Source organism: Corella eumyota, chromosome 6 (assembly GCF_963082875.1).
Source record: "Corella eumyota chromosome 6, kaCorEumy4.1, whole genome shotgun sequence".
Lineage (NCBI taxonomy): Eukaryota > Metazoa > Chordata > Ascidiacea > Phlebobranchia > Corellidae > Corella > Corella eumyota.
Genome location: NC_137495.1, coordinates 10,336,305 through 10,408,393, shown reverse-complemented (window position 1 = coordinate 10,408,393; position 72,089 = coordinate 10,336,305). Strand labels below are relative to the sequence as shown.

General features: G+C 31.0%; 2 protein-coding genes and 18 non-coding genes across 20 annotated transcripts; 7 read left to right on the top strand and 13 right to left on the bottom strand.

Annotated features, from left to right (window-relative positions):
• Positions 1–6,923: 6,923 nt before the first annotated feature.
• On the top strand, positions 6,924–12,222 carry LOC145755817 (uncharacterized). The gene is made up of 15 exons (XM_082572060.1): positions 6,924–6,932; positions 7,203–7,323; positions 7,431–7,481; positions 7,968–8,263; positions 8,320–8,519; positions 8,677–8,987; positions 9,119–9,220; positions 9,290–9,322; positions 9,467–9,501; positions 9,600–9,747; positions 9,819–9,970; positions 10,545–10,629; positions 10,690–10,788; positions 11,598–11,702; positions 12,053–12,222. Exons 1-15 carry the CDS (start codon positions 6,924–6,926, stop codon positions 12,220–12,222), a joined length of 1,917 nt encoding a protein of 638 aa, XP_082428186.1.
• A 3,855-nt stretch (positions 12,223–16,077) lies between these two features.
• On the top strand, positions 16,078–17,828 carry LOC145755816 (zinc finger MYM-type protein 1-like). Its single transcript, XM_082572059.1, has 3 exons — positions 16,078–17,053; positions 17,131–17,298; positions 17,380–17,828. Exons 1-3 carry the CDS (start codon positions 16,078–16,080, stop codon positions 17,826–17,828), a joined length of 1,593 nt encoding a protein of 530 aa, XP_082428185.1.
• A 3,503-nt stretch (positions 17,829–21,331) lies between these two features.
• Positions 21,332–21,403, top strand: Trnat-ugu (transfer RNA threonine (anticodon UGU)). The gene has a single exon. It is a non-coding gene; the product is annotated as a tRNA-Thr (tRNA).
• A 6,449-nt stretch (positions 21,404–27,852) lies between these two features.
• On the top strand, positions 27,853–27,934 carry Trnas-uga (transfer RNA serine (anticodon UGA)). Its single transcript has one exon. It is a non-coding gene; the product is annotated as a tRNA-Ser (tRNA).
• A 2,231-nt stretch (positions 27,935–30,165) lies between these two features.
• Trnan-guu (transfer RNA asparagine (anticodon GUU)) lies at positions 30,166–30,239 on the bottom strand. Its single transcript has one exon. It is a non-coding gene; the product is annotated as a tRNA-Asn (tRNA).
• Positions 30,240–33,405: 3,166 nt separating this feature from the next.
• Positions 33,406–33,488, bottom strand: Trnal-uaa (transfer RNA leucine (anticodon UAA)). The gene has a single exon. It is a non-coding gene; the product is annotated as a tRNA-Leu (tRNA).
• Positions 33,489–36,620: 3,132 nt separating this feature from the next.
• On the bottom strand, positions 36,621–36,694 carry Trnan-guu (transfer RNA asparagine (anticodon GUU)). Its single transcript has one exon. It is a non-coding gene; the product is annotated as a tRNA-Asn (tRNA).
• A 3,213-nt stretch (positions 36,695–39,907) lies between these two features.
• On the bottom strand, positions 39,908–39,990 carry Trnal-uaa (transfer RNA leucine (anticodon UAA)). The gene has a single exon. It is a non-coding gene; the product is annotated as a tRNA-Leu (tRNA).
• Positions 39,991–43,122: 3,132 nt separating this feature from the next.
• Trnan-guu (transfer RNA asparagine (anticodon GUU)) lies at positions 43,123–43,196 on the bottom strand. The gene has a single exon. It is a non-coding gene; the product is annotated as a tRNA-Asn (tRNA).
• Positions 43,197–46,409: 3,213 nt separating this feature from the next.
• Positions 46,410–46,492, bottom strand: Trnal-uaa (transfer RNA leucine (anticodon UAA)). Its single transcript has one exon. It is a non-coding gene; the product is annotated as a tRNA-Leu (tRNA).
• A 3,183-nt stretch (positions 46,493–49,675) lies between these two features.
• On the bottom strand, positions 49,676–49,749 carry Trnan-guu (transfer RNA asparagine (anticodon GUU)). The gene has a single exon. It is a non-coding gene; the product is annotated as a tRNA-Asn (tRNA).
• A 1,201-nt stretch (positions 49,750–50,950) lies between these two features.
• Positions 50,951–51,024, bottom strand: Trnan-guu (transfer RNA asparagine (anticodon GUU)). Its single transcript has one exon. It is a non-coding gene; the product is annotated as a tRNA-Asn (tRNA).
• A 1,061-nt stretch (positions 51,025–52,085) lies between these two features.
• Positions 52,086–52,159, bottom strand: Trnan-guu (transfer RNA asparagine (anticodon GUU)). Its single transcript has one exon. It is a non-coding gene; the product is annotated as a tRNA-Asn (tRNA).
• Positions 52,160–53,360: 1,201 nt separating this feature from the next.
• Positions 53,361–53,434, bottom strand: Trnan-guu (transfer RNA asparagine (anticodon GUU)). The gene has a single exon. It is a non-coding gene; the product is annotated as a tRNA-Asn (tRNA).
• Positions 53,435–54,495: 1,061 nt separating this feature from the next.
• On the bottom strand, positions 54,496–54,569 carry Trnan-guu (transfer RNA asparagine (anticodon GUU)). The gene has a single exon. It is a non-coding gene; the product is annotated as a tRNA-Asn (tRNA).
• A 1,201-nt stretch (positions 54,570–55,770) lies between these two features.
• Trnan-guu (transfer RNA asparagine (anticodon GUU)) lies at positions 55,771–55,844 on the bottom strand. The gene has a single exon. It is a non-coding gene; the product is annotated as a tRNA-Asn (tRNA).
• Positions 55,845–59,012: 3,168 nt separating this feature from the next.
• Positions 59,013–59,095, bottom strand: Trnal-uaa (transfer RNA leucine (anticodon UAA)). Its single transcript has one exon. It is a non-coding gene; the product is annotated as a tRNA-Leu (tRNA).
• Positions 59,096–62,072: 2,977 nt separating this feature from the next.
• Positions 62,073–62,154, top strand: Trnas-uga (transfer RNA serine (anticodon UGA)). The gene has a single exon. It is a non-coding gene; the product is annotated as a tRNA-Ser (tRNA).
• A 2,078-nt stretch (positions 62,155–64,232) lies between these two features.
• Trnas-uga (transfer RNA serine (anticodon UGA)) lies at positions 64,233–64,314 on the top strand. Its single transcript has one exon. It is a non-coding gene; the product is annotated as a tRNA-Ser (tRNA).
• A 1,621-nt stretch (positions 64,315–65,935) lies between these two features.
• Trnat-cgu (transfer RNA threonine (anticodon CGU)) lies at positions 65,936–66,007 on the top strand. The gene has a single exon. It is a non-coding gene; the product is annotated as a tRNA-Thr (tRNA).
• The last annotated feature ends 6,082 nt before the right edge of the window (positions 66,008–72,089 follow it).

Genomic DNA, 72,089 nt, shown 5'->3' with positions numbered 1-72,089 from the left:
TTGTCCAATTTGGTTCCATAGCGGAAACATTGCCACACCTGCCAGACCCACAGGACATTGATGCAGAGTCTGAAGATCCGGATGTAGCCAAACTTTTGGTTGCATCTATAGAAGAACAGGAACTGGATTATGTTTCCCTAGCAGAATCCCTGTCCGTAACTGCTTCTGGCGAAAATTTGGGCGATTACGTTAAACTTCCCGCTCACATGAGATGTTCTGCCCATACGTTCAATCTGGTGGCGAGCAAGGATGCCGATGTTGCCCTACAAAGTGCGGTTTTTAAACATCCTTATAGAATCGCCATGTCCAAGGCTTACGCTCTTTGGAACATACCAAGCCGCAGCACAGTTGCAGCAGATACTTTGTTTGCTGCATTGAGAAAAAGGTTGATTGTCCCAAATGTTACAAGATGGAATTCCACCTATGACTCTGTAATTATTCTTAACTCCATTTTGGAAACAGACAGGCCTTCACTTTATAGAGCTATGACCCAACTTAGAATCAATTGCTTTAACGACCAAGACGTCGACTTATTAAAAGAATATGCTAAGGTAGAATAAACTTATTCAAAATTTATTTTTACAAGTCCTACTTTTACAAAAAATATATTTTTAAATAAAATTAAATATTTTTTAAGGTCATGTCGCCAGTGGCTTTAGCCCTTGACAAGATACAAGGAGAAGAGCATGCCTATCTGGGGACACTTTTGCCAATTCTTGCTGCAACAATTTTTAAATTAAATGATATAAAGTCCAAAGATCTGGTGTATTGCAGCCCTCTGGTCGATGCCCTTTTGGCTGGCGTCAACAAAAGGTTTGGAGCTATATTTGAGGACGAAGAATGCCAACTAGCTGCTGCCTTTCATCCCAGGTTTCGCTTAATCTGGTTGGAGAAATTTGACAATACAAAGGTTGCAAACGTGAAAAAGTTAATGGAAAGTAAAGTGGAGGAGGCAATGGTGCTGCAATCCGATGACAGAAGTAGTAATAGTGGTAGCAGCAATAACGAAGAAGAGGAAATGGACTTTTTTACTGCTGTCACTCAGGTCAATGAGAATGCCCTTAGTAGAAAATCGATTAAGGGCAAGGCACAAAATTTAATAAAAATCTGGTTAGAGACCAATTCTAAAGACTTGCTTACAGATGTCGCCTTTTTAGGTGAACAAATATTGGTTGATTTATTTGTTAAATTTAACACACCGATACCCTCGAGCGCTGCGGTCGAGCGGTTATTTTCGATGGGCAAGGACATTTTAAAAGCTAAGAGATCATCTTTGTCTGATGAAAATTTCGACATGCTACTTTTTATGAAGGGTAATATGCATCTAATGGACCAGATGGAAAACGAAAACGCTTAAAAATGGAGATATGCATAAAGATAAGCTGCATCCCTAGATATGCATAAATAAGCGTCTTTAGTATTATTTCTTAATAAATTTGTTCGGTTCATTCTATTGTTGTGTTATTATTTGTTAACCCCGTTTGTCAATAATAAACCAAACACATGTTGGTTCTTTTACTCTCCCGTTGTGTTGTGCTGCATTAGGCAGTTAAGATATAATTGCAGTATTGGAGACAAATTAATAAAACAAATTAACTATACGCTTAGTTCGTTTGACTATGTGATTAAAAAGCAAACTATAATACCGCATAGTTAAGGTAGTACATTTAAAATGCATATCACCGCTTTAGCTAATTTTGCGGTCCGCCATTGCCAATATTAACTCGTCTTATACCATAACCGCCATTTAAACCATTTAAACGATTATGGTAAACAGGTGAACATAGCTGTTTTGTTTCACTTTAAAAAAAAGCTCTACACAGCTAAAATTTTTCTAAAATTTGTGATTCTTTGAAAATATAATTAACGTTAACGGTATTTATTAACTTGCGTTACATTACGAACAAAATAACTGATAAATGTTAACGAAGTTAGTTTGTAGACTAACGGATTTTCGGTTATCGAAGTTACATTTAAGATTAACTGTGCCCACCTATGCTTAGTAATCATTTTTGACAATTTAAATGAAATTATTATAACATGAATGTAGATGTGCAAAATCACGCAACCAAAAACCAAGCAGGCTTTATTATTACGATCTTATGTAAAAAAGAAATAAAAATTTTCTGTGGTCGACGAAATTTACGTGTATAAAGTCAGCGCAAGACCATATTTTACCGATATTTGAAATGGAATTTGGCAAAAAGTACAATAGTTAAAAAAGTTTTAACCGGTTGTTAAGATAAATATATGTGTTAGTCTTTAGAATAATTTCATTATTATCTTGAAAACGTAAATTTAAAAGGCATTAAAGAGAAAACCTTCGTAGTTTAGTTTTTGACATTTAAATCATTATAGGACTGTTAAACTAATTATATCTTAATTTTAAAATCAAATAAAATTTAAGTATAGATAGATTGTACTTTTTGCAAAATTATATTTTAAATATATGATATAACAGTAAAATTACAATTTCGCAGGCCGAAAGCATCCGTCTTTAATCCGTTTAAAAAAAGGTTTTTGAAACAGAAATCTTGAAAAAAATAAATATTCTAAAAACTAACAAATGTCATTAACGTAACAACCAATAAAAACATTTATACATAATGTACTTTATGCTTTTTTTATTTTGAATATCGGTAAAATATGGTCTTACGCTGACTTTATACACATGAATTTCATCGCCGACTCCCCGCCGTTTTTTTGCAGGACGAATCTTCTGGCAAGTCTTTAAACGTTTTATTCTTTGTGTTTTAGTATATCAATTTATATACATTAACACGGGCAATAATTAATAACATATTTATGCACATTCTTCAGTGTAAAAAATGAATAATTAACGCTCTATTTTCTTCAAATACAGTTTGGAAAGGCGGCACTATTTGGCAATATACAAGATATCATTATACATTGTCCTCCGTCACCTAAAAGCGCGCGCTTTCAAAATTAGCTTTTTATAAGTTTTAGTTTGTAAAATTAAAAAATTGATACGAAAAAAGAAAGGTAACATGTTCTCGCACATTATTATTAAAAAAAAATAATAATTTACTGCTTATTTTGTTTCAAATGTTGTCTAAATAACTGTATATAACTACGCGAAAATAAAATTTCTCGCGGTAATTAAAATGCAAAATCCGCACTGTTTTGGAAAAATTTTGGCCGAAGTGTCCGTGGCCCAAGTGTCTGGTTACCTTTTCTACCATGCATACCAATTACTAACTAACAGACTGACCAACGACAGAACGATTATAAACTATTTTTTTAATAATTGCTAAGAATTATTTCAGTTTTTGGTAATAAATTAGTTTATTATTTATAGTAAGGAAACGAATTTTGCAAAGTCAAGTTATTATTTTCAGATTTTCTATTTTGTTTTGACTACTCTTACTGACTGTTTTATAAGGACTGTTTATAATACCGGCAGCGTGGTGTAGTGGTAAGAACACTTGCTACACCACACATGGGGTCGTGGGTTCAATCCCACTGATCTCATGCTGTAGCGCCTTTGAGTAAGCGCTATAAACGATAAACTCCTGCTGAGCTAGCAATTAATCAGTAGCATAATTATCGGGCAATTAAAATTCATAATATCCCAAACTGCCACAGGCAACTCGAGACTGGGTCGGAGTAACTGATGTTACTCTCTATGTTTAAGTTGCGCATTCGACTTTCCCACATCGAGAATAAAGATATATACAAAAAAAGTCACCATTTATATAATCTAACTAGTCCATCGAGTCCTATATAATTTAAAATTTTATTGTATTGTGCAATTTTAAGTGCTAAAACTCCGTTTGTCATTAAACTTTATTTTTTAACTGACTGACTTAACGGTCTGTACTCGAAACAACGGCAATTTAAAAATTTATCTGCGGTGATTTTTTGCCTTTTAGTCCTTGTAGTGTTTTTCAACGTTTGTAGTGATAAATTATTATGTTGTTGACATCTTTTTTGTCAGCTGCTTTTAAGCATTATCGCAACCAAGGTGTAAGATAAGGGTAGTAGCTTTGACGTGTAATCAGAATTTTTATCAGTTGACTATTCATTTTAAATTATTGTCATGGTGATTAGCCTTTTTTTAAACGTAAATACATAATTTCAAAGTAAAACCTTTTACAATTCATAAATATAACAAATAAAGGTGTAAGCACACTTATTAAACGAACGCCAACTTCTGTGGCCTGACTTTTTGGTACACTTGTGCACTTAAGTTTATTAACAATACAAAGTACGACATATATAAGTACTTATCGCACATTTCTACTACGATAAAATACTTTTATTAAAACGATTCGGCATGTATATGCGCCTGAATTATATAAAGGGTGACGCATCGACTTGAACCCGAGTACAGAACGCCTTGTGCGCATCGACCGGAGTACGAATCAAATGGCAACCTTTATATACCGATATATTTTAGTGTTTGTTATCGATATTTTTAAGAAAACAGTTTTATTTGAAAAAAAAATTTTTCAAGGTTCGATAAATATGAGAACAATATTAAGACATTCGTTAATATTAAAATTATTTGTAATGTATTATCAAAATGTTAATTTGTACAAATATAGAGTCGAAGTAATAACTAAAGTATGGCATCAATGACAAGCCAAACTATATTTGCGGTCTGGCCAAAGTTATTTTGTTGTCGGGCCAGAATTTATTTGCGGTCTGGCCAAAGTTATTTTGTGGTCGGGCCAGAATACATTTGCGATCTGGCCAAAGTTATTTTGTAGTTGGGCCAGAATTTATTTGCGGTCTGGCCAAAGTTATTTTGTGGTCGGGCCAAAGTTATTTTGTGGTCGGGCCAGAATACATTTGCGATCTGGCCAAAGTTATTTTGTGGTCGGGCCAGAATTTTTTTGCGGTCTGGCCAGAGTTATTTTGTGGTCGGGCCAAAGTTATTTTGTGGTCGGGCCAGAATTTATTCTCCGTCTGGCCAAAGTTATTTTGTGGTCGGGCCAGAATTTATTTGCGGTCCGGCCAAAGTTATTTTGTGGTCGGGCCAGAATTTATTTGCGGTCTGGCCAAAGTTATTTTGTAGTTGGGCCAGAATTTATTTGCGGTCTGGCCAAAGTTATTTTATGGTCGGGCCGGAATATATTTGTAGCCAATATAAAAGTTATCAAAAGTTATTACGGTCAGGGCAACCGTATATTTTCGGTAGAGTCGAATTGTTTCATAGTCGTTCTAAAAGACGGTTGGCAAAAACAATAATTGTTTATAGCCGCTTCGCCTAGTACGTGTTTCCTATATGTTATATTATGGCACCAAACGGTGTTAAAAACATCTAATGCTACTAACATTAAATAAAGTCATGTTTTTTTTTATTACTTTCTTTTATCTGTATATTTTTATTTTTAAACAGGCAATACTGGTTTTAAACCAAAAAGGGTGGTAGTCTTAACCGCTTTAAAGCGAGTTGGAGAATGGGCTAACTCTACCAGGGATAAGGATTAGTGTAAGTTTTGTATAAAAAAAAGGAAAAAATATTTATTTTAACAAAACCAAATAGTATGTATTTGTATAAAGTCCATGTGGAATCAATTGCTGCAACGTCACTCGGAAAAACTTTTTTATCGGCTAATTAATGATTTGGTGTTTTTAAATTTGTAGCTTGTGTTTATTGTATTTCTGTACATTTCGTACACATTTTATTATTTTACATGTAAATAAACTTTTATTGACTATTTTATTTCAAGTTTTAAAAACGCAAGTTTTTTTATTTTTAAATCTGCGAATTGGTATTTTCAATTACAAAGTTACCATACCGACAAAAAAGGCTTGGAAAAAATAAAAGTTGAAAAAGAAAACAAAAGATTACAAAAATAAAAATAACCACCAACAGGTTTTTTCAAAAAAAAGCATGTTTAATTCACACCTATTTTATTCTGGCTCCTAAAAGTCTGTTATTGCGAAGTGCGAAATAGCCTATGGTAAATAATTACTTTGACCTATTTTTAATTTTGTTAAAATTTAGTGCTTAAAAAAAGTTAAATTGCGTTTTGGATTCTGTTTATGACCCATAAAACCTTTACATTATTATTTTGTTTAACTTAATTTTAAAAGGTCTTTAACAATTAAACTTTAAACTATAATTTTGTGCAAATTTGATTTAGTTTAAAAAAATAAACAAATTCAAGTCAAATATACAAATTGCTTTAGCGATATCTAACAAAATTTTTTCAACTATTACCACGTTAAAAATTATCAATTTAAAAAAAAATATTGTTTTTTTTTATATTAACCGCAGGGTGATACGCCTAAAATAACAGTAATTATGCAACTGCGCCACGCAAAGTTGTTAACAAAGATGCTTTATTATGTTCACAGTGACTTAATCATTATTTACATTTTTGTTATAGATTTTTGGTTGGTATTAGAATAACATTTAAATACAATATATTAATTGGTCGACTTTATCTTTAAAACAAAAACTCGTGCTTTTTTGGTGCGAATTTTGTTAGGCACGACATCTTTTAACTTTCCCTTTTTTATTGGCTCCCTAAAGTCTGACGTAAAAGTCCTGCTGTAAAATGTGACGTTTGTTAAAAAGTTGTTGAAATTGGCCTTTCGTAAAACTAAAAACGTTTTTAAATATTAAATAATAGTTCATTTAGAACAACTATAAATTTATTAAAACATAACTTAAATATTTAATAAAAAACACAGTTAAGTGTTTTGAAATTGTAAAACATTTTTTTTAATGCAAAAAACATTTTTTTACTTAATCGGAAATTTTCCTAATACAACAACTAATTTTACCAGAAATATTTGTTTTTTTAGGTGGCTAAAGGTGTTATAATTTTTATTTTATTAAATAAAAACTAGATAAAGGCGGGATAATGCTTGATTTAAAATCCATTTTTTTATAAAACACTTCAAAAGGCATTTCCTATATTCAGTAAAGTTTACAAATGACAAAAATGAAGAAGGTAAGTTACAAGTTCTTAAAATCATTATTAAAATGTATGTAAAGCTATGTTTAAAAAAACAGCAAAGATTTATTCAGCAGTTCTGACTCAGCCTTAATTAAATTTTGATTGCTACATAATGTAAAAGATTTTTTGTAAAATATATCACCCAAAACTTTTTAGGATTTTTGATTTTCTCTTTCTAAATTAGAAAAATAATTTTTAAAAATAGATAATAAATTTTAAAACAAGCTATTTCAATTTTTGCTTCTTAAACTTATTATTTTATAGGTCGAATATTGTCATGCCGAAAAATGTGTGCTACACAAGCAAGTAAAAGTGAAGCAGGCAGAAGTCACTATCATTGTCCTGTATGTCCTTCAATATTTTCAAGAAAAGCACATTTTGTTAGGCATTTACAAAAGCACGAAGTAAAATAAGGTAGGGTAACCCTTGGTTATAACTAATTAAGTTACTCAGATTATTTGTAACCAACCAAATTTTGTAATTCTTATGCAGATACAAGAAATCTTCCTGAAGTTACAAAGAAAGAATGTGAAAAAACAAAGGGTTTGTGAAGTTTTATTTTTTGTCTTAAAAATTTACAAACCTTTTGTCAAAATAATTTTTTAATGTAAATAGCTTAATATATATACATAATTTTTTTTAAAGAGATTTATAAACTATAATATGCGTATAATATATAATTGACATAATTTTTTATAAATGTAGGTCCCTTTTAAAACCATGATTATAAAAACCTTAGTTAATAATAACAAATACCCAACTTATTTAATTAATAATAAGCATTTATTACAAATAACAAAAATTTAGGGCTTGATTATAAATTATACTAGCTCATTTTACAATAAATGTCATTCAAAAATAAAAGACGTTGTTTAATTTAAAAGGTAAAATTATTTACTATTAAAGTATTAGTTTGTCAATACATAACAAGTTAAATGTAAAATATATAAAAATCGCAATAACTTTGTTTATAAATTGTATAAAATTTTGCTTAAATAAAATAATTTTTCATGGTTTTACAAATATTAGTTGTCGGAGATGGAGAATATGAATGTCGTCATTGTAGTCAGTCATTCCAACACTTGGTTTCCTTAAGAAGACATGGGGAAAGAGCTCATGGCATAGTGCAGACCGAAAGGCCAGCCGTATGCATCAATAAGGATTCTGGTATTTTTTTCGTTGCTTGTGCAAACAGGGGTGCTTTGGCCCCGATTCATGTTAGAAAACATCGGATTTTGGGATCACAATGCACTAATGAAGATTGTGAAACCCTGTTAAAAAACAGCAGAAACTTTACTCCAGGAATGGAATGCCCTCACCTTGAGGCTACAAAATATGCAGACTATTCTGACCACGAGTTATTTCAACTTAATGACTTAAGCCAAAGCAATCACTGGAAAATTATGAAAATTTATTCAAAAAAGCCAGTTTGATTAATGAGCCACTAATAATTTGTGGTGATTTTGCTAGTTTAGGTTATTCAGACCAGCTAAAATATTTCTCAGTTTTTAATAACGAATTAACTTATTATGCAAAACTACGAAGGGTGAGGGTAACTTTTGACACCGAGATGTCAATTTGGTATTGTCAATAATGCCCCAAATCAGGTGAACAGCGAACCTGCATGCATGAGAAAATATTGCAAAGGCATTCTCCTTGACTTACTACCCCGAAATCTTATCTCAACAAACAAACAGGTTTGCACACGTGTTTAAAATAACATTTTACACAAACAGAGGTTGATTTTATGTTTGTTACAGTTTACCTCAAGAACCAACCGAGATGGACCAGAAGTTAATGAATTATTTCCTATCAGAAAAAACAATTCCTGTGGAATTTTTCAAAAGAATCACATTGCGGTTGAAAGAAATTTGAAAACAATATTTTTTGATAATTGCAACACCATTCCAATAAATGATATTCGCAATGCTGTATTGCATTTTGCGGCTCTGCAAAATTATGTTTATGATTTTTGCTGTGCTAAATGTGGAAATTTTCCAAATATTTTGGTTGGGGATGGCAATTGGTCCAACACTTTTAAACGTCCAGGTTTTTAAATAAATTTTGTTTAGTTTTTTAAGTCAAAAAATATTTTTTGCAATATATTTTTTTTTAAATATTAAACATTTTTTTTGAAATTAAATGAACCTAATTTATTTTTTATTTGTTTCTATTTACAGTCGAAGCTCTTACAGCTAACATAGAGTTGTGCACCGATCATGTGGATTTTGAAGTAATGTGGCAAAAATATACAAAGGAAATAATTGGCAGGGGCTTTTATGGTAAATACTTTTTGTGCAATAAAAACAGCAGGAAAATGTTTTATTAACAACATGGTGTAATTTTAAAAGGATCAAAAAACAATCCATGGCAACTAAAAACTTGTCACCAAAATTTTTCTCCATAGATGGGACCTGGTTCAGCAAATAGTCCGCGGTTGCTAAACACTGAGCACATAAAGGGAAAAGTACTTAACCAGCCAACATGTACAAAATCAGAAAAAACTTCTAATTCAAACATATCACAAGATGATATTTTAAATGCTTTGCATAATTACCCATCGGTAAGTTAATGTTGTTGCTTTTCTTTATGTATTTTATTATGGTATTTTTGATTTCTTGCTTTGAATTGATATCATTGTTTCACATTTTAAAAATTTAGGAATCAACAAGTGAAAGCTTACAGGAATTATGTATAAAAATTGGCATCGACAAAAAAGGAAGCAAGGAAGATCTGATAAATAGGTTGAACGAACTTGTGCTTTTTAAGGATGTATATCCCAAAGTATACAAATCCTTAAAAAAAATGTGCAGGTTTGTAATTTTTAATTTAAAAGTTCTGTTTATCATTGCATGGTTAAAAAACTGTTTAAATGCTACCCAGGTGGTGTTGTACACTTTTGTTGCCCTCATGGGGTATGCTATTACATGAAAATGTTACTCCGGCAGGAAAGTGCTGAGAGAGACCATGTTGATGGGCTTTTGTCTTTTGCAAGACAACCCCAAGTTTACATTTCTGATATAGCTAGCCAGGTATGAATTTTTACAATGAGAAAATAAAATTAATTACTCAGCAAAGGTATAAACTAAACCTTATATTAACTTATATGATTTATTAATTCGGGTGGGTAAAAGGTAAAAAACGCTTCGATGGGACTCGAAAAAGGGAAAATGCTGGTGATCGATTGCTGCAAAATGGAATGCAGCAAATACGAGACATATTATTTGTTGGTATTTAAAACTGTATATATATATATTTAAAAAAATAAATATCCGTAAAGAAATTATATACAAAGCTTGTCTTATTTTTTATGCACACCACTATCATAAATAGCCTTTTGCCTCAAGTATAAAACTTGATCTGTCCTGCTACCTTTACCAAGCCTATTACGCTTCGGAGGTTTATTTGTTAGAGCAGGACAGAGGCTCTTCCTCGTAATCAAGACATTGGATCACCAAGTGTAAGTTATGATTTTAAGGATTTTCGTAAACTGATATTTTGTCAGTTGAAAGGCCATATTTATTTTTTTTGCCTTTTGGTAACAGCGAATTTTAATAAAAAAATGACAAAACTTTGATACAATATTTTTTTCACTTGAAATGTTAGCCTCAGTGCAGTTTAAACAGAGAAGATCCCAATACTTCTGCACATCAACTTGCTGAATTACTTTTGTCAGGGTGTTTTTGTGCGAGTAAAATAATCTAAAACTTTTTTTCTAAATTAACCAACATATTTGTTAATTCATTAATAGGCATCACTAAAGAACCAAAATCGGTGTTGTTTAATGCACCTAAACAACTTATTAGAGTCACACAAATTTTCAAGAAAGACATATTCCGATTCAACATTGGTTTTTCTTTTTAACTTCTGCAAAATGTATCCACCAAATACTCCAAAATATACAGATCATCCAAAGTGACAACATTAATTTGATTGTTTTCTTTACAACTTTCGGACTTAAGAATTAAAATAAATTTATCAAATAGTTTTCTAGGTTTAAGGCATCTTTTCTTGATAGAAGTGAACTAAAGAGGTTGGGGGTGATTGATATTCCATCAAAGCTAAATTTAGAAAACAAGGCGTTCGCTGATACAAAAGAATTAAAAGTTGAAACAACATAATTTAATATCATCGGCTGTCCAAATCCCTTTTTGTTTAGTACAGGCTGGCAAAGCTATATTTTCAGAACAGGCCGGTAAGACTGGTCTCGTTTGCCCACTGTCATCCTCTATAAATATTGAAAGTTGCTCTAATGTCTCAACATCCACACAAACAGATACTACGTCACTCCTCCAGTCAATAAAATTGGCCATATTTTATAAAATGTATTAATAACTTACCAAAATCTATAAAAAATACGAACTTTTATAAGATTTTGTAATAGCGGCGCCAAATGTTTTTGTACTTTACTGGAGCGTGACCAGGAAGATATGAAAATGGGCAAAACGAGAGAGTTGCGTATCATTGGTTATATGATCATTGGGCCGATTTAGTGGTGAAGCAAAAATAAGTTATTTTTACGACAGTTTTCGATTTATTAGTTCAGTTTTTATTTTACTGGCCCCCCTGGTGTGATCCTGCTGATTTTATATATTTTAGGTGACAGACAGGCAGTTGCCTACCATTAAATTTTATGAGGCCAGCTGTATATAATTACAGGGTGTAATTATAAAGCTTATATATCTAGAGAAGGCCCACCCAAAGTATTTTCTGAACCGCTTTTGTTGGATTTTACAACTGAAGCTGACGAACTACAACATGGAGGTATAGCAAATGTTTAAACAGTTTAATTTTTTAGTAAAATCACTTCACATACCATTAATTGGTAATTTTGTTTCCTTTAGGAATTGCTGCCATGCCAGGGCCCCTTGACTTTTGGCATGCCTGGGCCCTTAACCCCTGAAATGGCAGGGCCCTGACTTCTGGCATACCAGGGCCCTCAAGCTCTGGAATGGCAGGTCCCTCACTTTCTGGTGCACCAGAACGAAGAAGAAGTCATAAAAGAAGCAAGTCAAATTTGATTTAAATTTGTTATTAAACTGTTTTTGAGTACACTTATGTGCCCTATTAAAACTACAGCATATGTAAATTTTTAAAACTTAATTTATTTACAGAAGCTACTGCAGACCCTGATATTGCAGAGCTTGTAATGGGATTACAGGAGGGAGCGAATGACCGGGAGCTCACCAGGGAGGAGGGAAGAATGAACAGAGATGAAGGAAGAATGAATCGAGAAGTTTTAAATAACATTCTTGGAACATTACAAAGATTTTTTAGACAATAGCTGCTTTTTGATTTTTTATATTATTATCCATTTTTTTAATTTTTTTGTTGCTTTGTTTGTGTATTCATTGGTTCATAGTGAAGCAGGGGGGAAGGCAGTATGCCATTATACGTAAAAGGGAGTTCTGAATGAAAATCATGTATTGTTGTCAAAAGATTGGAAACTGCTAATTTCGGAACACTTTTTTCACTTACAACCCATGAAATTATCGCCTGTTTAAAAGTGGTATTTTCTTTTGGTTTTTCAATATTTTTAGTAATAGACAATGGTGCGGTTGAATTAATTTGATCAAAATTTATTGAAACATTTTGATAAGGGATTGTTGTATCATCCGCTGAAGATATATAGGAAGACTCCGTAACGTCATCACTCACTTTAGAGCCTGAATTATGTTCAGAATTATGTTTTCAGAATTATGAATTATGTTTAGAGCCTGAATTATCTCTTATACATCTTATTTAGACTACAGAATATCAAACTGACTATCCACCAAGCTGCAATTATATATTTAACCTACATTGATATCTACTATCATTGCTTTCGCCTCTTTTCTTACTATTATCACCTATCCAGAAAAAAATAGCAAGTAGCTGAGTAGGGTAGGAAGTTTCATGCATTCAACATTAAGCCTGTTTACATGGGCGCTTAAACCGTGTTGGAGTCCGGTTCTCTCGTTTTCGCTACGTGAGAAAAGCGAACCGTGTTTGAAATCGCAATTTCGCTTGGGAGAGGTGGTTTTGAAACTCAAACACGGTTCTAAAACAAAAATTTGTTTTTTTTGGCCAGCGATTTATTATTTTTTATATATTAAAGCTTACAAGTTTAAATCATGGACTTTAAATTTGCAAAAATGTTCATAAAACATCAATTTATTTTGTTTTACCTGCCAGAATCAAACAGCCAGACGGACAATCGGCAAATGTAGATTACAAGCTTTTGTTACAATTTTTACCCTTCATTAAATTGTTAAAAGTACTATTGGTATTAGTGTACACAAACTGTTAACTGATATACCTAATAACATTTAAGCTGACAAGAAAGCGAGCTTCAACACGGTTCAAAAAGCGCATGTAAACTCAGCGCATATTAGGATTTGAAATTACAGCTCTTTTGCGATTTGGAACCGATCTTGAAATTATTTCAAACACGCTCATGTAAACAGGCTTATTGTTTATAAAGTACATATAAAGTTTTAAAGGCAGCTTAACAAACTGTAATTTAGCACTAAGGCTATGAAATGTGTTTTTTTCTGTAAACCATAGTTATGTCTATTGCTGAAAACCAAAATGATGTTAAAGACTTAAATTGTTCCTGGTGCACAATTACAATCCTTTGCATTTTAACCGGTTTGGGAGGCTGAAATTACTAATAGCAGTGATGGGAGTAGTGTTGTTTTACAAGAAACTAAGCATCTGTTCGTGTAAAATTTAAAAACACTCTGACAACTGAAAAAGAGAGTCTAAGTTGCAACGAAATTTTAAATTTTAAACATGCGTTTATACAAGGACATTGTTTTTTTTTTGAAAACCCTTTATTCAATGTGGTTTGTCTCAATAGAAATATACAAAATATTGCATTACTTATGATAAGCGAATATTGTGAAAATCAACAAATAATTTGGCCTGTTTCATCATAGTTCATACATACAAACACACAGTGGCATATACTAATTTCTTTTAACAGCTAAACGCAAATATCACACAGTTTGCGTTCAGCAGTCTAGCAATAAAACAAGTTTGTAATTGGCAACTTTTTTGCTGCATCTAAACGAATAAAAACACTAGTGCAATGTAGAAATATCCTTTAGGAATCTTATAAACGTTTTTATAATAGTTTAACTTTTCTAGAAAATCCGTACGACTATAAAACAGCTTATGACCGCATCATAACGTATAGCTAACAAATTCCCGTACAACCTGGTGACGTCAAAAAGGGTTTGCCGTCAAAATTCAAAAACACCGAATCAGCCTTATTACAGGCACAAAAATATTTTTAATTACAGTTTTAAACTCGGTACAGTTTAAAAAAAAAAACCATATTAGCCGGTCTTATTTTTCTGTCGAGTTCCCCTATAATGCAGGTGGCGCCTCTACCAGTAGATGGCGGAGCATAGTGGCATTATATAAAATGTTTTCGGCTTTGTTAAATGCATTATTTGGTTGGCGACTTCACGATAGTGGTTTTAATAAGCTTATTAATAGAAATAAATTAATAGCGATAACCAGTGTTTCCACATTCAAGGAAATTTTCTTGACCAAAAAAAGGATCAGTTCCATTTTTAATTAAATTTCAAAAGTTAGGATTTTACATCCCAGTAGAATATTTAACCGTTACCAATATGGTTTAGTGATTTTTTGAACGTCTTCGTGTGACAGTTTTGTTTTATTTTTAAACGCATTTAAAATCAAGTCTTTTTTATAATGGCCAGATTATATCAGTGATTTGTTGATTATAAACTGTAATTTTGTAAGGCTATTCAGTTAGTTTGATTTAGTATAAGACTATAATTATTAATAAATCCTGTTAGTAAGCATTAGCAATTTTTATTGCAAGGCGTAGCAAAACCGATCAACGCAACCCCTATTCAGACAATGCAATATAAGGATGTTTATTCTAGGCACCTCCTTGTTTGGTATCGCAAAACCAATCACTTACCGAGTTGGAAAATTGGTTTATGGTTTTATGGTCTATCCGAGAATATCCCTACTTAAAAATTATTTTCAGAAAAATAATATTTACCTTTTGTTGAAAATAAAATTTGTTGTTTAAAAACTACACCTTGACTTATTCAGCTTCTCAAATTTTTAGTTTTTTACAATTAAACAACAACTAGGAATATAAGACGTCTTATAATCAGTGGCGGCTCATCTATGGAGCTAATGGGACTAAAACCCCCACTTTTTAACATGTTTTTTTTTAATTATAATTTATTTTATTTTGAATAATATTTGTTTTTTCGGCAATGTTTTTTGCTAAAATTAATAAAAATTAGCGCCTATTTTGGCCACGAAATACGCTAAAATTTTCGAAAAACGTAGCGTAAACATGTGAGGGCTAAACCAAAATTAGCCCCACGGGCTGTCAAATAAAAAATATTTTAACGCTGTTTTCGCCTTCAGGATTCCGAAATTTTAAAAAAAGTTGAGAACTTGAATCAAAAAGTGGGGCTAAGCCAACCATAAAGTTGCCAAATAATTTGACAATTTTAGCTTTGTGATTTTTTTAAATTTGACGTTTAATTTACTTAGTAATTAAAATATAAAATAATTAAAACATAATTTGGGTATTTTATGATTTTCTCTGGAGGTAATAAGTCCCTAAATATTATTTTTAAGTTTACAAATAAAAATAATCAATTGGATTTTTGTAAGAAAGGTCGTCGCACAAGTTTTAGAAAGGGCGTGCACATGTCTTGCGGGAATAGTCATTTTAGGCTAATTCCGCATACGTTTTTTCAGTAAAAAAATGTATAAATTTGTTAATTTTAATTGAATTTTGGTAGTGTTTTTAGCCAAATGTTATTTATTTATTGATTGGCAGTCGAATGAAAGTGCAGAGTTTATTCTGCCTGCCCACGCCATATCCAGCCAGTCAAGTCAGCCCAAACAGCGAACGCCATGATTAGCAGATTAGAGTTTTGCCATATATAAAAAAATATCTAATTGTAGAAAACTTGAAAAAACCAAACTGTGTACTAAAATAGTTTGTTGGCTATTTATTTTTTTTATCATTTTAGCAAGCATTATTTAAACAGAAAATAGCAAGTATTTTTCTTAGTTGTAATTTGGTATAAGACTGATAAGAACAAGTTTGTGATTTCTTATTATTTCGACTATTTTTGTGGATACCATACCCATGAACCAGGTTGATTGTATTCTGAAAAGTTTTCCTTTGAGTTTTAAGGCAAAGTTAGACTTGAAGCGCCTTGGACCTCATCAGCCAAAATGTATTAAAATAAAAAGTACAGGCCCTACTGTAAGCGAGGAAAAAAAAAGTTTATTTTGGTTTTACTGCCTTTTGTTTCGAAAAGGTGAAGAAAAAGAAGTTACTTGGTCAAAGGAAGGTTTTAAAGATATAAAACATATTTCAGAAAGAATAAAGCGACATGAGAGATCAAAAATGCACATTACCAATGCACTTTCATATAGCCTACTAGGAACAGTAGATATTCAGTCACAGATCAGTGTAGGACACAGCTTATCTGTTGAGAGGCACAATGAAATTGTTAAAAAGAATAGACACATTCTCGACCTCATTGTTGACTGTTTAAAATTTTGTGGAGTACATGAAATAGGTATACGAGGACATGATGAATCAGAAGGTTCCTTTAACCGAGGCATATTTTTGGATTTATTGCAGCAAATAGCAAAATCGGATAACGTTTTAAAAGAGCATTTGGAAAGTGCCACAGTAAATAAATACACATCCAAGACAATCCAAAATGAACTTTTAGATTGCATGTTTACTGTATATAGAAATACATTAGAGAATGACATAGGTAATGCTGATTTTGTTGCTGTTCAAGCAGATAAGACAACTGATATTGCCAATCGATCACAATTTGCAGTACTTCTTAGATTTGTAGTGGATGGCTATCCCGTTGAACGGTTTCTGTCATATTATGAAGCTAATGATCGTACTGCTGATGGTATTACCTCCCTTTTAAAACATGCACTTCAACCTTTTCATCTAAAAGAAAAGCTTATTGCCCAGACATATGATGGTGCATCTGTTATGAGTGGGAAAAAAATGCAGGAATGTTTTCCCCATGCCAAATTTGTGCACTGTTATGCTTACCAACTAAACCTGATACTAAAGCATGCATGTCAAAGTATTAAAAGCATCAAGTTGTTTTTTGCCAACTTGTCTGGATTCTCTACCTTTTTTCTATGTCTCCGAAACGTTCAGATGTGTTACGATCAGTTTGTGAAAAACGACTTCCAAGACCATGTGAAACAAGATGGAATTTTCAATCTCGAGCTGTCCAAAGTGTTTTAAATAATAAGGAGAATCTTTTAGCAACTTTTGAAAAGATTCTTAATGAAACACACTGGGACATAACTTCAACACAAGGATGTATTGGATTGACACAACTTTTAAAAGATCCCACATTTCTTTACTTTTTGAAGTTTTTCAATAATGTCTTTCACCATACAGATATATTGTATAATATTCTGCAGTCAAGAGAATCGACTGGGGTGACTGTTGCCTTTGCTATTGATTCATTTCAGAAGGTTATTAATGATATTCGTGGAAAACTTGTGGAACCTAGTATGGAATTTTGTCCAGAGTTGTCAAAACGCCAAAGGGTTGCTACTTCTTCAAGATTGCTGTGCGCAAATGCAAAAGAAGCCTCTGAAGTTAGTAAGGTTATAGGAATAGTTTTAACTACTCCAATTGCAACTGCAGAATCTGAGAGGTGTTTTAGTACTTTAAAACGAATTAAAACATTTTCAAGAAACACCATGAGCCAAGATAGGTTAAATGCTTTAGCAGTCTTATCCATTCACAAAGATGTCATTTCAGCCACACCTGATTTTAATAAAAATGTCATAGAATTGTTTTCCAAATTGAAAATTAGAAGAACTTTTTTAAATTATAAATAAAGTGTTTTTGATGATGAGTGTTGTAATGTTGATGTTTTCTTAGATAAGGATTATGCCGACCCTCTACTGTTGATGTGTTGAGTTTTCCTGGAAAATAATCGATTATGCCGACCCTCCACTGTTGATGTGTTGAGTTTTCCTGGAAAATAATCGATTATGCCTGCCCTCCACTGTTGATGTGTTGAGTTTTCCTGGAAAATAATCGATTATGCCTGCCCTCCACTGTTGATGTGTTGAGTTTTCCTGGAAAATAATCGATTATGCCTGCCCTCCACTGTTGATGTGTTGAGTTTTCCTGGAAAATAATCGATTGTGCCTGCCCTCCACTGTTGATGTGTTGAGTTATACTGGAAAAAGTTGATTATGTTTCTCCAGTAAAGGTTGATTGTGTAAAAACCATTTGTTCGGAAAAAAAAACCAATGGATACATGCAAATTGGATATATTTAAAAATTTATGTGCATATATATATAAAAGCAATTTTAAAAATTTAAAATAAATTAACTGAAATTTATTTTTAGGTTGAAAAGAATTAAAAGGTTTAAAAAAAATAAAAAGATTATATAAATGAATTTTACTTTCAACCAATATGGGGGAGGGGAATGGAGGTAAGAAACAAATTTTAACATTTTATATAGCTTGTTAAAATACCTTATTAAAAAAAGGAATAGTCAATTTATTAACTTTACACATTTTTTAAAATCAAATTACAAAAATTATAGTGGTCAAGGTGGTGGAAGAAGGGGTCGGGGTGGAGGAAGAGGAAAATGGGTTTGGCGAGGAGAGGAGGGGGAATGGGAGGATAAGGGCTGGGGGGAAAGAGGAAGAAGGAAAGAGGAGAGAAGATGAAAAAATTAGGGTAACTGCAAATATTATATTTAAATATTTCATTAATTTAACAATTAAATAAAAAAATTTTAAAGAAGAAAACATGAAAAGGAAAGAAGAAAGTGAGGAGGAGAGGTAACTTAGGTTTAAATTAACAAGTTTACAATTAGAAAGTTCAGTTTTTTTATTGGGTTGAAAGTTTAGCGTTATTTTTTTAGAATTTATAGTTTAGTATTATATCATTAAATGAGAATTTAGGTTTTATATTATAAAATGTAGAAGTTTAGCTTTAACGAAGCTAAAAGATTTTTCATCACCTTTTTAAAAATAATTTGATAAAAATATTTATTAAAAAAGAAAAGTGGAGTTAAAGAGGAGGAGAGTAGAGAGGGAGGAAAGAAGGGAGCAGGAGAGGTAAATAGTTCAATATCCCTTCATAGTTTGTTTCGTTTACTTATTATATATAACTAATTATTTGTAATGTTGCTTTTAAGAAATGCTTAAGAGTTAAAGAAAAAGGTGATCAAAGTTTTAATTTTTTTCATTAGTTTGTTTTATATATATTGATTTTTTGTTGATAAACTATCTAATTACATTAATGTCTCAAATAAATATGTTGCTGATTTTATGTTTTATGTTTGATTTTATGTTTTTCACCAGGTCTCTGTAAGCAAGGAAGATTGTGATGTGTTTCGCTTTCTTTGGTGGCCGAATGGGGACATTAGCAAGGAGCCAGTCCCTCATCGTATGTTGGTGCATATTTTTGGAAGCAGAAGCTTCTTGAAACTGTATAGCAGCTTTCAGTTTGTTGCAGAGCGCAAAAGATTTTGGCTCACTTTATAAACATGATGTAGCTGATGCTGTAAGGCATAGCTTTTATGTTGATGATTGTCTGATTTCGATGAAGGACAAGACAATACAACTAGTAAAAGGGTTAAGAGAAATGTTTCAACGTGCTGGGTTTGTGTTAACCAAGTTCATATCGAATGGTTCTTCAGTGTTGAATTCTATTCCAGTGGAAGATAGAGTAACTAGTCCTGGTGAACGGGAGTTAGAGCATGATATGGATGAAAGAATCCTTGGAGTGAACTGATATGTTCAGGATGATGCATTTAAGTTCAAGGTTCAGTTAAAGGAGAACAGCTACACACGTCGTGGAATTTTATTAACATTAAACTCACTGTTTGATACGTTAGGCTTTGTGGCGCCTGTGACGTTGAAAGCGAAAATTATTTTGCAGGATAGGACGACCCGATTGGTGAGCAAGAAGCTACAAGATGGAAAAAATGGCTTCTTCAATTACCCAATTTGGATAAAGTTAGTCTGGAACGGTTATAGGTACGAACGGAACGAACGGTTATATTATAGGTTTTTTCATTACCTTACCTTATCAATTGCTAATTACAGATTGCTTGAATTAACAACGATTAAACAAGTTGACCTTTGTATCCATTGTATAAGTGGCTTGCTAAACGTGTCGGTAAGATGTGTTTTGGCATCGATATTCTCTGTATTATGTTTTTATTATGTGGTAACAATTAGAACAATTGTGATAGCATTATTAACTATAACTGATTTATTTTTTGTAGAAACTGTCATTGAACGAATGTGTTGGTGTGTGAACGGATAAAATTGTTCATTCATGTGTGCGACTAAAAGCGGGGTCAACTTTAATAAAGCAAGAATAGTTCAATCAGTACAAATAGTCTTATGCTAAATACCCTCAGTGCAGGGCCACTTAGCACTAGAAGAGAGGGCATTTAACAAGATATGTACTAGTTAATTAATTTATTAAAATAAGTATTTATTGCTAATATTCTTATTACCAATATAGGTCAAGTCTGAATCCAAATTATGTATTAGTGGTAAAGTATTTAGCCAAAAGCAAACAATAAAGGTAACGTAGCAAACATTTTTAAATGAAATACCATAACAAATCTGCCATTTTCATGTTTATTGTAACGTGTTATCTGTCCTAAGTCACTTGCCCCCTCCCATTAGTCACTTGGGCTCACTTTGTCCGCTGTGGGTTGTATTACGTGACGTGTAAGTTAAACTGTAAGAAATAAGTTGTTTAAGGAGGTACACAGTGAACAGCCTGGTGAATGGTTGTGTCAAAGAAGTATACTGTTGTCCTTTCTTGACAATATCATACATAAAAAAAAACTTTAAAAATGATATTAATTTATACTCTAAAATGGTGGCAATTTTCAACAAAAGTTTGAACATTATCGGATCCGAATAAGTTCTCTGTTTTTCAAAATTCGTTAATGAAACGTGAACAATTAAAAAGTAATTTGATATGCGTTATTAAACATTTAAAAAAAATAAAGACAATATTTTTTTATAGAAAAAAATTGTGTGCTTTAAAATGAAAATAGTTAAAATATATTAAATTATTTAATTAACAATGTCCAATTAAGCCAACATAATACATAAAATTGGTTGCAAAAATGGTAATAAATTTACTTATTTTGGGACTTTCTAACGAAGGTTTGGATTTATTTGATACGAATAAGTTAAGTCATTTAAAGTGCAAAAAAATAAAATTTATAAGTTGTTTAGCTTTTAACAATAAAAGAGTAAACAAGAATAAGCGAAAATATATAAACAATAAAAGATTTTCCTTATTACATTTTACTTTGATATTAATTTAATACGTTAGTAAGGAGAAAGGGCGTTATGGCTTAGTGATAAAGCGCCGGTCTTGTAATCAGGAGATCCAGGGTTCGATTCCCAGTAACGCCTATTCATGTTTTTAAACTATTGTTGTAAAGTTTATTAATTTCTAAAAAGTAATCTACTTTTTCTGATTTAAAAATAAATAAAATTTGCGGTATATATTTGCAAATCTTTTTAATGAAACTTTAAATTTGTTTTCTCGGTAAATCTATATATTTAAAAAAAATTATTTTCCCCTTGTGGTGTGCATATGTTGGTTATTAAAAATGAATTTTGACATAATGTAAATTAAGCGTTTATTTTTGAAAAAAGTAAGTCAAAGTTTTTTTATCAACTATCCCATAATAGCAAATATAAATAGAAATTTCGCCACACGATATTTTTAATTTAATGAGTTTCGTAATGTAGCACCTGGTTAAACGGAGGTTTATTCAGAAGTCCACGGATATAACACGTAACTAAATTTATTCGATAAAAAAAATTAACTTTTTATCTTTAAACTTAACCGTCATAAAGAAACCAGTATTTAATTATAAGTGAATAACCAGCTTTACGAATTGCAAATTTGACTGTAACTTACCTTTGCAAAGTAACCAAGTTAAAGGGTAAAAATAAGTTCCCTCGTCCGATTATTTAAAAAAAACTTTTATGTAACAGGTACTAGTTAACTAATTTAATAAAATAAGTATTTATTGCTAATATTCTTATTACCAATATAGGTCAAGTCTGAATCCAAATTATGTATTAGTGGTAAAGTATTTAGCCAAAAGCAAACAATAAAGGTAACGTAGCAAACATTTATTAATGGAATACCAGCCATTTTCATGTTTATTGTAACGTGTTATAAGTCACTAGCCCCTCCCATTAGTCACTTGGGCCCACTTTATCCGTTGTGGGCTATATTACGTGACTTGTAAGTTAAACTGTAAGAAATGAGTTGTTTAATGAGGTACACACCTGGTGAATAGTTGTGTTTGGTTGCTCGATTGTGTTGATAATCGCGAAAATATATAAACAATCAAAATTTTGCTTTATTTTACTTTGATATTAATTTAATACCTTAATAAGCAGAAAGGGCGTTATGGCTTAGTGGTAAAGCGCCTTTCTTGTAAACAGGAGAGTTGTAATACGATATAGACCATTACCGGGTGGCGGTAGAGAGTCCAAAATCGTTATAGACCATTACTGGGTGGCGATAGAGAGTTTTTAAAAAAGGGGTTATATTCTGTTATGGATCATTACTAGGTGAAGATAGAAAGTATTAAAAATGGGAAAAAGGCCTGTGTTCACTTAAGCGCGAGATAAGAATAAGCGATTTTGGATGTTTTAAATTTATTATATACACGATTCGAAAAAACCAATACAAAACAGTAAAACAATGTACAATTTGGGGGATAAAGTGTAAGGTATGATTAATATTTTATTAGATCAAAGATGAGTGGCGAAGTTGACACGAGATCGCGCGAGCGAAATTCGTGTTCACTGGAGCGTCTGTTAAAATGGATGATACTGTTAGTATATTATTGTCGATTCCATGAAATTAGAATTTTTTTTTTGTTTGACTCCAAGTCGTCGGTAAACACGTTGTTGATAGCGTGCAAGCTTTTCTCTCTAGCTTTTAACACAATATAAAAAACACAATAATGTCCGCATGTAGTATTTAGAGGATGTTTTAATGTTGAAAGTTTATTCTGTGCTGTTTTTATTCAGAAAAGCGTTAAATTGTACAGCGGCTTCAAGGCTATAGGATCAAAGTATTCTCCTTTTTGATTTTTGTCGAAAAAGCATGCTACCCAATGAGTTCCAGGTTTTTTTTTACGTCGGTGTTAATGATGTAGAGGATATTTGTCAATTGTAAAATTGATTTCGTCTTTAGACAAAACTCCCCGAAATTGTTTTTGGGTTTGCTCGTTTTTGGCAACAATATTTTTAATTTCAAAAGAATACATTTTAATAATCTAAAATAACATTTCGATGTTTATCGACTTGTATAAGATTATCAAATTCTGCGTAAACGACTATGTTGATAGTTTGTTCGAGCGCCTCATCAAAGTGAATTTCGAGTCGAACAGAACCTTGTTGAAATAAGTCGAATGTAGATGCTGTGCATCCACCGGCGGTCAAATCAAAAGCAAACAAGGTGTAGCTAGCTTTGTAGTCTGCGGAAGAGATGCAATTACCAGTATCTGAAAAAAAAAAGAGTAGTGATCTCTATTAAATGCGGGTGTGAACGGAGCACTGGGTATCATTTTGCCATCGTTAAACGCAGCTACATAGTTGATCATATAGTTTTTAAAATTTAAAGGATTTCGATTGATTGCTTCGTTGAAAGATGTGTTATCTACACATCCAATAACGATACGTTTAGGTACTTGTCCCAAGAAAATATTTTGAATATTTGCGTTTAAATTTCCTCTGGGTATAAAAAATATTTTAGTTTCGACACGACGGATGGGGTATTTTGCTGTGCTGTTATTCAAGGTTTTAATATGAGCCAATTGAAGATCAGGATTAAGTTTAACTTTGCGGACAGCAAGTATGCTTTTTCCAGTTTTAACTTAAATTCAACTGCAGGAGCCATGCAATAAAAATTGATGTTGTTTGGTAAAAGTTTTATTTTTAAATCGACACCGTTCATGTAACGTTGTTGAAACAAAAGTCGAGATAAAGTTTTCCGAGCATGTCGAACGAACGACTTTGGGCTCCTTTTTGTTTGCGTTGACGATAACCTGCGTTAGCATTAGCTAGATTATCAAATCTTGATCCAGAATCAGCATACCACATGGAAGATTGCAAGTGTGTTTGTTTGGCATCTCTTCCGAACGATAAGTGTTTCCAAATAACTTCTGTAGGCATAGGTATTTGAGCTGGGCAAAACGAGTTTGTCGTTTAAGTTCAATTCTACTTGACTAAACATTGTGTTTAGCAAGTAATTAATAGGCGCTATTTCTTGATCATCAGCTAAATTAGTTCTATCATTTTTAACGATTTTTGCACGCACAAAAAGGCAAGTTGCAGCTAAATTTAAGTATTGTTCACCACTGCCTGACACAATAAATTCAATTGGAGAATTGTCGTTTAATGCTGACAGAGGTAAGATCTGAATAGTTGTTGAACTATCGATTGACTAAGTAGGTGAACTATCGATTGACTAAGTAAATAAATCAAGATCCGAGGTCAAGCAGTCGCAAGAAAGCGGGTGGATTAGAGCCATTACTTTAAAATGCGTCTTTTTTTCTGCGTTTCCCTTTGACGGTAGTTTTCTGACTGGCTCGTTTTCGTTTTGTGCCGCGTCTTTTATGTTGGGTACCGGGTGGTGGTGGAAAAAAAGGATCTTTTGCGTCATAATTTGATTTCCCATTTCTTTGCTGCGTTTAAGAAAAACTTGTTTTGGTTTTTTTCCACGTATCAGATTTCCGCTAGAAAGTGCTCGTTTTCCGACTGCTTTGGCCCCGGATTTAATCATGGGTATGATTGCGCGTCCTAGGCTACTAAAAATACTACCTAAACCGTACCCAGCCTGCACACGATGATCTCCAGTATAGATGGGCACCCCGTTGCCAGCATGTTCCGCGTAATATTTTTCGTATATGTTATTTTTAGAAACATAAGGTGGGTTGTAATGACGATACATTCTTCCCTTAACTATGCGTAGACTGAGAGAAAAAACACAAGTGACGACGATATTCGTTTAAAATGCAGAGTGAGTATTACTTTTCCAGAAAGAAAAAATACAGGTTCGCCTATATCATTTGTCAGGGTAAAACCGATTGTTTCAAAATTAAAATTTTTTATGTTCTTATAATGAATCTAATTATATACTATATGCATGGGTGTTGCACTGTAACCCGACAGTATCTAATAAAGGAATTCATTTATCTCCGTGATACGAATAATCAAGTATGTAGCAATACAGATATAATGCGCTCAATTTCGCGTGTAAATTCAACCCTGTGATTGAAAAGTGATTTCCAGATGGAAAATTTGTTAAAACCTAACAAGTCGGCGAGACCATGACACAAATCCACCTCTCCAGCTGGTTTTACGTAGAAATGGACTTTTTTTGAGATTGGGTGATGGCGAATAATAATTCTATCTTTTAAGCGTGCCCTTTTAAAAGCATCTTTTAAGCCTTCCATAAGTGCATCAGGCGTTATAGCCTGTAAGCAGTTTAAAGTCATGAACCACCCCGCTGTTGGCTTACAATGTTTTTCACTTAAATTTGCGTAAGTTCCTGGTAGACTGATTTCGCTGAGACCATAAACCCAATTAGAATCCAATGTAATAAGGTTTTAATAGCTTTGTTGTGAATTGATGCAAAGGTATTTTCCGAAAAATAATCCATGCTAGCATTGCTAGCGGTTGTCAAGTAAAACTCATTCATTTGCTTGCGCAGTCTGAGAGCCTAGTTCAGTTTGTAATAATGTTAACCACAAATCTGATACCCTTAGTTAAGTTGTAGATACTAGCTGCGATTATAATTAACAGCACTAGTAATTGTGAAATATAAACAACCACGTCAAAATAGTACGTTTTATTAACAATTCCAGGAGTTGCAGTTTCAATATCTACACTTGGCGACATTATCACTAAAATGAAAATACGATACACAAGTTTTAGTTTATATACTGCTTAAAATCTCTATTCCAAATCCATGAATTAAAATTTTCGTCGTAGCTAAGCCATTTGACTAGATACTCAGTATTCTTGTTACGTTTCCGAGTTGAAATAATTTTTTCCACAAGAAAATCGCTATCCTCCGTAATAATTGGTAGAACCTTCTCATAAAAAGTCCCGGCCACAAATTCATCGTTGAAATCATTGAGGTAACAATAAGGAGGATTGCATGCTACAGCTTCTCGTATTTTAAAAATTTCTTCCGGAAAATTTTGCTGATACGATTTTTGAAAACGTTTATGGAGACGACTCACTCTTACTAAAGTGTCAACCCTCAAACACGGTTTTTTATTAGGTTTTGAATATGCTTCATACAAGTTGAACCAAACTTCTCGATTATTCTCATTTACGTTGGCAGGCGCAAAACCAGTACTTCTATGCTTGCTGTGATGGTACGAATCGACGATATTTGGCAAAACTTTAATATAACATGTCCCAGTGTTCGTGAAGTACCTGTAGAGTTTTGTTAAAATAGTTAAATTAAAGTGTTTTACCAGGGATGCTTTAATTAAATAGTCTTGTGTTGAGAACGACTCGACGTTATACCTTTTCAGTAGTTTTAAAAAAGTTTTGTTGTAAAACTCTGTGCCGCGATCAAGGGAAGCTTTGTCGATTTTTCTCTCTTTTAAAACCGATTCGAAAGCCTTTGTAGTTGAAACGCCGCACTTGTTTTTCAATGGAAAGGCGTAAGCAAATTTTGAAAATACATCAATACACGTTAAAATAAATTTAAATCGGTCGTTGCGTCTGGCAAGTTTCGTGAGATCAATTAAGTCGATTTGGTATTGTTTGTTTTCACTAAAAACAATTGTTTTTTGTCGCGGGTAATTCTTACGAGCTCGGCGATGTAATGTATAGACATCTTGCCCTAAAATATTTTAGTGCTTCGCGCTAATGCATCGATTCCGCTGAAACTTCCTGGCTCCAAAGGATATTAGTAAATATTCTCCATATTTTTATAGTAAGGAACCCAACGTTTAGTTCTAGTGTTTTTTGACTTTACGAGTCTATGCTTGTTGGCAACCACGCCAGTTATACCTTGTAAATCAAACTCCTTGTACAAGTGTTTGGATCCTATCGTATCGGTTTTTCGTTGTTTTAACACATCGTCAATTAAATCCCCGATATCACTGCCAGGTATCGATACATTATTGTAGAGCAAGTGGCCTTCTGAGTCCCAACTCAAACGAGGTGAGGTCCTAATAACGTTGAATATACGACTTCATTTTGCTTTTAAGCTGTAAGGTAGCGCTTTTAAAATTTGCTTTCAAAATCCAAGCCCTGTTTAAGAATCGATTCTAGTTTGATCGGGATCGGTGCTTCGGTTTGCTCCATAAAAGTCAAATACTGTCGAAGTCTTTGATTATAGGCAAGTACGTTTAAACACTCATTTCTTTGCTTGTGTAATTTCTGCCATATCACGTTCAAGTTTCGACATAAGCAAATCAGTTGGAGTGACAGTCGAATTCATTTTCCAGTCAATCCCCCTAAAAGCCCTCCAATTGCCGAATTGATCGCAGAAAGAAGCGCTCCGAGAAACCCGCCTGCAACAGTTGTCGTGGCCGAGTGGTTAAGGCAATAGTCTTACAATCTTTTAGGCGCTGTCCGCACATGTTCGAATCCTGCCGACAACGAATTTTTTTATTTAGTTTTAGTTCAAATTTAATTAATTAATTAAAATCGCGCTAGCTGCTCGGAGAAGAAAACTTAGTATAGACTTGATTTCTTTTAGGCTCTGCCCGCGAAGGTTCGAGTCCAGCCGATAACGCATTTTTATTTCAGTTTTATTACAAAATTAATTTAAATCACGCTAGCTGCTCCAAGAATCCAACATAACATTTGTCGTGGCCGAGTGGTTAAGGCGATAGACTTGAAATTTATTGGGCTCTGCCCCCGCAGGTTCGAATCCTGCCGACAACGCATTATTTCATTTTAGTTTAAATACAAATTTAATTAACTAATTAAAATCACGCGAGGTGCTCCGAGAATGGAACATTAGAGTTGTCGTGGCCGAGGCTAAAGGTTTGAGTTCTTTGAGGCTCTGCCCGCTCAGGTTCGACTCATGCCGACAACGCTTTATTTTATGTTTTAATAAAACTTTAAATAATTTGATTAAATCACGCTGGCTGTTCCGAGAATCCAAAATACGAGTTGGCGTGGCTGAGTCGTTAAGGCAATCGACTTGATATCATTTGCGCTTTGCCCGCGAAGGTTCGAATCCTGTCGACAACGGATTTTTTTAATTTTTTTTACTAATTTTTTAACTAAAATCACGCTAGCTGTCTAAAAGGGAACAAAGAGTTTATCCACATAAAAATAAGTAACGTTGTTCGGTGGATATCGTTGGACAGTACCTTCATAAAAAAACTTTTCATGGTTGTGCGGTAAATGATTAGGCGCTAATGGGGATCGATCCAAGGACCTCCTTTTTACTAGGCAGGCGCTTTAACACTATGTTATAATGCCTTTAAAGAAAGTCAGTTATGTCGTTACAAACAAATGTATTTAAAATAAAGTATTTCAATATTTAAATTCTTGTTGAAAACTCCCAAATTGAACGATCTATGCATCATAACGTTAAAACGCACGTCGAAAATAAAAAAACTATTTCTACACCGGAAATCGAAGCCGGGCCGTCTAGGTGAAAACCAGAAATCCCAAGCTTGACAAGCATAAACTTTACCACCGATGTTTGATATTGTCTCCAAGATAAGTTATGTTAAGAATGGAGTGTAGTAAATTTATTATTTAATAACTGCCTTTAGTTGTCGGTTGTTTACAAGAATATAAAATTCTGTCTAATTTTCTTCAAAATTAAACGCTAAATTAAGTAATGTCTAAATCCATGTTTATTGAGTGGCTTCTGTTCAGTAGAACGAAATTGCCCTTCGTCTTTAAAACAAACATTTGCCTTTAATAAAAAGCTAAAATGAATCGTTAAAATAATGGTTTAATTTCAGAAAAGCGAAGTTAGAGGTTCCATGTGAAAAGAGTTTCAAACAAATTTGCAAAGAAAAATTTTTTAAATATAAAGAAAACTATTTTTATCTCTGGGTTGGCCTTTCGGTTAATAGCCAAATGCGCCAACCGATGTAACACAACAACAACTGATTCGCGACACTTTTATTAAATTTGCAAAACATCATTATGGTAATAAAAATGAAGCAAGATCAAAATTATAATAATAGAAATGTTTAACAAAATAAATTTGGCCCTTGGTGGACTTAAACCTTCAAACTTTCTCCTAACAGCTGAACGCCCTAATTGATTGCGCGACAGAGACGATTATTTCGCCCACTTTGTTTAAATTTGCAAAGCAAAATTAATATAATGAAAATGTAATAATATATTTCGTTTATGAATGGGCCCAAACCTTCAACCTTTCGGTTAAGAGCAAAACGCGCCAATCTATTGCGACACAAATACGACTAATTCGCGACATTTCTACTAAATTTGCAAAGCAAAATTATAATGATAATAAAAATGGAAAAAAAATAGTTTCGTCCTTAGGCGGGCTCGAACCTCCAACCTTTCGGTTAAAGAGCTAACGCAAATTTGCAAAGCAAAATTGTAAAAATAAGACGATTATATATTTGACCCTGGGTGGACTCGAACCGCAATCTTTTAAATTAAATAGAAAATAATAATGATAAACATTTATCTAATAATTAAATACATAAAATTTGATTTAATAATTTAGTTGATAATCTTAATTAATTAATGTTCATGATTGTCTTTATTTATTAATAGAGATTAATTTTAAAATTGATTAAATTATTTTAAATCGTATTTTATTTATTAAATAAATCTAGTTGTAAGTATTTTTGCTTGTTGTGATGATGAATTTAAAATTACTTTGACACAATTATTGCATTCTTTAAAAAAAAATAATTGTATGGGGGATATCACCCTTTTCAATATAAATATATCAAAACAGTTTTACAAACGTTAACATGTGCATCACCAGCTTTTTTTAAACACCTTTAAAAAACGGAAATAATTTTATAAATTCAAAATCAGATGATTGATTTAATGGAAGTTAATAGTTAATAGCCGAATGCGCCAACCATTGCAACCCAACTGATTCGCGACATTTTTATGAAATTTGCAAAACATTATTATGGTAATAAAAATGAAGCAAACAAAAAATTCGTCCCTGGGTGGGCTTGAACCACCAACCTTTCGGTTAACAGCCGAACGCGCTAACCGATTGCGCCACAGAAACGACATCTATTGCTACACTTGGATTGAATCTGAAGATTAAAATTATAATAATAAAAATGTAACAAAATATATTTGACGTTGGGTGGACTCGAACAACCAACCTTTCGGTTAACAGACGAACTCGCTAACTGATTGCGCCATAGAGACGACAATTTTTGTCACACTTGGTCTAAATATGGAGATCAAAATTATAATAATAAAAATGTAACAAAATAAATTTGACCCTGGGTGGACTTAAACCTTCAAACTTTCTTCTAACAGCTGAACGCCCGAACCGATTGCGCGACAGAGACGTTTATTTCGCTTTTCAATTTTTTGAATTTGCAAAGCAAAATTAATATAATAAAAATGTAATAATATATTTCGTTCATGAATGGGCCCGAACCTTCAACCTTTCGGTTAAGAGCAAAACGCGCCAATCTATTGCGACACAAATACGACTAATTCGCGACACTTCTATTAAGTTTGCAAAGCGAAATTATATTAATAAAAATGAGAAAAAACTAGTTTCATTCTTGGGGGGGTCGAACCTCCAACTTTTCGGTTAAAGAGCTAAACGCGCCAATGATTGCGACACAGAAACGACTGATTTGCGACATTTCTATCAAATTTGCAAAGCAAAATTGTAAAAAAAGACAATTATATTTTTGACCCTGGGTGGACTCGAACCGCAATCTTTTAAATTAAATAGAAAATAATAATGATAAACATTTATCTAATAATTAAATACATAAAATTTGATTTAATAATTTAGTTGATAATCTTAATTAATTAATGTTTATGAATATCTTTATTTAATAATAGAGATTAATTTTAAAAATGATCAAATGATTTTAAATCGTATTTTATTTATCAAATAAATCTAGTTGTAAGAATTTTTGCTTGTTGTGATGATGAATTTAAAATTACTTTGACACAATTATTGCGTTCTTTAAAAAAAATAATTGTATGCGATATCACACTTTTCAATATAAATATATTAAAACAGTTTTACAAACGTTAATATGTGCATCACCAGCTTCTTTTAAACATCTTTAAAAGACGAAAATAATTTTATAAATTCAAAATCAGATGAGTGATTTAATGGAAGTTAAAGAATCTGTATTTTTTTCATTAATCTTAAAGGTTGATGAACTACTTTTGGCTATAAAAAACTTGGAAAGTACACCTTTATCTTTTTTAAAAGACAACGTTTAACAAATCTTGCTAGATGGTGGACTAGATTGCAGAACAAAGACAGGATTGCATAATTAGTAATAACAAATTTTATCTTGTTTAAAAAAACTTTTGAATCGAATCAGTATTTTAATCATTTAGTTACCGAGGCTTTTATGCTTAGTGATGAAGCGTCTGTCTCGTAAACAGGAGATCCTGGGTTCAATCCCCAGAAACGCCTAATATTATTTTACTATAATGAAGTTGGTAGTTATTTTAAAAATAATTTTTTCTGATTACTTTAAAATAATACGTTAAATTTTAAACTCCACGAAGATTTGTAAACCTAACCTGACGTTTATGTTAAATTAGGCTTTTGTTTATCTTTCGACTGTAATTAATAGCTTATGCAAATTCTAACTCGCGAATGTAAAATAAGTCTACTAAATTTTAATAGTTTTTTGTACTTTTTTCTTGATATTCTGTGCAATGTTTTTGCACAAGTAGCAAATTTAATAATTTTGATTGTTCTTAAAGATTGATTGTGTACAAGAATATGAGATTCCGACTATTTAAAAAAATTTAACACTAAATTTACTTTGAAGTCCAAATCCATGTTGTTTGGACAGACTTAGCATTTTTAAAGTTTTGATTAAGAAAACATTATTTATCAAATTGGACATTGCGGGTGGGTGGCGCAATGGATAACGCGTCTGCCTACGGGGCAGAAGATTCCAGGATCGAGTCCTGGCGCGCTCTTATTTTATTTAGCAAAATTGTTCCTACTTTAAGTACGTGAAATACTTATTTATGCTTAAGACATATTTATTTGTTCACTTTTCATCACACACAGAGTTACGGTTGCTTATTGAATCACACGATGCAATTGATAAAGTCGGTTTCATTCCACAATGGCATTGTGACGTTATATAAAAGGGCAAAAAATTTGTACCTTTTTGCATAGGAAAGGGTGACCCTTGCCTAATTTTTTTAAAATCATTTTAAAATTAATAAAACGAAAATGAACAATTAGATTAGGTTAAAGTAGTGATTGGGCTTCGTGAATAATAAAAAAAGTGGCAATAAAGAGTAGGAAATGTATGTAATAAAAAAATTACATATAATTTTTTTATACACTATTTGAAGCGATTTTATTGCATACTGTACAAAATCGTAAAACATTCTCGTTGGGTTAATAAGTTTGCTTTGTTCTTTAAAAACCCGATTAATAACGATAAAATTGCATCGCAGCGAAACAAAGTCACGTGTATTATAAGACGTCTTATATTTCTAGTTGTTGTTAAATTGTAAAAAAACTTGTAGTTTTTAAACATCAAATTTAATTTTCATACACAAAAGGTAAGTATTCTTTTTCTAAAATTATTTTTAACTAGGAATATTCTCGGATAGACCATAAGCCAATTTTCCAATTCGGTAAAGGATTGGTTTTGTGATAACAAACAAGGAGATGCCTAGAATAAACATCCTTATATTGCATAGTCTGAATAGGGGTTGCGTTGATCGGTTTTGCTACGCTTTGCAATAAAACTTGCAAATGCTTACTAGCAAGATTTATCACCGTCAACATTGTCATCATACCAAGGAGCACAGTTTCAGTCGATACTTTTTAGGATTAAAATTTCTTGACCTCACTCCCTACAAGAGTCTTTCACAGCGTTTATTTGTTCAGGCAAATGCTCAAAATACCAAAAACAATTTACTTAAAGTGGTAAAGGTTTATGATTTTTACTTTGGGTATAACATTAGGTATTTTATTGTCAATTATGCTTAAATACTTGCTTGATTAATAAAAAATAAGATAAATATTTTGCTTTTAAATTTAGTTTGATTATATTATACGACATCGATGCGTGTTTGTTTGCTGAAATTTAGTCTATTTATTATAAAGGTTATATTTTAATTTACTGTGTAAATTTTTTTTTATAAAAAAAAGGTTTAAACGATTTTGAACCAAATGTCATTTTTTTAAATAAATCAAGTTAAAATGAAACTACTGTGTGTGGGGTTCGAACCCACGCGGACATTTGTCCATTGGAACTTAAGTCCAACGCCTTAACCACTCGGCCAACCCAGTAAGTGTGAAAGGCTTGTTAAGATACTAATAAACATAAATCTAAAGTAAGCCACCAATTGTAATTGACAGCCTTATGCCTTATTATCTTTCGAAAACTTTGATTTTAAGTCAATTTTTTTTGGTTGGTTTAAACAAGGTGTTTGCGTAGCGAACTTTGTGCGTACTTTGCGCCCTACTATTTCCTCGGGGATTCTGAACTTTTTGGGGAGTTCATTTTTGGGTGGGAAATGTCATTTTGTATTGCTTTTAACGCGCATTTTATTTAAATAACACGATTAGATATATAAAACTGTTATTATATTGCAAAAACTTTAATTTAGTAACCATAATTATTTTTGTAATTGCGACAAAAATTATTTTAAATCACTTTATTAACAAAAGTAAATTAATGTAAAAGTTGCAACAAATATTTGCAGCTGGCCATTTTGCAACCCATAACCAGAAATTCGAATTTTTATCACTTTTGCTTATTTATTAAACATATATGAAGTTTTACAGATGTGATCCTACAACTTGAGTTGTAACAAAGAATATCTATCGGCTTAGGAACAATACGCCCTTTTTCTTTTAACTTTATCAATTGTTAGTCTACAAATAAGATTCGTTTGATTAAAATTCGATAAAAAATGTTAAAATTTAAAATTTGTTTGTTTAAAATTTGACAATTTGTTCAGCAAAATTTTATAAAATTCTGTTTTTAAAAATTATGCAAATAGCATATATACCTTATTCAAATAGGAACAAAGTTAGTTGTTGGTTGTTAGAAACGGTCAAAAGAATAACAGCAATTATAACTGTTAAGAAACTGCATATCTACACATATTACTGTAAATACCTAGCTTATTGGTACCAAAATCTACACTTAACCAATAAAAATAATTAAAACACAAAAACCATAAAAAAATTACAATGCCATGGGACAAGCATTTAAATAATTGAATAAAATCACGCTAGCTGTTTTAAGAAGGAAAAGCAAGAGTTGTCGTGACCGATTGATTAAGGCTATCAAAAAGGAACCTATTCAGCTCTGCAGGCACAAGTTCAAATCCTGCCGAAAACGCATTTTTTAATTACAAATTTAATTAAATAAATACAATTTTAAATACAAAATTAATTAAAGTTACCTTGAAAAGTAAACAAAACAGTTGTCGTGGCCGAGTGGTTAAGGCAATAGACTTATAATGTTTTAGGCGCTGTCCGCACATATTCGAATCCTGCCGACAACGAGTTTTTTTAATTTTTTAACTAAAATCACGCTAGCTGTCTTAAAGGAAACAAAGAGTTTTTCCACATAAAAATAAGTAACGTTGTTCGGTGGATATCGTTGGACAGTACCTTTATAAAAAAACTTTTACTGGTCGTGCGGTAAATGATTAGGCGCTAATGGGGATCGATCCAAGGACCTCCTTTTTACTAGGCAGGCGCTTTAACACTATGTTATAATGCCTTTAAAGAAAGTCAGTTATGTCGTTACAAACAAATGTATTTAAAATAAAGTATTTCAATATTTAAATTCTTGTTGAAAACTCCCAAATTGAACGATCTATGCATCATAACGTTAAAACGCACGTCGAAAATAAAAAAACTATTTCTACACCGGAAATCGAAGCCGGGCCGTCTAGGTGAAAACCAGAAATCCCAAGCTTGACAAGCATAAACTTTACCACCGATGTTTGATATTGTCTCCAAGATAAGTTATGTTAAGAATGGAGTGTAGTAAATTTATTATTTAATAACTGCCTTTAGTTGTCGGTTGTTTACAAGAATATAAAATTCTGTCTAATTTTCTTCAAAATTAAACGCTAAATTAAGTAATGTCTAAATCCATGTTTATTGAGTGGCTTCTGTTCAGTAGAACGAAATTGCCCTTCGTCTTTAAAACAAACATTTGCCTTTAATAAAAAGCTAAAATGAATCGTTAAAATAATGGTTTAATTTCAGAAAAGCGAAGTTAGAGGTTCCATGTGAAAAGAGTTTCAAACAAATTTGCAAAGAAAAATTTTTTAAATATAAAGAAAACTATTTTTATCTCTGGGTTGGCCTTTCGGTTAATAGCCAAATGCGCCAACCGATGTAACACAACAACAACTGATTCGCGACACTTTTATTAAATTTGCAAAACATCATTATGGTAATGAAAATGAAGCAAGATCAAAATTATAATAATAGAAATGTTTAACAAAATAAATTTGGCCCTTGGTGGACTTAAACCTTCAAACTTTCTCCTAACAGCTGAACGCCCTAATTGATTGCGCGACAGAGACGATTATTTCGCCCACTTTGTTTAAATTTGCAAAGCAAAATTAATATAATGAAAATGTAATAATATATTTCGTTTATGAATGGGCCCAAACCTTCAACCTTTCGGTTAAGAGCAAAACGCGCCAATCTATTGCGACACAAATACGACTAATTCGCGACATTTCTACTAAATTTGCAAAGCAAAATTATAATGATAATAAAAATGGAAAAAAAATAGTTTCGTCCTTAGGCGGGCTCGAACCTCCAACCTTTCGGTTAAAGAGCTAACGCAAATTTGCAAAGCAAAATTGTAAAAATAAGACGATTATATATTTGACCCTGGGTGGACTCGAACCGCAATCTTTTAAATTAAATAGAAAATAATAATGATAAACATTTATCTAATAATTAAATACATAAAATTTGATTTAATAATTTAGTTGATAATCTTAATTAATTAATGTTCATGATTGTCTTTATTTATTAATAGAGATTAATTTTAAAATTGATTAAATTATTTTAAATCGTATTTTATTTATTAAATAAATCTAGTTGTAAGTATTTTTGCTTGTTGTGATGATGAATTTAAAATTACTTTGACACAATTATTGCATTCTTTAAAAAAAAATAATTGTATGGGGGATATCACCCTTTTCAATATAAATATATCAAAACAGTTTTACAAACGTTAACATGTGCATCACCAGCTTTTTTTAAACACCTTTAAAAAACGGAAATAATTTTATAAATTCAAAATCAGATGATTGATTTAATGGAAGTTAATAGTTAATAGCCGAATGCGCCAACCATTGCAACCCAACTGATTCGCGACATTTTTATGAAATTTGCAAAACATTATTATGGTAATAAAAATGAAGCAAACAAAAAATTCGTCCCTGGGTGGGCTTGAACCACCAACCTTTCGGTTAACAGCCGAACGCGCTAACCGATTGCGCCACAGAAACGACATCTATTGCTACACTTGGATTGAATCTGAAGATTAAAATTATAATAATAAAAATGTAACAAAATATATTTGACGTTGGGTGGACTCGAACAACCAACCTTTCGGTTAACAGACGAACTCGCTAACTGATTGCGCCATAGAGACGACAATTTTTGTCACACTTGGTCTAAATATGGAGATCAAAATTATAATAATAAAAATGTAACAAAATAAATTTGACCCTGGGTGGACTTAAACCTTCAAACTTTCTTCTAACAGCTGAACGCCCGAACCGATTGCGCGACAGAGACGTTTATTTCGCTTTTCAATTTTTTGAATTTGCAAAGCAAAATTAATATAATAAAAATGTAATAATATATTTCGTTCATGAATGGGCCCGAACCTTCAACCTTTCGGTTAAGAGCAAAACGCGCCAATCTATTGCGACACAAATACGACTAATTCGCGACACTTCTATTAAGTTTGCAAAGCGAAATTATATTAATAAAAATGAGAAAAAACTAGTTTCATTCTTGGGGGGGTCGAACCTCCAACTTTTCGGTTAAAGAGCTAAACGCGCCAATGATTGCGACACAGAAACGACTGATTTGCGACATTTCTATCAAATTTGCAAAGCAAAATTGTAAAAAAAGACAATTATATTTTTGACCCTGGGTGGACTCGAACCGCAATCTTTTAAATTAAATAGAAAATAATAATGATAAACATTTATCTAATAATTAAATACATAAAATTTGATTTAATAATTTAGTTGATAATCTTAATTAATTAATGTTTATGAATATCTTTATTTAATAATAGAGATTAATTTTAAAAATGATCAAATGATTTTAAATCGTATTTTATTTATCAAATAAATCTAGTTGTAAGAATTTTTGCTTGTTGTGATGATGAATTTAAAATTACTTTGACACAATTATTGCGTTCTTTAAAAAAAATAATTGTATGCGATATCACACTTTTCAATATAAATATATTAAAACAGTTTTACAAACGTTAATATGTGCATCACCAGCTTCTTTTAAACATCTTTAAAAGACGAAAATAATTTTATAAATTTAAAATCAGATGAGTGATTTAATGGAAGTTAAAGAATCTGTATTTTTTTCATTAATCTTAAAGGTTGATGAACTACTTTTGGCTATAAAAAACTTGGAAAGTACACCTTTATCTTTTTTAAAAGACAACGTTTAACAAATCTTGCTAGATGATGGACTAGATTGCAGAACAAATCTTAAAGGTCAGTGTTTTTTAAAACTCCTTTTTATTACCCACCACTTGCCTGAACATTACCAGACAGGATTGCATAATTAGTAATAACAAATTTTATCTTGTTTAAAAAAACTTTTGAATCGAATCAGTATTTTAATCATTTAGTTACCGAGGCTTTTATGCTTATAATGAAGCGTCCGTCTCGTAAACAGGAGATCCTGGGTTCAATTCCCAGAAACGCCTAATATTATTTTACTATAATGAAGTTGGTAGTTATTTTAAAAATAATTTTTTCTGATTACTTTAAAATAATACGTTAAATTTTAAACTCCACGAAGATTTGTAAACCTAACCTGACGTTTATGTTAAATTAGGCTTTTGTTTATCTTTCGACTGTAATTAATAGCTTATGCAAATTCTAACTCGCGAATGTAAAATAAGTCTACTAAATTTTAATAGTTTTTTGTACTTTTTTCTTGATATTCTGTGCAATGTTTTTGCACAAGTAGCAAATTTAATAATTTTGATTGTTCTTAAAGATTGATTGTGTACAAGAATATGAGATTCCGACTATTTAAAAAAATTTAACACTAAATTTACTTTGAAGTCCAAATCCATGTTGTTTGGACAGACTTAGCATTTTTAAAGTTTTGATTAAGAAAACATTATTTATCAAATTTGACATTGCGGGTGGGTGGCGCAATGGATAACGCGTCTGCCTACGGGGCAGAAGATTCCAGGATCGAGTCCTGGCGCGCTCTTATTTTATTTAGCAAAATTGTTCCTACTTTAAGTACGTGAAATACTTATTTATGCTTAAGACATATTTATTTGTTCACTTTTCATCACACACAGAGTTACGGTTGCTTATTGAATCACACGATGCAATTGATAAAGTCGGTTTCATTCCACAATGGCATTGTGACGTTATATAAAAGGGCAAAAAATTTGTACCTTTTTGCATAGGAAAGGGTGACCCTTGCCTAATTTTTTTAAAATCATTTTAAAATTAATAAAACAAAAATAAACAATTAGATTAGGTTAAAGTAGTGATTGGGCTTCGTGAATAATAAAAAAAGTGGCAATAAAGAGTAGGAAATGTATGTAATAAAAAAATTACATATAATTTTTTTATACACTATTTGAAGCGATTTTATTGCATACTGTACAAAATCGTAAAACATTCTCGTTGGGTTAATAAGTTTGCTTTGTTCTTTAAAAACCCGATTAATAACGATAAAATTGCATCGCAGCGAAACAAAGTCACGTGTATTATAAGACGTCTTATATTTCTAGTTGTTGTTAAATTGTAAAAAAACTTGTAGTTTTTAAACATCAAATTTAATTTTCATACACAAAAGGTAAGTATTCTTTTTCTAAAATTATTTTTAACTAGGAATATTCTCGGATAGACCATAAGCCAATTTTCCAATTCGGTAAAGGATTGGTTTTGTGATAACAAACAAGGAGATGCCTAGAATAAACATCCTTATATTGCATAGTCTGAATAGGGGTTGCGTTGATCGGTTTTGCTACGCTTTGCAATAAAACTTGCAAATGCTTACTAGCAAGATTTATCACCGTCAACATTGTCATCATACCAAGGAGCACAGTTTCAGTCGATACTTTTTAGGATTAAAATTTCTTGACCTCACTCCCTACAAGAGTCTTTCACAGCGTTTATTTGTTCAGGCAAATGCTCAAAATACCAAAAACAATTTACTTAAAGTGGTAAAGGTTCATGATTTTTACTTTGGGTATATTGTCAATTATGCTTAAATACTTGCTTGATTAATAAAAAATAAGATAAATATTTTGCTTTTAAATTTAGTTTGATTATATTATACGACATCGATGCGTGTTTGTTTGCTGAAATTTAGTCTATTTATTATAAAGGTTATATTTTAATTTACTGTGTAAATTTTTTTTTATAAAAAAAAGGTTTAAACGATTTTGAACCAAATGTCATTTTTTTAAATAAATCAAGTTAAAATGAAACTACTGAATGTGGGGTTCGAACCCACGCGGACATTTGTCCATTGGAACTTAAGTCCAACGCCTTAACCACTCGGCCAACCCAGTAAGTGTGAAAGGCTTGTTAAGATACTAATAAACATAAATCTAAAGTAAGCCACCAATTGTAATTGACAGCCTTATGCCTTATTATCTTTCGAAAACTTTGATTTTAAGTCAATTTTTTTTGGTTGGTTTAAACAAGGTGTTTGCGTAGCGAACTTTGTGCGTACTTTGCGCCCTACTATTTCCTCGGGGATTCTAAACTTTTTGGGGGGCTCATTTTAAAGTGGGAAATGTCATTTTGTATTGCTTTTAACGCGCATTTTATTTAAATAACACGATTAGATATATAAAACTGTTCGTATATTGCAAAACCTTTAATTTAGTAACCATAATTATTTTTGTAATTGCGACAAAAATTATTTTAAATCACTTTATTAACAAAAGTAAATTAATGTAAAAGTTGCAACAAATATTTGCAGCTGGCCATTTTGCAACCCATAACCAGAAATTCGAATTTTTATCACTTTTGCTTATTTATTAAACATATATGAAGTTTTACAGATGTGATCCTACAACTTGAGTTGTAACAAAGAATATCTATCGGCTTAGGAACAATACGCCCTTTTTCTTTTAACTTTATCAATTGTTAGTCTACAAATAAGATTCGTTTGATTAAAATTCGATAAAAAATGTTAAAATTTAAAATTTGTTTGTTTAAAATTTGACAATTTGTTCAGCAAAATTTTATAAAATTCTGTTTTTAAAAATTATGCAAATAGCATATATACCTTATTCAAATAGGAACAAAGTTAGTTGTTGGTTGTTAGAAACGGTCAAAAGAATAACAGCAATTATAACTGTTAAGAAACTGCATATCTACACATATTACTGTAAATACCTAGCTTATTGGTACCAAAATCTACACTTAACCAATAAAAATAATTAAAACACAAAAACCATAAAAAAATTACAATGCCATGGGACAAGCATTTAAATAATTGAATAAAATCACGCTAGCTGTTTTAAGAAGGAAAAGCAAGAGTTGTCGTGACCGATTGATTAAGGCTATCAAAAAGGAACCTATTCAGCTCTGCAGGCACAAGTTCAAATCCTGCCGAAAACGCATTTTTTAATTACAAATTTAATTAAATAAATACAATTTTAAATACAAAATTAATTAAAGTTACCTTGAAAAGTAAACAAAACAGTTGTCGTGGCCGAGTGGTTAAGGCAATAGACTTATAATGTTTTAGGCGCTGTCCGCACATATTCGAATCCTGCCGACAACGAGTTTTTTTAATTTTTTAACTAAAATCACGCTAGCTGTCTTAAAGGAAACAAAGAGTTTTTCCACATAAAAATAAGTAACGTTGTTCGGTGGATATCGTTGGACAGTACCTTTATAAAAAAACTTTTACTGGTCGTGCGGTAAATGATTAGGCGCTAATGGGGATCGATCCAAGGACCTCCTTTTTACTAGGCAGGCGCTTTAACACTATGTTATAATGCCTTTAAAGAAAGTCAGTTATGTCGTTACAAACAAATGTATTTAAAATAAAGTATTTCAATATTTAAATTCTTGTTGAAAACTCCCAAATTGAACGATCTATGCATCATAACGTTAAAACGCACGTCGAAAATAAAAAAACTATTTCTACACCGGAAATCGAAGCCGGGCCGTCTAGGTGAAAACCAGAAATCCCAAGCTTGACAAGCATAAACTTTACCACCGATGTTTGATATTGTCTCCAAGATAAGTTATGTTAAGAATGGAGTGTAGTAAATTTATTATTTAATAACTGCCTTTAGTTGTCGGTTGTTTACAAGAATATAAAATTCTGTCTAATTTTCTTCAAAATTAAACGCTAAATTAAGTAATGTCTAAATCCATGTTTATTGAGTGGCTTCTGTTCAGTAGAACGAAATTGCCCTTCGTCTTTAAAACAAACATTTGCCTTTAATAAAAAGCTAAAATGAATCGTTAAAATAATGGTTTAATTTCAGAAAAGCGAAGTTAGAGGTTCCATGTGAAAAGAGTTTCAAACAAATTTGCAAAGAAAAATTTTTTAAATATAAAGAAAACTATTTTTATCTCTGGGTTGGCCTTTCGGTTAATAGCCAAATGCGCCAACCGATGTAACACAACAACAACTGATTCGCGACACTTTTATTAAATTTGCAAAACATCATTATGGTAATGAAAATGAAGCAAGATCAAAATTATAATAATAGAAATGTTTAACAAAATAAATTTGGCCCTTGGTGGACTTAAACCTTCAAACTTTCTCCTAACAGCTGAACGCCCTAATTGATTGCGCGACAGAGACGATTATTTCGCCCACTTTGTTTAAATTTGCAAAGCAAAATTAATATAATGAAAATGTAATAATATATTTCGTTTATGAATGGGCCCAAACCTTCAACCTTTCGGTTAAGAGCAAAACGCGCCAATCTATTGCGACACAAATACGACTAATTCGCGACATTTCTACTAAATTTGCAAAGCAAAATTATAATGATAATAAAAATGGAAAAAAAATAGTTTCGTCCTTAGGCGGGCTCGAACCTCCAACCTTTCGGTTAAAGAGCTAACGCAAATTTGCAAAGCAAAATTGTAAAAATAAGACGATTATATATTTGACCCTGGGTGGACTCGAACCGCAATCTTTTAAATTAAATAGAAAATAATAATGATAAACATTTATCTAATAATTAAATACATAAAATTTGATTTAATAATTTAGTTGATAATCTTAATTAATTAATGTTCATGATTGTCTTTATTTATTAATAGAGATTAATTTTAAAATTGATTAAATTATTTTAAATCGTATTTTATTTATTAAATAAATCTAGTTGTAAGTATTTTTGCTTGTTGTGATGATGAATTTAAAATTACTTTGACACAATTATTGCATTCTTTAAAAAAAAATAATTGTATGGGGGATATCACCCTTTTCAATATAAATATATCAAAACAGTTTTACAAACGTTAACATGTGCATCACCAGCTTTTTTTAAACACCTTTAAAAAACGGAAATAATTTTATAAATTCAAAATCAGATGATTGATTTAATGGAAGTTAATAGTTAATAGCCGAATGCGCCAACCATTGCAACCCAACTGATTCGCGACATTTTTATGAAATTTGCAAAACATTATTATGGTAATAAAAATGAAGCAAACAAAAAATTCGTCCCTGGGTGGGCTTGAACCACCAACCTTTCGGTTAACAGCCGAACGCGCTAACCGATTGCGCCACAGAAACGACATCTATTGCTACACTTGGATTGAATCTGAAGATTAAAATTATAATAATAAAAATGTAACAAAATATATTTGACGTTGGGTGGACTCGAACAACCAACCTTTCGGTTAACAGACGAACTCGCTAACTGATTGCGCCATAGAGACGACAATTTTTGTCACACTTGGTCTAAATATGGAGATCAAAATTATAATAATAAAAATGTAACAAAATAAATTTGACCCTGGGTGGACTTAAACCTTCAAACTTTCTTCTAACAGCTGAACGCCCGAACCGATTGCGCGACAGAGACGTTTATTTCGCTTTTCAATTTTTTGAATTTGCAAAGCAAAATTAATATAATAAAAATGTAATAATATATTTCGTTCATGAATGGGCCCGAACCTTCAACCTTTCGGTTAAGAGCAAAACGCGCCAATCTATTGCGACACAAATACGACTAATTCGCGACACTTCTATTAAGTTTGCAAAGCGAAATTATATTAATAAAAATGAGAAAAAACTAGTTTCATTCTTGGGGGGGTCGAACCTCCAACTTTTCGGTTAAAGAGCTAAACGCGCCAATGATTGCGACACAGAAACGACTGATTTGCGACATTTCTATCAAATTTGCAAAGCAAAATTGTAAAAAAAGACAATTATATTTTTGACCCTGGGTGGACTCGAACCGCAATCTTTTAAATTAAATAGAAAATAATAATGATAAACATTTATCTAATAATTAAATACATAAAATTTGATTTAATAATTTAGTTGATAATCTTAATTAATTAATGTTTATGAATATCTTTATTTAATAATAGAGATTAATTTTAAAAATGATCAAATGATTTTAAATCGTATTTTATTTATCAAATAAATCTAGTTGTAAGAATTTTTGCTTGTTGTGATGATGAATTTAAAATTACTTTGACACAATTATTGCGTTCTTTAAAAAAAATAATTGTATGCGATATCACACTTTTCAATATAAATATATTAAAACAGTTTTACAAACGTTAATATGTGCATCACCAGCTTCTTTTAAACATCTTTAAAAGACGAAAATAATTTTATAAATTTAAAATCAGATGAGTGATTTAATGGAAGTTAAAGAATCTGTATTTTTTTCATTAATCTTAAAGGTTGATGAACTACTTTTGGCTATAAAAAACTTGGAAAGTACACCTTTATCTTTTTTAAAAGACAACGTTTAACAAATCTTGCTAGATGATGGACTAGATTGCAGAACAAATCTTAAAGGTCAGTGTTTTTTAAAACTCCTTTTTATTACCCACCACTTGCCTGAACATTACCAGACAGGATTGCATAATTAGTAATAACAAATTTTATCTTGTTTAAAAAAACTTTTGAATCGAATCAGTATTTTAATCATTTAGTTACCGAGGCTTTTATGCTTATAATGAAGCGTCCGTCTCGTAAACAGGAGATCCTGGGTTCAATTCCCAGAAACGCCTAATATTATTTTACTATAATGAAGTTGGTAGTTATTTTAAAAATAATTTTTTCTGATTACTTTAAAATAATACGTTAAATTTTAAACTCCACGAAGATTTGTAAACCTAACCTGACGTTTATGTTAAATTAGGCTTTTGTTTATCTTTCGACTGTAATTAATAGCTTATGCAAATTCTAACTCGCGAATGTAAAATAAGTCTACTAAATTTTAATAGTTTTTTGTACTTTTTTCTTGATATTCTGTGCAATGTTTTTGCACAAGTAGCAAATTTAATAATTTTGATTGTTCTTAAAGATTGATTGTGTACAAGAATATGAGATTCCGACTATTTAAAAAAATTTAACACTAAATTTACTTTGAAGTCCAAATCCATGTTGTTTGGACAGACTTAGCATTTTTAAAGTTTTGATTAAGAAAACATTATTTATCAAATTGGACATTGCGGGTGGGTGGCGCAATGGATAACGCGTCTGCCTACGGGGCAGAAGATTCCAGGATCGAGTCCTGGCGCGCTCTTATTTTATTTAGCAAAATTGTTCCTACTTTAAGTACGTGAAATACTTATTTATGCTTAAGACATATTTATTTGTTCACTTTTCATCACACACAGAGTTACGGTTGCTTATTGAATCACACGATGCAATTGATAAAGTCGGTTTCATTCCACAATGGCATTGTGACGTTATATAAAAGGGCAAAAAATTTGTACCTTTTTGCATAGGAAAGGGTGACCCTTGCCTAATTTTTTTAAAATCATTTTAAAATTAATAAAACAAAAATAAACAATTAGATTAGGTTAAAGTAGTGATTGGGCTTCGTGAATAATAAAAAAAGTGGCAATAAAGAGTAGGAAATGTATGTAATAAAAAAATTACATATAATTTTTTTATACACTATTTGAAGCGATTTTATTGCATACTGTACAAAATCGTAAAACATTCTCGTTGGGTTAATAAGTTTGCTTTGTTCTTTAAAAACCCGATTAATAACGATAAAATTGCATCGCAGCGAAACAAAGTCACGTGTATTATAAGACGTCTTATATTTCTAGTTGTTGTTAAATTGTAAAAAAACTTGTAGTTTTTAAACATCAAATTTAATTTTCATACACAAAAGGTAAGTATTCTTTTTCTAAAATTATTTTTAACTAGGAATATTCTCGGATAGACCATAAGCCAATTTTCCAATTCGGTAAAGGATTGGTTTTGTGATAACAAACAAGGAGATGCCTAGAATAAACATCCTTATATTGCATAGTCTGAATAGGGGTTGCGTTGATCGGTTTTGCTACGCTTTGCAATAAAACTTGCAAATGCTTACTAGCAAGATTTATCACCGTCAACATTGTCATCATACCAAGGAGCACAGTTTCAGTCGATACTTTTTAGGATTAAAATTTCTTGACCTCACTCCCTACAAGAGTCTTTCACAGCGTTTATTTGTTCAGGCAAATGCTCAAAATACCAAAAACAATTTACTTAAAGTGGTAAAGGTTCATGATTTTTACTTTGGGTATATTGTCAATTATGCTTAAATACTTGCTTGATTAATAAAAAATAAGATAAATATTTTGCTTTTAAATTTAGTTTGATTATATTATACGACATCGATGCGTGTTTGTTTGCTGAAATTTAGTCTATTTATTATAAAGGTTATATTTTAATTTACTGTGTAAATTTTTTTTTATAAAAAAAAGGTTTAAACGATTTTGAACCAAATGTCATTTTTTTAAATAAATCAAGTTAAAATGAAACTACTGAATGTGGGGTTCGAACCCACGCGGACATTTGTCCATTGGAACTTAAGTCCAACGCCTTAACCACTCGGCCAACCCAGTAAGTGTGAAAGGCTTGTTAAGATACTAATAAACATAAATCTAAAGTAAGCCACCAATTGTAATTGACAGCCTTATGCCTTATTATCTTTCGAAAACTTTGATTTTAAGTCAATTTTTTTTGGTTGGTTTAAACAAGGTGTTTGCGTAGCGAACTTTGTGCGTACTTTGCGCCCTACTATTTCCTCGGGGATTCTAAACTTTTTGGGGGGCTCATTTTAAAGTGGGAAATGTCATTTTGTATTGCTTTTAACGCGCATTTTATTTAAATAACACGATTAGATATATAAAACTGTTCGTATATTGCAAAACCTTTAATTTAGTAACCATAATTATTTTTGTAATTGCGACAAAAATTATTTTAAATCACTTTATTAACAAAAGTAAATTAATGTAAAAGTTGCAACAAATATTTGCAGCTGGCCATTTACCCACAACCAGAAATTCGAATTTTTATCACTTTTGCTTATTTATTAAACATATATGAAGTTTTACAGATGTGATCCTACAACTTGAGTTGTAACAAAGAATATCTATCGGCTTAGGAACAATATGCCCTTTTTCTTTTAACTTTATTAATTATTAGTCTACAAATAAGATTCGTTTGATTAAAATTCGATAAAAAATGTTAAAATTTAAAATTTGTTTGTTTAAAATTTGACAATTTGTTCAGCAAAATTTTATAAAATTCTGTTTTTAAAAATTATGCAAATAGCATATATACCTTATTCAAATAGGAACAAAGTTAGTTGTTGGTTGTTAGAAACGGTCAAAAGAATAACAGCAATTATAACTGTTAAGAAACTGCATATCTACACATATTACTGTAAATACCTAGCTTATTGGTACCAAAATCTACACTTAACCAATAAAAATAATTAAAACACAAAAACCATAAAAAAATTACAATGCCATGGGACAAGCATTTAAATAATTGAATAAAATTACGCTAGCTGTTTTAAGAAGGAAAAGCAAGAGTTGTCGTGACCGATTGATTAAGGCTATCAAAAAGGAACCTATTCAGCTCTGCAGGCACAAGTTCAAATCCTGCCGAAAACGCATTTTTTTTGCATTTTTTAATTACAAATTTAATTAAATAAATACAATTTTAAATACAAAATTAATTAAAGTTACCTTGAAAAGTAAACAAAACAGTTGTCGTGGCCGAGTGGTTAAGGCAATAGACTTATAATGTTTTAGGCGCTGTCCGCACATATTCGAATCCTGCCGACAACGAGTTTTTTTAATTTTTTAACTAAAATCACGCTAGCTGTCTTAAAGGAAACAAAGAGTTTTTCCACATAAAAATAAGTAACGTTGTTCGGTGGATATCGTTGGACAGTACCTTTATAAAAAAACGTTTACTGGTCGTGCGGTAAATGATTAGGCGCTAATGGGGATCGATCCAAGGACCTCCTTTTTACTAGGCAGGCGCTTTAACACTATGTTATAATGCCTTTAAAGAAAGTCAGTTATGTCGTTACAAACAAATGTATTTAAAATAAAGTATTTTAATATTTAAATTCTTGTTGAAAACTCCCAAATTGAACGATCTATGCATCATAACGTTAAAACGCACGTCGAAAATAAAAAAACTATTTCTACACCGGAAATCGAAGCCGGGCCGTCTAGGTGAAAACCAGAAATCCCAAGCTTGACAAGCATAAACTTTACCACCGATGTTTGATATTGTTTCCAAGATAAGTTATGTTAAGAATGGAGTGTAGTAAATTTATTATTTAATAACTGCCTTTAGTTGTCGGTTGTTTACAAGAATATAAAATTCTGTCTAATTTTCTTCAAAATTAAACGCTAAATTAAGTAATGTCTAAATCCATGTTTATTGAGTGGCTTCTGTTCAGTAGAACGAAATTGCCCTTCGTCTTTAAAACAAACATTTGCCTTTAATAAAAAGCTAAAATGAATCGTTAAAATAATGGTTTAATTTCAGAAAAACAAAGTTAGAGGTTCCATGTGAAAAGAGTTTCAAACAAATTTGCAAAGTAAAAATTTTTAAATATAAAGAAAACTATTTTTATCTCTGGGTTGGCCTTTCGGTTAATAGCCAAATGCGCCAACCGATGTAACACAACAACAACTGATTCGCGACACTTTTATTAAATTTGCAAAACATCATTATGCTAATAAAAATGAAGCAAGATCAAAATTATAATAATAGAAATGTTTAACAAAATAAATTTGGCCCTTGGTGGACTTAAACCTTCAAACTTTCTCCTAACAGCTGAACGCCCTAACCGATTGCGCGACAGAGACGATTATTTCGCCCACTTTGTTTAAATTTGCAAAGCAAAATTAATATAATGAAAATGTAATAATATATTTCGTTCATGAATGGGCCCAAACCTTCAACCTTTCGGTTAAGAGCAAAACGCGCCAATCTATTGCGCCACACATACGACTAATTCGCGACATTTCTACTAAATTTGCAAAGCAAAATTATAATGATAATAAAAATGGAAAAAAAATAGTTTCGTCCTTAGGCGGGCTCGAACCTCAAATCTTTCGGTTAAAGAGCTAACGCGCCAATGATTGTGACACAGAAACGACCGATTTGCGACATTTTTATCAAATTTGCAAAGCAAAATTGTAAAAATAAGACGATTATATATTTGACCCTGGGTGGACTCGAACCGCAATCTTTTAAATTAAATAGAAACTAATAATGATAAACATTTATCTAATAATTAAATACATAAAATTTGATTTAATAATTTAGTTGATAATCTTAATTAATTAATGTTCATGATTGTCTTTATTTATTAATAGAGATTAATTTTAAAAATGATTAAATTATTTTAAATCGTATTTTATTTATTAAATAAATCTAGTTGTAAGTATTTTTGCTTGTTGTGATGATGAATTTAAAATTACTTTGACACAAGTATTGCATTGTTTAAAAAAAAATAATTGTATGGGATATCACCCTTTTCAATATAAATATATCAAAACAGTTTTACAAACGTTAACATGTGCATCACCAGCTTTTTTTAAACACCTTTAAAAAACGGAAATAATTTTATAAATTCAAAATCAGATGATTGATTTAATGGAAGTTAATAGTTAATAGCCGAATGCGCCAACCATTGCAACCCAACTGATTCGCGACATTTTTATGAAATTTGCAAAACATTATTATGGTAATAAAAATGAAGCAAACAAAAAATTCGTCCCTGGGTGGGCTTGAACCACCAACCTTTCGGTTAACAGCCGAACGCGCTAACCGATTGCGCCACAGAGACGACATCCATTGCTACACTTGGATTGAATCTGTAGATTAAAATTATAATAATAAAAATGTAACAAAATATATTTGACGTTGGGTGGACTCGAACAACCAACCTTTCGGTTAACAGACGAACTCGCTAACTGCTTGCGCCATAGAGACGACATTTTTTGTCACACTTGGTCTAAATATGGAGATCAAAATTATAATAATAAAAATGTAACAAAATAAGTTTGACCCTGGGTGGACTTAAACCTTCAAACTTTCTTCTAACAGCTGAACGCCCGAACCGATTGCGCGACAGAGACGTTTACTTCGCTTTTCAATTTTTTGAATTTGCAAAGCAAAATTAATATAATAAAAATGTAATAATATATTTCGTTCATGAATGGGCCCGAACCTTCAACCTTTCGGTTAAGAGCAAAACGCGCCAATCTATTGCGACACAAATACGACTAATTCGCGACACTTCTATTAAATTTGCAAAGCGAAATTATATTAATAAAAATGAGAAAAAACTAGTTTCATTCTTGGGGGGGTCGAACCTCCAACTTTTCGGTTAAAGAGCTAAACGCGCCAATGATTGCGACACAGAAACGACTGATTTGCGACATTTCTATCAAATTTGCAAAGCAAAATTGTAAAAAAAGACAATTATATTTTTGACCCTGGGTGGACTCGAACCGCAATCTTTTAAATTAAATAGAAAATAATAATGATAAACATTTATCTAATAATTAAATACATAAAATTTGATTTAATAATTTAGTTGATAATCTTAATTAATTAATGTTTATGAATATCTTTATTTAATAATAGAGATTAATTTTAAAAATGATCAAATGATTTTAAATCGTATTTTATTTATCAAATAAATCTAGTTGTAAGAATTTTTGCTTGTTGTGATGATGAATTTAAAATTACTTTGACACAATTATTGCGTTCTTTAAAAAAAATAATTGTATGCGATATCACCCTTTTCAATATAAATATATCAAAACAGTTTTACATACGTTAATATGTGCATCACCAGCTTTTTTTAAACATCTTTAAAAGACGAAAATAATTTTATAAATTCAAAATCAGATGATTGATTTAATGGAAGTTAATAGTTAATAGCCGAATGCGCCAACCATTGCAACCCAACTGATTCGCGACATTTTTATGAAATTTGCAAAACATTATTATGGTAATAAAAATGAAGCAAACAAAAAATTCGTCCCTGGGTGGGCTTGAACCACCCACCTTTCGGTTAACAGCCGAACGCGCTAACCGATTGCGCCACAGAGACGACATCCATTGCTACACTTGGATTGAATCTGAAGATTAAAATTATAATAATAAAAATGTAACAAAATATATTTGACGTTGGGTGGACTCGAACAACCAACCTTTCGGTTAACAGACGAACTCGCTAACTGATTGCGCCATAGAGACGACATTTTTTGACACACTTGGTCTAAATATGGAGATCAAAATTATAATAATAAAAATGTAACAAAATAAATTTGACCCTGGGTGGACTTAAACCTTCAACCTTTCGGTTAAGAGCAAAACGCGCCAATCTATTGCGCCACACATACGACTAATTCGCGACATTTCTACTAAATTTGCAAAGCAAAATTATAATGATAATAAAAATGGAAAAAAAATAGTTTCGTCCTTAGGCGGGCTCGAACCTCAAATCTTTCGGTTAAAGAGCTAACGCGCCAATGATTGTGACACAGAAACGACCGATTTGCGACATTTTTATCAAATTTGCAAAGCAAAATTGTAAAAATAAGACGATTATATATTTGACCCTGGGTGGACTCGAACCGCAATCTTTTAAATTAAATAGAAACTAATAATGATAAACATTTATCTAATAATTAAATACATAAAATTTGATTTAATAATTTAGTTGATAATCTTAATTAATTAATGTTCATGATTGTCTTTATTTATTAATAGAGATTAATTTTAAAAATGATTAAATTATTTTAAATCGTATTTTATTTATTAAATAAATCTAGTTGTAAGTATTTTTGCTTGTTGTGATGATGAATTTAAAATTACTTTGACACAAGTATTGCATTGTTTAAAAAAAAATAATTGTATGGGATATCACCCTTTTCAATATAAATATATCAAAACAGTTTTACAAACGTTAACATGTGCATCACCAGCTTTTTTTAAACACCTTTAAAAAACGGAAATAATTTTATAAATTCAAAATCAGATGATTGATTTAATGGAAGTTAATAGTTAATAGCCGAATGCGCCAACCATTGCAACCCAACTGATTCGCGACATTTTTATGAAATTTGCAAAACATTATTATGGTAATAAAAATGAAGCAAACAAAAAATTCGTCCCTGGGTGGGCTTGAACCACCAACCTTTCGGTTAACAGCCGAACGCGCTAACCGATTGCGCCACAGAGACGACATCCATTGCTACACTTGGATTGAATCTGTAGATTAAAATTATAATAATAAAAATGTAACAAAATATATTTGACGTTGGGTGGACTCGAACAACCAACCTTTCGGTTAACAGACGAACTCGCTAACTGCTTGCGCCATAGAGACGACATTTTTTGTCACACTTGGTCTAAATATGGAGATCAAAATTATAATAATAAAAATGTAACAAAATAAGTTTGACCCTGGGTGGACTTAAACCTTCAAACTTTCTTCTAACAGCTGAACGCCCGAACCGATTGCGCGACAGAGACGTTTACTTCGCTTTTCAATTTTTTGAATTTGCAAAGCAAAATTAATATAATAAAAATGTAATAATATATTTCGTTCATGAATGGGCCCGAACCTTCAACCTTTCGGTTAAGAGCAAAACGCGCCAATCTATTGCGACACAAATACGACTAATTCGCGACACTTCTATTAAATTTGCAAAGCGAAATTATATTAATAAAAATGAGAAAAAACTAGTTTCATTCTTGGGGGGGTCGAACCTCCAACTTTTCGGTTAAAGAGCTAAACGCGCCAATGATTGCGACACAGAAACGACTGATTTGCGACATTTCTATCAAATTTGCAAAGCAAAATTGTAAAAAAAGACAATTATATTTTTGACCCTGGGTGGACTCGAACCGCAATCTTTTAAATTAAATAGAAAATAATAATGATAAACATTTATCTAATAATTAAATACATAAAATTTGATTTAATAATTTAGTTGATAATCTTAATTAATTAATGTTTATGAATATCTTTATTTAATAATAGAGATTAATTTTAAAAATGATCAAATGATTTTAAATCGTATTTTATTTATCAAATAAATCTAGTTGTAAGAATTTTTGCTTGTTGTGATGATGAATTTAAAATTACTTTGACACAATTATTGCGTTCTTTAAAAAAAATAATTGTATGCGATATCACCCTTTTCAATATAAATATATCAAAACAGTTTTACATACGTTAATATGTGCATCACCAGCTTTTTTTAAACATCTTTAAAAGACGAAAATAATTTTATAAATTCAAAATCAGATGATTGATTTAATGGAAGTTAATAGTTAATAGCCGAATGCGCCAACCATTGCAACCCAACTGATTCGCGACATTTTTATGAAATTTGCAAAACATTATTATGGTAATAAAAATGAAGCAAACAAAAAATTCGTCCCTGGGTGGGCTTGAACCACCCACCTTTCGGTTAACAGCCGAACGCGCTAACCGATTGCGCCACAGAGACGACATCCATTGCTACACTTGGATTGAATCTGAAGATTAAAATTATAATAATAAAAATGTAACAAAATATATTTGACGTTGGGTGGACTCGAACAACCAACCTTTCGGTTAACAGACGAACTCGCTAACTGATTGCGCCATAGAGACGACATTTTTTGACACACTTGGTCTAAATATGGAGATCAAAATTATAATAATAAAAATGTAACAAAATAAATTTGACCCTGGGTGGACTTAAACCTTCAACCTTTCGGTTAAGAGCAAAACGCGCCAATCTATTGCGCCACACATACGACTAATTCGCGACATTTCTACTAAATTTGCAAAGCAAAATTATAATGATAATAAAAATGGAAAAAAAATAGTTTCGTCCTTAGGCGGGCTCGAACCTCAAATCTTTCGGTTAAAGAGCTAACGCGCCAATGATTGTGACACAGAAACGACCGATTTGCGACATTTTTATCAAATTTGCAAAGCAAAATTGTAAAAATAAGACGATTATATATTTGACCCTGGGTGGACTCGAACCGCAATCTTTTAAATTAAATAGAAACTAATAATGATAAACATTTATCTAATAATTAAATACATAAAATTTGATTTAATAATTTAGTTGATAATCTTAATTAATTAATGTTCATGATTGTCTTTATTTATTAATAGAGATTAATTTTAAAAATGATTAAATTATTTTAAATCGTATTTTATTTATTAAATAAATCTAGTTGTAAGTATTTTTGCTTGTTGTGATGATGAATTTAAAATTACTTTGACACAAGTATTGCATTGTTTAAAAAAAAATAATTGTATGGGATATCACCCTTTTCAATATAAATATATCAAAACAGTTTTACAAACGTTAACATGTGCATCACCAGCTTTTTTTAAACACCTTTAAAAAACGGAAATAATTTTATAAATTCAAAATCAGATGATTGATTTAATGGAAGTTAATAGTTAATAGCCGAATGCGCCAACCATTGCAACCCAACTGATTCGCGACATTTTTATGAAATTTGCAAAACATTATTATGGTAATAAAAATGAAGCAAACAAAAAATTCGTCCCTGGGTGGGCTTGAACCACCAACCTTTCGGTTAACAGCCGAACGCGCTAACCGATTGCGCCACAGAGACGACATCCATTGCTACACTTGGATTGAATCTGTAGATTAAAATTATAATAATAAAAATGTAACAAAATATATTTGACGTTGGGTGGACTCGAACAACCAACCTTTCGATTAACAGACGAACTCGCTAACTGCTTGCGCCATAGAGACGACATTTTTTGTCACACTTGGTCTAAATATGGAGATCAAAATTATAATAATAAAAATGTAACAAAATAAGTTTGACCCTGGGTGGACTTAAACCTTCAAACTTTCTTCTAACAGCTGAACGCCCGAACCGATTGCGCGACAGAGACGTTTACTTCGCTTTTCAATTTTTTGAATTTGCAAAGCAAAATTAATATAATAAAAATGTAATAATATATTTCGTTCATGAATGGGCCCGAACCTTCAACCTTTCGGTTAAGAGCAAAACGCGCCAATCTATTGCGACACAAATACGACTAATTCGCGACACTTCTATTAAATTTGCAAAGCGAAATTATATTAATAAAAATGAGAAAAAACTAGTTTCATTCTTGGGGGGGTCGAACCTCCAACTTTTCGGTTAAAGAGCTAAACGCGCCAATGATTGCGACACAGAAACGACTGATTTGCGACATTTCTATCAAATTTGCAAAGCAAAATTGTAAAAAAAGACAATTATATTTTTGACCCTGGGTGGACTCGAACCGCAATCTTTTAAATTAAATAGAAAATAATAATGATAAACATTTATCTAATAATTAAATACATAAAATTTGATTTAATAATTTAGTTGATAATCTTAATTAATTAATGTTTATGAATATCTTTATTTAATAATAGAGATTAATTTTAAAAATGATCAAATGATTTTAAATCGTATTTTATTTATCAAATAAATCTAGTTGTAAGAATTTTTGCTTGTTGTGATGATGAATTTAAAATTACTTTGACACAATTATTGCGTTCTTTAAAAAAAATAATTGTATGCGATATCACCCTTTTCAATATAAATATATCAAAACAGTTTTACATACGTTAATATGTGCATCACCAGCTTTTTTTAAACATCTTTAAAAGACGAAAATAATTTTATAAATTCAAAATCAGATGATTGATGTAATGGAAGTTAATAGTTAATAGCCGAATGCGCCAACCATTGCAACCCAACTGATTCGCGACATTTTTATGAAATTTGCAAAACATTATTATGGTAATAAAAATGAAGCAAACAAAAAATTCGTCCCTGGGTGGGCTTGAACCACCCACCTTTCGGTTAACAGCCGAACGCGCTAACCGATTGCGCCACAGAGACGACATCCATTGCTACACTTGGATTGAATCTGAAGATTAAAATTATAATAATAAAAATGTAACAAAATATATTTGACGTTGGGTGGACTCGAACAACCAACCTTTCGGTTAACAGACGAACTCGCTAACTGATTGCGCCATAGAGACGACATTTTTTGACACACTTGGTCTAAATATGGAGATCAAAATTATAATAATAAAAATGTAACAAAATAAATTTGACCCTGGGTGGACTTAAACCTTCAAACTTTCTTCTAACAGCTGAACGCCCGAACCGATTGCGCGACAGAGACGTTTATTTCGCTTTTCAATTTTTTGAATTTGCAAAGCAAAATTAATATAATAAAAATGTAATAATAAATTTCGTTCATGAATGGGCCCGAACCTTCAACCTTTCGGTTAAGAGCAAAACGCGCCAATCTATTGCGACACAAATACGACTAATTCGCGACACTTCTATTAAATTTGCAAAGCGAAATTATATTAATAAAAATGAGAAAAAACTAGTTTCATTTTTGGGGGGGTCGAACCTCCAACTTTTCGGTTAAAGAACTAAACGCGCCAATGATTGCGACACAGAAACGACTGATTTGCGACATTTCTATCAAATTTGCAAAGCAAAATTGTAAAAAAAGACAATTATATTTTTGACCCTGGGTGGACTCGAACCGCAATCTTTTAAATTAAATAGAAAATAATAATGATAAACATTTATCTAATAATTAAATACATAAAATTTGATTTAATAATTTAGTTGATAATCTTAATTAATTAATGTTTATGAATATCTTTATTTAATAATAGAGATTAATTTTAAAAATAATCAAATGATTTTAAATCGTATTTTATTTATCAAATAAATCTAGTTGTAAGAATTTTTGCTTGTTGTGATGATGAATATAAAATTACTTTGACACAATTATTGCGTTCTTTAAAAAAAATAATTGTATGCGATATCACCCTTTTCAATATAAATATATTAAAACAGTTTTACAAACGTTAATATGTGCATCACCAGCTTCTTTTAAACATCTTTAAAAGACGAAAATAATTTTATAAATTTAAAATCAGATGAGTGATTTAATGGAAGTTAAAGAATCTGTATTTTTTTCATTAATCTTAAAGGTTGATGAACTACTTTTGGCTATAAAAAACTTGGAAAGTACACCTTTATCTTTTTTAAAAGACAACGTTTAACAAATCTTGCTAGATGATGGACTAGATTGCAGAACAAATCTTAAAGGTCAGTGTTTTTTAAAACTCCTTTTTATTACCCACCACTTGCCTGAACATTACCAGACAGGATTGCATAATTAGTAATAACAAATTTTATCTTGTTTAAAAAAACTTTTGAATCGAATCAGTATTTTAATCATTTAGTTACCGAGGCTTTTATGCTTATAATGAAGCGTCCGTCTCGTAAACAGGAGATCCTGGGTTCAATTCCCAGAAACGCCTAATATTATTTTACTATAATGAAGTTGGTAGTTATTTTAAAAATAATTTTTTCTGATTACTTTAAAATAATACGTTAAATTTTAAACTCCACGAAGATTTGTAAACCTAACCTGACGTTTATGTTAAATTAGGCTTTTGTTTATCTTTCGACTGTAATTAATAGCTTATGCAAATTCTAACTCGCGAATGTAAAATAAGTCTACTAAATTTTAATAGTTTTTTGTACTTTTTTCTTGATATTCTGTGCAATGTTTTTGCACAAGTAGCAAATTTAATAATTTTGATTGTTCTTAAAGATTGGTTGTGTACAAGAATATGAGATTCCGACTATTTAAAAAAATTTAACACTAAATTTACTTTGAAGTCCAAATCCATGTTGTTTGGACAGACTTAGCATTTTTAAAGTTTTGATTAAGAAAACATTATTTATCAAATTGGACATTGCGGGTGGGTGGCGCAATAGATAACGCGTCTGCCTACGGGGCAGAAGATTCCAGGATCGAGTCCTGGCGCGCTCGTATTTTATTTAGCAAAATTGTTCCTACTTTAAGTACGTGAAATACTTATTTATGCTTAAGACATATTTATTTGTTCACTTTTCATCACACACAGAGTTACGGTTGCTAATTGAATCACACGATGCAATTGATAAAGTCGGTTTCATTCCACAATGACATTGTGACGTTATATAAAAGGGCAAAAAATTTGTACCTTTTTGCATAGGAAAGGGTGACCCTTGCCTAATTTTTTTAAAATCATTTTAAAATTAATAAAACAAAAATAAACAATTAGATTAGGTTAAAGTAGTGATTGGGCTTCGTGAATAATAAAAAAAGTGGCAATAAAGAGTAGGAAATGTATGTAATAAAAAAATTACATATAATTTTTTTATATACTATTTGAAGCGATTTTATTGCATACTGTACAAAATCGTAAAACATTCTCGTTGGGTTAATAAGTTTGCTTTGTTCTTTAAAAACCCGATTAATAACGATAAAATTGCATCGCAGCGAACCAAAGTCACGTGTATTATAAGACGTCTAATATTTCTAGTTGTTGTTAAATTCTTTTTCTAAAATTATTTTTAACTAGGAATATTCTCGGATAGACCATAAGCCAATTTTCCAATTCGGTAAAGGATTGGTTTTGTGATAACAAACAAGGAGATGCCTAGAATAAACATCCTTATATTGCATAGTCTGAATAGGGGTTGCGTTGATCGGTTTTGCTACGCTTTGCAATAAAACTTGCAAATGCTTACTAGCAAGATTTATCACCGTCAACATTGTCATCATACCAAGGAGCACAGTTTCAGTCGATACTTTTTAGGATTAAAATTTTCTTGACCTCACTCCCTACAAGAGTCTTTCACAGCGTTTATTTGTTCATGCAAATGCTCAAAATACCAAAAACAATTTACTTAAAGTGGTAAAGGTTCATGATTTTTACTTTGGGTATAAAATTAGGTATTTTATTGTCAATTATGCTTAAATACTTGCTTGATTAATAAAAAATAAGATAAATATTTTGCTTTTAAATTAAGTTTGATTATATTACACGACATCGATGCGTGTTTGTTTGCTGAAATTTAGTCTATTTATTATAAAGGTTATATTTTAATTTACTGTGTAAATTTTTTTTTATAAAAAAAAGGTTTAAACGATTTTGAACCAAATGTCATTTTTTTAAATAAATCAAGTTAAAATGAAACTACTGGGTGTGGGGTTCGAACCCACGCGGACATTTGTCCATTGGAACTTAAGTCCAACGCCTTAACCACTCGGCCAACCCAGTAAGTGTGAAAGGCTTGTTAAGATACTAATAAACATAAATCTAAAGTAAGCCACCAATTGTAATTGACAGCCTTATGCCTTATTATCTTTCGAAAACTTTGATTTTAAGTCAATTTTTTTTGGTTGGTTTAAACAAGGTGTTTGCGTAGCGAACTTTGTGCGTACTTTGCGCCCTACTATTTCCTCGGGGATTTTAAACTTTTTGGGGGGTTCATTTTAAAGTGGGAAATGTCATTTTGTATTGCTTTTAACGCGCATTTTATTTAAATAACACGATTAGATATATAAAACTGTTATTATATTGCAAAACCTTTAATTTAGTAACCATAATTATTTTTGTAATTGCGACAAAAATTATTTTAAATCACTTTATTAACAAAAGTAAATTAATGTAAAAGTTGCAACAAATATTTGCAGCTGGCCATTTACCCACAACCAGAAATTCGAATTTTTATCACTTTTGCTTATTTATTAAACATATATGAAGTTTTACAGATGTGATCCTACAACTTGAGTTGTAACAAAGAATATCTATCGGCTTAGGAACAATATGCCCTTTTTCTTTTAACTTTATTAATTGTTAGTCTACAAATAAGATTCGTTTGATTAAAATTCGATAAAAAATGTTAAAATTTAAAATTTGTTTGTTTAAAATTTGACAATTTGTTCAGCAAAATTTTATAAAATTCTGTTTTTAAAAATTATGCAAATAGCTTATTCAAATAGGAACAAAGTTAGTTGTTGGTTGTTAGAAACGGTCAAAAGAATAACAGCAATTATAACTGTTAAGAAACTGCATATCTACACATGTTACTGTAAATACCTAGCTTATTGGTACCAAAATCTACACTTAACCAATAAAAATAATTAAAACACAAAAACCATAAAAAAATTACAATGCCATGGGACAAGCATTTAAATAATTGAATAAAATCACGCTAGCTGTTTTAAGAAGGAAAAGCAAGAGTTGTCGTGACCGATTGATTAAGGCTATCAAAAAGGAACCTATTCAGCTCTGCAGGCACAAGTTCAAATCCTGCCGAAAACGCATTTTTTTTGCATTTTTTAATTACAAATTTAATTAAATAAATACAATTTTAAATACAAAATTAATTAAAGTTACCTTGAAAAGTAAACAAAACAGTTGTCGTGGCCGAGTGGTTAAGGCAATAGACTTATAATGTTTTAGGCGCTGTCCGCACATATTCGAATCCTGCCGACAACGAGTTTTTTTAATTTTTTAACTAAAATCACGCTAGCTGTCTTAAAGGAAACAAAGAGTTTTTCCACATAAAAATAAGTAACGTTGTTCGGTGGATATCGTTGGACAGTACCTTTATAAAAAAACTTTTACTGGTCGTGCGGTAAATGATTAGGCGCTAATGGGGATCGATCCAAGGACCTCTTTTTTACTAGGCAGGCGCTTTAACACTATGTTATAATGCCTTTAAAGAAAGTCAGTTATGTCGTTACAAACAAATGTATTTAAAATAAAGTATTTCAATATTTAAATTCTTGTTGAAAACTCCCAAATTGAACGATCTATGCATCATAACGTTAAAACGCACGTCGAAAATAAAAAAACTATTTCTACACCGGAAATCGAAGCCGGGCCGTCTAGGTGAAAACCAGAAATCCCAAGCTTGACAAGCATAAACTTTACCACCGATGTTTGATATTGTCTCCAAGATAAGTTATGTTAAGAATGGAGTGTAGTAAATTTATTATTTAATAACTGCCTTTAGTTGTCGGTTGTTTACAAGAATATAAAATTATGTCTAATTTCTTTCAAAATTAAACGCTAAATTAAGTAATGGGTAAATCCATGTTTATTGAGTGGCTTCTGTTCAGTAGAACGAAATTGCCCTTCGTATTTAAAACAAACATTTGCCTTTAATAAAAAGCTAAAATGAATCGTTAAAATAATGGTTTAATTCCAGAAAAACAAAGTTAGAAGTTCCATGTGAAAAGAGTTTCAAACAAATTTGCAAAGGAAAAATTTTAAATATAAAGAAAACTATTTTTATCTCTGGGTTGATCTTTCGGTTAATAGCCAAATGCGCCAACCATTGCAACACAACAACAACTGATTCGCGACATTTTTATTAAATTTGCAAAACATTATTATAGTAATAAAAATGAAGCAAGATCAAAATTATAATAATAGAAATGTTTAACAAAATAAATTTGACCCTTGGTGGACTTAAACCTTCAAACTTTCTCCTAAGAGCTGAACGCCCTAACCGATTGCGCGACAGAGACGATTATTTTGCCCACTTTGTTTAAATTTGCAAAGCAAAATTAATATAATAAAAATGTAATAATATATTGTGTTCATGAATGGGCTCAAACCTTCAACCTTTCGGTTAAGAGCAAAACGCGCCAATCTATTGCGACACAAATATGACTAATTCGCGACACTTCTATTAAATTTGCAAAGCAAAATTGTAAAAAAAGACGATTATATATTTGACCCTAGGTGGACTCGAACCGCAATCTTTTAAATCAAATAGAAAATAATAATGATAAACATTTATCTAATAATTAAATACATAAAATTTGATTTAATAATTTAGTTGATAATCTTAATTAATTTATGTTTATGATTATCTTTATTTATTAATAGAGATTAATTTTAAAAATGATCAAATGATTTTAAATCGTATTTTATTTATCAAATAAATCTAGTTGTAAGTATTTTTGCTTGTTGTGATGATGAATTTAAAATTACTTTGACACAATTATTGCGTTCTTTAAAAAAATAATAATTGTATGGGATATCCCCCATACAATAATTTTATAGATATTAATTAATTAAAATCGCGCTAGCTGCTCGAAGAAGAAAACTTAGTATAGACTTGATTTCTTTTAGGCTCTGCCCGCGAAGGTTCGAGTCCAGCCGATAACGCATTTTTATTTCAGTTTTATTACAAAATTAATTTGAATCAAGCTAGCTGCTCCGAGAATCCAACATAACAGTTGTCGTGGCCGAGTGGTTAAGGCGATAGACTTGAAATCTAATGGGCTCTGCCCGCACTGGTTCGATTCCTGCCGACAACGCATTATTTTATTTTAGTTTAAATACAAATTTAATTAACTAATTAAAATCACGAGAGGTGCTCCGAGAATGGAACATTAGAGTTGCCGTGGCCGAGGCTATAGGTTTGAGTTCTTTGAGGCTCTGCCCGCGCAGTTTCGACTCATGCCAACGCTTTATTTTATGTTTTAATAAAACTTTAAATAATTTGATTAAATCACGCTGGCTGCTCCGAAAATCCAAAATACGAGTTGGCGTGGCCGAGTCGTTAAGACAATCCACTTGATATCATTTGTGCTTTGCCCGCGAAGATTCGAATCCTGTCGACAACGGATTTTTTTAATTTTTTTTACTAATTTTTTAACTAAAATCACGCTAGCTGTTTTAAAGGGAACAAAGAGTTTTTCCACATAAAAATAAGTAACATTGTTCGGTGAATATCGTTGGACGGTACCTTCATAAAAAAAACTTTTACTGGTCGTTCGGTAAATAATTAGGCGCTAATGGGATCGATCCCAGGATCTCCTTTTTACTAGACAGGCGCTTTAACACTATGCCATAAAGCCTTTAAAGAAAGTCAGTTATGTCGTTACAAACAAATGTATTTAAAATAAAGTATTTTAATATTTAAATTCTTGTTGAAAACTCCCAAATTGAACGATCTATGCATCGTAACGTTAAAACGCACGTCGAAAATAAAAAAACTATTTCTACACCGGAAATCAAAGCCGAACCGTCTGGGTGAAAACCAAAAATCCCAAGCTTGACAAGCATAAACTTTACCACCGATGTTTGATATTGTCTCCAAGATAAGTTTTGTTAAGAATGGAGTGTAGTAAATTTATTAATTAATAACTGCCTTTAGTTGTCGGTTGTTTACAAGAATATAAAATTATGTCTAATTTCTTTCAAAATTAAACGCTAAATTAAGTAATGGGTAAATCCATGTTTATTGAGTGGCTTCTGTTCAGTAGAACGAAATTGCCCTTCGTATTTAAAACAAACATTTGCCTTTAATAAAAAGCTAAAATGAATCGTTAAAATAATGGTTTAATTCCAGAAAAACAAAGTTAGAAGTTCCATGTGAAAAGAGTTTCAAACAAATTTGCAAAGGAAAAATTTTAAATATAAAGAAAACTATTTTTATCTCTGGGTTGATCTTTCGGTTAATAACCAAATGCGCCAACCATTGCAACACAACAACAACTGATTCGCGACATTTTTATTAAATTTGCAAAACATTATTATGGTAATAAAAATGAAGCAAGATCAAAATTATAATAATAGAAATGTTTAACAAAATAAATTTGACCCTTGGTGGACTTAAACCTTCAAACTTTCTCCTAACAGCTGAACGCCCTAACCGATTGCGCGACAGAGACGATTATTTCGCCCACTTTGTTTAAATTTGCAAAGCAAAATTAATATAATAAAAATGTAATAATATATTGTGTTCATGAATGGGCCCGAACCTTCAACCTTTCGGTTAAGAGCAAAACGCGCCAATCTATTGCGACACAAATATGACTAATTCGCGACACTTCTATTAAATTTGCAAAGCAAAATTGTAAAAAAAGACGATTATATATTTGACCCTAGGTGGACTCGAACCGCAATCTTTTAAATCAAATAGAAAATAATAATAATGATAAACATTTATCCAATAATTAAATACATAAAATTTGATTTAATAATTTAGTTGATAATCTTAATTAATTTATGTTTATGATTATCTTTATTTATTAATACAGATTAATTTTAAAAATGATCAAATGATTTTAAATCGTATTTTATTTATCAAATAAATCTAGTTGTAAGTATTTTTGCTTGTTGTGATGATGAATTTAAAATTACTTTGACACAATTATTGCGTTCTTTAAAAAAATAATAATTGTATGGGATATCCCCTATACAATAATTGTATAGATATTAATTAATTAAAATCGCGCTAGCTGCTCGGAGAAGAAAACTTAGTATAGACTTGATTTCTTTTAGGCTCTGCCCGCGAAGGTTCGAGTCCAGCCGATAACGCATTTTTATTTCAGTTTTATTACAAAATTAATTTAAATCACGCTAGCTGCTCCGAGAATCCAACATAACAGTTGTCGTGGCCGAGTGGTTAAGGCGATAGACTTGAAATCTATTGGGCTCTGGCCGCACTGGTTCGAATCCTGCCGACAACGCATTATTTTATTTTATTTTAGTTTAAATACAAATTTAATTAACTAATTAAAATCACGCGAGGTGCTTCGAGAATGGAACATTAGAGTTGCCGTGACCGAGGCTATAGGTTTGAGTTCTTTGAGGCTCTGCCCGCGCAGTTTCGACTCATGCCAACGCTTTATTTTATGTTTTAATAAAACTTTAAATAATTTGATTAAATCACCCTGGCTGCTCCGAAAATCCAAAATACGAGTTGGCGTGGCCGAGTCGTTAAGACAATCGACTTGATATCATTTGTGCTTTGCCCGCGAAGATTCGAATCCTGTCGACAACGGATTTTTTTAATTTTTTTTACTAATTTTTTAACTAAAATCACGCTAGCTGTCTTAAAGGGAACAAAGAGTTTTTCCACATAAAAATAAGTAACATTGTTCGGTGAATATCGTTGGACGGTACCTTCATAAAAAAAAACTTTTACTGGTCGTTCGGTAAATAATTAGGCGCTAATGGGGATCGATCCCAGGATCTCCTTTTTACTAGACAGGCGCTTTAACACTATGCCATAATGCCTTTAAAGAAAGTCAGTTATGTCGTTACAAACAAATGTATTTAAAATAAAGTATTTTAATATTTAAATTCTTGTTGAAAACTCCCAAATTGAACGATCTATGCATCATAACGTTAAAACGCACGTCGAAAATAAAAAAACTATTTCTACACCGGAAATCGAAGCCGGACCGTCTGGTCGAACCTCCAACTTTTCGGTTAAAGAGCTAAACGCGCCAATGATTGCGACACAAAAACGACTGATTTGCGACATTTCTATTAAATTTGCAAAGCAAAATTGTAAAAAAAGACGATGATATGTTTGACCCTAGGTTGACTCGAACCGCAATCTTTTAAATTAAATAGAAAATAATAATGATAAACATTTATCTTATAATTAAATACATAAAATAATTTAGTTGATAATCTTAATTAATTTATGTTTATGATTATCTTTATTTGTTAATCGAGATTAATTTTAAAAATGATCAAATGATTTTAAATCGTATTTTATTTATCAAATAAATCTAGTTGTAAGTATTTTTGCTTGTTGTGATATTGAATTTAGAATTACTTTGATATAATTATTGCGTTCTTTAAAAAAACAATAAAACAATAATTGTATGGGATATCCTTTTTTTCAATATAAATATATTAAAACAGTTTTACAAACGTTAACATGTGCATCACCAGCTTGTTTTAAACATCTTTAAAAAACGAAAATAATTTTATAAATTCAAAATCAGATGATTGATTTAATAGAAAATAAAGAATCTGTATTTTTTCCATTAATCTTATAGGTTAATAAACGAATTTTCTCAGAAAAAATCTTAAAGGTTGATGAACGACTATTGGCTATAAAAAACTTGGAAAGTACACCTTTATGTTTTTTAAAAGACAACGTTTAACAAATCTTGCTAGATGGTGGACTAAATTGCAGAAAAAATCTAATAAGTGTTTTTTCAAAACTCCCTTATATTGCCCACCACTTGCCTGAACATTACCAGACAGGAGTGCATAATTCGTAATAACAAATTTTAACTTGTTTAAAAAAACTTTTGAATCGAATAAGTATTTTAATTATTTAGTCACCAAGGCGTTATAGCTTAGTGGTAAAGCGCCTGTCTCGTAAACAGGAGATCCTGGGCTCAATCCCCAGTAACGCCTTATTTTTATTTAATATAAAAAGATTGGTAGTTAATTTTAAAAACATATTTTTTGTAATTACTATAAAATATTAAGATAAATTTTAAATACCACGAAGATTTGTAAACCTATCATGACGTTTATGTTAAATAAGGCTTGATTATCTTCCGGCTGTAATCAACAGCTTATGCAAATTCTAACACGCAAATGTAAAAGAAGTCGACTCAATTTTAATAGTTTTTTGTACTTTTTGCTTGGTAGTCGGTGCATTGTTTTTGCACAAGTAGCAAATTTATTAATTTTTATTGTTTTTAATGATTGGTTGTGTACAGGAATATAAGATTCTAACTATTAAAAAAAATAAACACTAAATTTACTTTAAAGTTCAAATCCATGTTTGTTTGGTGGCGTCCGTTTAGTAAAACTAAATTTCCAGGTTTAATTTAAATATATGCACTTAATATAAAGCGTAAATGACTAGATAAAAATATGAATCAATACCAACAAAAAATGAGGTAAAGTTTTGATGCTAAAAGAGTTGTTCAATAAAAACCGCAAATTTAATAAACAAGTTATAGTTAAAAGCAATCGATATCCTTTTAAAATAGACAAACTTCCTTTAAGGTTGTTAGCAATTTTATATAAAATAAAATACAATTTCGTATAAAATCAAGATAAAATTTAAAATAAGTTTATGTGGATTTATTTAAATTAAGCTACATACAACTACATTGGCAACTGAACAAAATTTCTTATACTTTAAAAGATGACAAATTCACAGTAAAAAATTAAAATAAATCTTAATTTAATCGTGTATTTTAACAAGAAGCGAAACTTACACAAAAAATAAAATTACCACTTGACTTTAAAACTACTTGACGAACGTAACTTAAATATGAACGCATCGAAACATATTTATAAAAATAAATTATCGACCAAACAATGGTAACACTAAAAGAAGGAATGAGGAAATCGAGAAATTAACACCAAAACAAGGAAATATTGCAATACTAAAAGAAGGAATGGGGAAAGTGAGGAAAAGGAGAAAATTAAAGTTGCGCAAAACGCCGAAATTTTTTTTTTGTATTTTAAAAAAATAAATATAAGATAAAAAAACAAGAAAAAAACGAGAAACAACGAAAACAGGTAAATAAAAAAACAAGTTAAGGAATAAGGAAATCGAAGAATAGGGAAACTAAAGAAACCAAGGAATAAGAAAAATCGAGGAATAATAAAAATCGAGAAATCGAAGTATAAGGTAATGGGAAAACCAAGAAATAAGGAAAATAGAAAAACCGAGGTAGAAAGTAATAGGGAAACCGAGGAATAAGAAAAAAGAGAAACTGAGGTATAAGGTAATGTGGAAACCGAGGAATTAGGAAAATAGAGAAATCGAGGTATAAGGTAATGGGGAAAGCGAGGAATAAGGAAAATAGAGAAATCGAGGTATAAGGTAATGGGGAAACCGAGGAATAAGAAAAATAGAAAAACCGAGGAATAAAGAAAATAGAGAAACCGGGGAATAAGGTAATGGGAAAACCGAAGAATAAAGAAATAGAGAAACCGAGGAATAAGGTAATGGGGAAACCGAAGAATAAAAAAAATAGAGAAACCGAGGAATAAGGTAATGGGGAAACCGAAGAATAAAAAAAATAGAGGAACCAAGGAATAAAGTAATGGGGAAACCAAGGAATAAAGAAAATGGAGAAACCGAGGATTAAGGTAATGGGGAAACCGAGGAATAAGGTAATGGGGGAAACCGAAGAATAAAGAAAATAGAGAAACCAAGGAATAAAGTAATGGGGAAACCGAAGAATAAAGAAAATAGAGAAACCGAGGAATAAGGTAATGGAGAAACCAAGGAATAAAGAAAATAGAGAAACCGAGGAATAAAGTAATGGTGAAACCGAGGAATAAAGAAAATAGAGAAACCGAGGAATAAGGATAATAGAGGAACCGAGAAATAAGGTAATGGGGAAACCGAGGAATAAGAAAAATAGGGAAACCGATGAATGTGGAAAAAAGGAGATCGAGGAATTGGAAAACAGAAAAAACAAAAAATACGAAAATAGGGAAATCTAGAACTAAGAAAAACTAGAAAATTGAGAAATAAGAAAAATAGGGAGATTAAGGAGTTAATAGATAATCAAGAAATAAGGAAAATAAAAAAAATAAGAATAATAGGGAAATGTTAAAAAAAGAAAAAAAAACAGACTAAAAACGAGATACTTAGTATAAAGAAAAAAATTGGCATAAGGAAATGAAGAAACTGGTAATTTTTTTTTTTATTTAATCATAATTATTGTTGATATAACTATGTTTTATTGTTGCTAAACCTATGATTTGAAGGCGGGCAATCATTTAACAACATTTTTAACTAGATTTAAGTCTAAAACAAAATCATTAAAGGTAGTTTGAATTACGTTAAATGCAAAGGTGGGCACTAAACCGTTAGTGCGTTAATCTTTGATTAACGAAGTTGTTTTTTTTCGTAAAAAATGAAATTATACCAACACTAGTAAAAACAGAGGATTATTTATTTAATTTTAATTCAAAAATCGTGTTTTAGTCATTTAAAACTAATGTCAGAAGTGGGATTCGAACCCACGACTACATTCGGAGACCAGAACACCCATCACCACTCAACAGCAAAGACTTTACCTTGAGACTGGCGCCTTAGACCACTCGGCCATCCTGACATAATCCAATACAATTGTATAATTTAATATTTACAAAAAATATTGGAATAAATGGTTATTTCTGTTCAACCGGGTGCTGCATTACGAAACTCATTAAATTAAAGATATCGTGTGGCGAATTTTCTAATTATAATTGCTATTATGGGTTAGTTGATACAAAATCTTGACTTACTTCTTTAAAAAATAAACGCTAAATTTACATTATGTCAAAATTCATTTTTATTAACCAACATTTGCACATCAAAAAGGGAAAAAAAATTTTCTAGAAAATATAGACATACCAAAAAAACAAATTTAATTTAAAACCCCATTATAAAAAGATTTGCAAATATAAACCGCAAATTTTATTTATTTCCAAATCAGAAAAAGTAGACTATTTATTAAAATTATTAAATTTAACAATAATAGTTTTAAACATGAAAAGGCGTTACTGAGGATCGAACCCAGGATCTCCTGTTTACAAGACAGGCGCGTTACCACTAACCCATAACACACTTTCTGAATATTAAGGTATTGAATTAATATCAAAATAAAAAGAAGAATTTAAAATCAAAAATTTTTATCGTTTATATATTCTCGCTTATTATCGTTCAATGTTTTAAAAGTTGAAAGCTTAACAACTTATAAAAAATATAATTTTTTTTCTTTTGCACTTTAAATAACTAAACTTATTCGTATCAAATAAAGCTTAAACTTTCGTTGGAAAGTTCCAGATTAAGTAAACTTATTACCATTTTTGAAACAAATTTTATGTATTATATTGGCTTATCTGGATATCATTAATTAATATAATATATTTTAACTATATTCATTTTAAAGCACGACATTTTTTTCTATAAAAAATATTGTCTTTAAATTTTTCAAATGTTTAATAACGCATATTAAATTATTTTTTGGTTGTTCACGTTTAATTAACAAATTTAAAAACAACAGAGTCGGGTAAAATTACCAGTGGGATAATGTGGGGTTATATACATTTAATGTTTGCTTTATTGCTACATAAGTTAAAAAAATTATTTTATATTAAACTATGTATATTTTATTATAAACAATTTAACACTATTTTTGAATTAAAAGTCATGCGTCGAACGAGAGTCGAACCCAGAACCAGTGCTTGGAAGGCACAAAAAAGGCAAAGGCACATGTTTAAACTAACACGAAAGAGTTTTTTTGTGTAGACTTCATTTTTAAAACATAACAAAATTTGTATTTAGAAATATAAAGCAATAATATAAAATACTTTCAATGAGTGTGCTCACTTTTTAAATCTTTACATAATTTTGTAATGTTGAGCATAAATAATCTACTTAACAATCTTGTTTTAGTATATTTTACAAAATCACAGAAGGATCGGGATGTGTATAATTATCTATTGCAGAATGGTTTTTTTACTTTAGGTTCATTTAATAAATAAATATTTTTTTGGTCTTTGTACATTTCCAGTTCAGCGTAGGTTAAGTTTAAAGAGTTGTTCAAGCAATTAAAAAAAAGCAAAAATATCTTTAACAGTTGCACGACTAAAATAAAAAAGGTAAGTATTAATTAAATTTGTATAAATGGTAGTAAGAATATCATTTGCTTTTTTTGTCTGACGTAAACAAACATTTAAATGTTGTTTTACATTTTGGAAAATTAAGCAAGCAATTAATTTCTTTTTTTAATGCAAAACAAATTGGTAAGCATTAAAATGCTAAGGTTTAATTTGTTACTTTTTTTATTTTAATTAATCAAACTCAAATTAATTACTTTACAGTCACGAAATTGCATAGTTGTAAAGATCTTTAGGAAAAAAACAACTTTTAAAAACCTTCGGTAAGCAATTTCATCTTTAAGGTAAGATTCTTTTTTTTAACCTAAAATATTTATTTTTTTAATGCAGAGTAACCCCTTGTAAAATTATACTTATTTTAAAAAAAATACTTACTTAGAAAAACAAAAAAAAATTGCTAATTTCAATATAATTTTAAACTCTTCATAGCTATAGGCTTTAAAATCTTAATAACTTACCAGTCAATGATCTATATCAGTATATCTATAACTCTTTTTTAAAAGTTTTTAAACGATTGAACTTGTTTTGTTAAGTCCATTATTAGAAATCGGAGCGGAATATTGCAACAGACATTTTACGAAATAACTTTTACGAAATAACAAATAACTTTTTATAGTGTAACATTCTGGCATGTGTGTTTAGTAAAATTGTTTGTGAACGATACTATAATACATAATTAAAAAATACGTGTGTATGTCATTAAGTATGTTAGTGTTACATGAGTTAAACAAGTAAATTAAAAAATCAACATGTAATAATTTTACTAATTACATTGGGTGAAATTATTGTTTTATAAAAATGCATAAAAAAAAGAACACTGGTTAAAACTTATTAGTTATTTTATGAAGTTTATTCCACTGTATTTAAATCTAGTTTAAAAAAGTTTTTTTATGTAGACTGTAGAATCAATTGTAATAAGCCTATTACAATCAATTCTAAGTTCAAGCTAGTTTAATGTTATTGACCGGAAACGTACAACAATTATTCTTGGTACAACGGGCGTCAACTTCAAACAATGCAAACTAAAATCGCCCTTAACGAGAATTAGCCACGTAACATGTACGTAGAAGGCCAGCGGCTTTACATTGAACGAACTTTTATTGCCTATCGGTTTTGCTATAAATACTGGAACAATTTAAACATTCTTCACCTACTGATAGTTGGTCATCGTTACATCGTCGGGCCAATCTACCGATAGTTGGCCACCGTCGCATCTCGCAATAACTGGACCTACAAACCGTACTGTAACGTAACTTTTAATCAAACCGTGTAAGTGTTTTGCCGTATTACAATAAAAGTATTACTGTTACCGTCTTGTCGTTTATAAATAAAATTACCAAACCAAATAATCATAACGAATGAAGTCGGTAAACGGAGTCAGGTCAAATAACTATAACAATAAATCTAGTAACTCTACAAATGGTGACCTCCCGACGTGATTAAAGGTTAATAATATAGTTCCGATACTTCAAATCTTTCGATATTTTTAACCTTCCGAATTACGATTTAAAATAAGTCTCCAGTCAAAAACTTGCATAGTTGTAGAGGTCTTTAGGAAATATTTAATTTTTTAAAACCTTCGGTAAACTGTTTCATCTTTAATGTAAGACACGCATGTATCATCATGACACGCATGTATGGCATGTATCATGACATGACACGCATGTATCATCATCCCGCTTACGATTTCTAATAAAAGACTCAACAAAACAAGTTCAATCGTTTAAAACTTTTAAGAAAACAATATTTATTTATGTTGATATACTAATATGGATTAAAAATTAATTAATTTTTTAGATACAAAGTAACCCTTTGTAAAAAAATCTTAAATAATTACCAATTAGTAATCCATATT

Coding starts and splice junctions, on each gene's coding strand:
- LOC145755817 (XM_082572060.1), top strand. Junction 9,748..9,818: donor CAAATCCTTAAAAAAAATGT/GCAGGTTTGTAA, acceptor TTAAATGCTACC/CAGGTGGTGTTGTACACTTT. Junction 10,789..11,597: donor CATATTCCGATTCAACATTG/GTTTTTCTTTTT, acceptor ATATAATTACAG/GGTGTAATTATAAAGCTTAT.
- LOC145755816 (XM_082572059.1), top strand. CDS start 16,078: ATGAACCAGGTTGATTGTATTCTGAAAAGTTTTCCTTTGAGTTTTAAG. Junction 17,054..17,130: donor ACTAAAGCATGCATGTCAAA/GTATTAAAAGCA, acceptor CGAAACGTTCAG/ATGTGTTACGATCAGTTTGT. Junction 17,299..17,379: donor CATAACTTCAACACAAGGAT/GTATTGGATTGA, acceptor TTCACCATACAG/ATATATTGTATAATATTCTG.